The 72,089-nt window shown below is 43.8% G+C and overlaps 1 long non-coding RNA gene and 1 other non-coding gene across 2 annotated transcripts; both read right to left on the bottom strand.

The window, feature by feature from the left end:
* Window positions 1-33,774: 33,774 nt before the first annotated feature.
* On the bottom strand, window positions 33,775-33,846 carry TRNAH-GUG (transfer RNA histidin (anticodon GUG)). The gene has a single exon. It is a non-coding gene; the product is annotated as a tRNA-His (tRNA).
* A 10,654-nt stretch (window positions 33,847-44,500) lies between these two features.
* On the bottom strand, window positions 44,501-66,456 carry LOC133071392 (uncharacterized). Its single transcript, XR_009696417.1, has 3 exons — window positions 66,321-66,456; window positions 52,191-52,401; window positions 44,501-45,443 (listed from the first exon to the last, which is right to left on the bottom strand). It is a non-coding gene; the product is annotated as an uncharacterized LOC133071392 (long non-coding RNA).
* Window positions 66,457-72,089: the final 5,633 nt, after the last annotated feature.

The raw sequence follows: 72,089 nt of genomic DNA, 5'->3' as shown, positions 1-72,089 counted from the left end.
ACTTCCACTTGACCATAAAACATAGTGGGAACAGCTCATTCTCTGGAATCAGATGCCACTTCTTAGCTATGTTACCTCAGACAAATTACTTAACTTCTGTGTTACAATGTCCTCATCTGTAAGATGAAATCGTGTCTATTTTATAAGGTTATTGTGGAGATAAAATGAAGCAATCCTTGATAATGCTTGAATCATGTAATGTAATAGCACAGACTTCAATATATGTCAGGTATTATTAAAATTATAGAAAAATATGAAGATCTGGAATAACTAGGAAAACATTTATGACACAATGGAAAATGCAAAAATAAAATCTACCACAAAATACTATATATTCTAGGATTGCAAATTTGGAAAACTTTTTGTGCATGGAAAAAGAACTGAAGGAAATATCCACATGTAAAAAGAATTTCTTTGTTAGGGCTTTGTGGTAGCTTTAAAAATATTGTTTTATTACAATTAACAAAAAAGGAGCAGAAGAAAGGAAAGGGAATACACTCTGACTATGGACTTTGTGTCTGAAGATATGAAGGGGTTCACAGTACCCCCAGATCAGTGCCTCACCTCAAGAGAACATGGCTCTGATATGCCTGAGTCATACTAGGCTAGTTGACCATGCCTTTATCTCTCCAAAGGCTGCCTGATGGCTTTGTCTCTCTGAATGATAAACAACAGCACTTTGTCTCCTTGGTCATTCATCCATTTAATATGTATTTATGGAGAGCTTCCCATGTGTTAGACACCATTCTGGGCACTGGAGATACAATGGTGAACAAGACAGGGAATGTCTTGGATCCTGACTTATAATGAGGAATTGAAGACAATAAAGCAACACATATATAAACAAGAAACAACCAGATAGTAATAAGTGCTCTGCAGAGAATTAAAATTCAGGATTGTGACAGTGGCTAAGTGTGTGTTTCCTTTAGACTGGTAACCAGGGAGGAGGCACTTCAGCTGATGGCAAGTATGTACCAACGTAGGAACTTCCCTGGCGGTCCAGTGGTTGGGAATCCACCTTCTAATGAAGGGGACAAGTATTCAACTCCTGGTCAGGGAACTAGGATCCGACGTGCCTTGGGGTCACTCAGCCCGTGTTCCTCAACTAGAGAGCCTATGCACCTCAACTACTGAGCCTGCAGACCACAACTAAGATCCAACGCAGCCAAAAATAAATAAATATTTTCTTAAAAGGAATGAATTCATACGTGGTAATTTCTTTTTTTTTGTTTTGTTTTTTTTTACATGGTAATTTCTTAAAAAAAAAAAAAAGAAGAAGAAGGTGCCAACCTGGGAAGACTAGGAGAAGAATACTCTGGAGAGTGGACAGCATGTTCAGTGGCTTTCAGGCAGAAGCCTGTTTAGTGGATGTGAGACATGAAGGAGGGCTAATGTGACTGGAGTGTGGTGGGTGAGGGGGAAAACAGCATGAGATAAGGGCAGATCAGGCAGGACTCCATGAGGGAGGACAAGCATTTTGGAATTTATTCAAAACCAGGTGAAAAATCGCTGAAAAGTTTTTAAGTAAGAGAGTGGTTTCATCTGATTTATGATTTTAGAAAGATCCTCTGGCTGCTGTGTAGCAAATGGATTGCAGGGAGATCGGAAGCAGGAACATCAGTTTCAAGGCTTTTGCAGTGGTGGTCCAGGCAAGAAATGCTCGGAGGTTAGGGTGCTGGCAGTGGAGAAGGAGAGGAGTAGATATTGGGATATCCTTTGGAGGATGAGGTAGACTTGCTGAAGGATTGGGCATGGGCTGTAGGAGAACAGAGAAATCAAAAATAATTCCCAGATTTTTTTTGGCCTGGGTCACTTCGTGCTATTTACTTTGTTGAGGAACATTGGAGGAGAAGCAAATTTTTCAGGGGAGAAATTACAAATCTAAGTCGAAATGTCAAACAGAGAGTCAATTGTGTGAGTCTGGACTTTGGGAGAGAAGTCAGGACAAGAATTGCAGTTGGACACCTCCATACATGGATGGTATTTCAACCAGGAGATGGGTGGCATTACCCAGGCAGAGTGTATGTGGAGAAGAGAAGAACTCAGGATTGGATCCTGGGTCCTTTCAAGTGGGGAGCTTAAGCACAGACTCTGAAAAGGAGACTGAAGAGGAACAGCCAGTGAAGCAGGAGGAACATCGGCAAGTGAGGGTTCACACAAGCCAAGAGAAGACAGTGTTTTAAGGAGGACACGGGTCAGCTTAAACATCAAGTGCAATGAGGACCAAAGTCACCACTGGATTTGGCAAAAAGGAGACCATTGAACCTCCCTGCAGACATTGTGAACTTGGGAGGCATGCCAGTTTTGGAGCCAGTTAAGATTTGGTTTGAGTTGTAGGTCTACCACTTATAAGCTGGGTGACCTTGGACAGGTCATGTACTGTCTATAAATTTAGACAATGACATTTACCACATAGGATTGTTGTAAAGTGTAAGTGAAATAAAGTATATGAAATTGCATAGCACTTAATAGGTGCTTGATACATATTGATTCCCTCTCTCTAGGCAGTTGTGGAAAGGCAGGGAACTGGGGATGGCCCCAGGGAAGAGGGCTGGGTGTCCTCAGGTTCTGTCTTTGAAACCTCCCCAGTGCTTGTTTTCAAAGAAAAGAAAAGGATTATTGACCCAGAGGCCCAAGAGTGGAGGCAGCTGACTCTGCCCAAGAGGAAAATGAGAGCAGGTTTTTGGGCCCCATGCTTGGCCTCAGGCATCCTTGCTAATAAACTCCTAGGTCATCAAGTTTCTTACCAGCCAGTCACTATCCTCATTCCTGCTAGGTTCTGGGCTGAGCAGGGCAGACGGAGGCCGAAGGTGACTGTGTCTAAACCCTTGAACAGTGTGTTCTGAGCAGACTTCGTTCTCAGGGTCATGCTCCGATGACTTGGATGAGTTTCCAGGACTCGTGAGATGTCCCAAACCCTGTGGTAAGAAGACTATGGTTCCCCCAGCCTTTGCATGGAGAAAAATGGATCAAACGAAGCAGAAGAGCCCTTTTCAGAGCCATGTTTATGCTCTCTTCCTGTAGAAATGCGGCTGGGACCGCGGGGTGGAAGCAGGTCAAAGCAAGGAGTCACTTTGTGACAGTCTGTGTCACCGCGGGCCTGTGAGCAGGTGGTGGATTGAGTCCTTGTCCCAAATGGTCAGGTCTGGCGACATTCAGTTCTCAGTCCCCCAGGAGTGACTGGAAATGCCAGGGGTTGAGTGGGGAAACTGCTGACAGATATAAATGAGATTGAGCGCCAGGAAAGCAGAGAGCGTCTGGGTCAAGGAGGGCAGATGCCAGGCACATGTGGCCACTGTGCCCCCCTCAGTCCAGGGCAGACACAGCTAATCCATTATAGCTCCTTCCTCCTGAACCTAAACTCAGCCTCTGAGCCTAACCCAAAGCAACCTCAACACAGAACCCCAGGCAGCCACTACCAATAACTCAACCTTGGCTTTCAAGACAGACTTAGTTTTAGTTGCTTAGTCATGTCTGACTCTTTGCAACCCCATGGACTGTAGCCCGCCTGGCTCCTCTGTCCATGAAATTCTCCAGGCAAGAATACCGTAGTGGGTTACCATTCCCTTCTCCAGGGGATCTTCCCAACCCAGGAATTGAACCCAGGTCTCCTGCAGCCACAAGGGGAGCCCAAAGACAGACTTAGTAAATATTTTTTGTTGCTAGGCCAATTTTACCAACCTCTCTAACTCATACTCAAATAACTTTACAACCCGAGTAAAGGGGTTTTTGACAACGTTTTAATAATATCTTGTAGCACTTGATCATCATCTTCAATCCACCATTACATGAAACCTATTTTAGGAATGATGGGGTTTTGGAGTCAAACTTTCATGGCCCTCTCGAGCAGTTCTTTTCAGACTTTATCATCTTGGTAAAGGCAGAGTCTGATTTGTCAGTAGCTTGCCTAGGGTGGGACCCATGATCGTACATTACTGACAAGCTCCCAGCGGCTACTGAGGCACCTGAGCGGCGGTCCACACTTGGAGCCAGCAAGGCAATCGACCACGTTGGATGTTGACTCACAAGAGAGGAGAGGAAAATTTCAGACAAACAGGAACCTAATAGGGCTCACAGTGTTCTAGAGACAAGCTGGCAAGATCCTCAGCCACCTGGACAAGCAATCCGGGATGATGTAACTGCCGTGCAGACTCATGTTGTGAAATAAATGAGTAGCGTGAAGAGAATTCACGCTCCCTACTCCCAATGCCTGGTGTGCAAGTTGTTCTTTGTGAGCAGACAGGGGGATGGCAGCTGGGCCCCTTGCGTTGTCATCTGGGGAGAGAGGCAGTGAATGAGCTGAGAGAAGGCTTCTTGGAGTCAAGCCGGGATGAGGGCAGGAGAAGGGGGACCTCGCAATGTTCCAGGAGCAGAGATAGAGCCAGGGGGCTGCACTCTTTACACTGGCAACTCCAGCTTTCTCAGGCCCAGTGGTGATCCTGGAACAGCCATCAACCAACCAGGGGTAACCTGTGTAACTCTCTTCTTTGCCTCCTCACTCAGGTTCTGCAGAACCTACCTGTTCAAGCAGCCTCTGCCAGTGGAGAGAAGTTGAATGAAAGATGATTTGTTTACGGGCTCTTCCCATGCACATTTCATATTAGACTCGACTCCGGCTGGATTCAAGGCATATTTAGAAAAGTGCCTGAAGGCCAAAGTTGCACTTGATTACTAAAGGGGGCAGACAAGAATGTTGTGGGGTGGGGGGGACTTCCTTGGGGGTTCAAAGGTTTAGATGCAGTGTTTACGCTGAAGGGAATGCGGGTTCAGTCCCTGATCGCAGAATTAAGATCCTGCATACCTTGCTGGGAGGCAAAAACACTAAAAAAATAAATAAATTTTTTTAAGGGAAAATGTAAAAAGCAAACAAAAACCAAAACAAAACAAAAAGCAGATTGGGGAATAGATACCACCACACAAACCTCTTTGATAATCCACATCTCATGAGAGCCATGTGGAGGCTGCATGGTGTGACGAAAAGGGAGTTTAGATTCACATCTGAGCTCTGCACCTAACACCTCTGTGACCTTAGACACGTTACTTGGTTTGTTTGAATCTTGTTTTCCTCATCAGCCAAATAGTATCTCCTCGAAGGCTTAATGGCAAAATTAAATGAGGCAATGAATGTGCAAGAGCTGAAAGCAAGGCCTGCTTTGTTCCCGGCACTCACCTTCAGAGGCCTTCTTCCTCGTTCCACCGGGCACTTACCCTCTAATGACACAGTCCCTTCTGCCCATGAAGAGCTGGGCAAGGGAGCCACTGACCCCACCCAACCTCTGCTGGACCACCTGCCTCTTCCGTCCCATTGGCAGCACCCCACCAGACAGAGTCAGTCAATGGGAAACACGTGCTTCTCAACTGGAAAATGGAAATGGTGAGCTCCACCTCTGGGCCCTGAGGGTTTCATGAGCCAGTGGATTTGGAAATATCCAGGGTGACCATCCATCATCACAGGTGTCTAGAACCATCTATGTTTGTATCTGATGCCCAAGTGTCCAATCTCACTTGTTGTTGGAAGCTCTTGTTGCTGACCAAACAAAGGCTGGAAACACAAGAGCTGCAATGGGTTTTCTCTTTGCCCTCTGTATTTCACCAGGCTCCTTCTTCCTACCCTTGTCTTTGTGGGGACAAGAGGAAATCCAGGGAGTTCTAATGATTGAAGGAAGAGAGCCTTCAGAGCAGGAGGAAAAAACCTCCCTGATGGAAGAGTACTCTCCCAGGACCACGTCCATCAGTGTCCACCGTCAGCTACCCGGCTCCATGCCAACCCTACCAACGCCCAGGCCACTGACTCACTCCCATCCAGGCCTAGACCTGTGCTCACACAGTGCGTGGAGAACCCGCTCCCCCTCGCCGGCAAAGGGGCGGCAAAGACTTCCCTGAGACCGTGGAGCCCACGTGGGCCTCTCCGAGGCCAGGACCTGCCTGGGCCTCAGGGATTGCTCAAGCAACTCTCTTCCTCCTCCTCCTCCTCTTTTTTTTTTTTTTTTTTTTGCCTCTTATGGAAGCTGTACTGAGATTAAGCAATGCTCAGGAATAACTGGGTCAAGTCAGCCGTGTGTAGGGAGGTGGAGACAATGGGACTGCGTAGGTGACTGTGTTTCAGGCAGCAGCTGACACACCATTAACCAAACAGGAAAATCGGGAACGTGTGCTCGCTGATGACTCAGTTACCCATCACTGACTGGATCAAGCTCAGCTCCACTCAGAAAGCCCAGTAGCCTTCCCCGCCAATGTCCCTCCATGCCTGACCAGGCACCCCGATCTTCAGCCACATGGAACTTCTCAGTGCCCCTGGACATGGCAACTCTTCATGCCTGCGGGCCTTTGCCCATGCCGTTCCTTCTGCTCGCAGCAAAAGGAACACTCCCTCTCTATTGCTCTGAAACTTCCTACCTCTGCTTCTCTGCGAAGGTGTCTCCAGGCAGAGTCAGTTTCTCTCTCTTCTGAGGGCCCAAAGCACAGAACTTGTGTTACCATCAGTGCTTCACAGATCTTCTAGCTCATGAGGCTATGAGCACCTCAAGGGAGGAACTGGGTCACACTGATCTTTGTATCTGCAGAGCCCATCACACTATTGGGTTCATGTGAGCTGCTAAATAAGTAGATCAAACAGATGAATGAATGAATGAATGCATAATGGTAAGAGAGTTGGCTATGGGGTCAAGATGCCTTGATTGGTGCCAGCGACCACTGTGTGATCTTTTTTTTTTTTTAATTTTTACATTTTGAAAAATTATTTATGTATTTAGCCACATTGCATTGCATGTGGGATCTTAGTTCCTTGACCAGGGATTGAACCCATGCCCTTGCATTGGAAGCATGAAATCAACCACTGGACCACCAGAGAAGCCCCCACTGTGATCTTGACCAAGTCACTTAACCTCTCCTAACCTCACATGCCTCATTAATGCGATGGTAATAATGATACCCACACTGCCTACCTTGGAGGGCTCCATTGAGGACCCAATGACATAATTTCTGGTAAAGCACCTTATGAGCTAGAAAGGGAGATATGTTCACCCCAATCCCACAAAGTCTCCTAGACTGATCAGGTCTCCAAACTTTCACTCCTGAGCGAGGTGAGTACTGGAAAAAGGGGCCTCCCGCTCTCTGAACTCTCCAAGAATCTGTCAGCAGAAGTAGCGTTCAGTGCACGCACAGAGACAGATGTATGTGCTTATATGGAAATGTGTTTTTAACAAATATAACATGAGAATGGAATTCTTTTTTCCCCACATCAAGCCTTGATAGCTAATTAATTCCACCTGGAGGAAGGAGCCAGGCTTTGGGCAGAAAGGAGTCCTCCTTCCATGTTTGGGAAAGAATCTACAGTAGCTACCGCGTGGGCATCTGGAGAAAGGCAGAGGATAAACCAAGTCATTGGTTTTGAAGGATCTCAGAGATTATTTAGTCTGACCTCATTCTTCATGGGCAACCCAGAAAGGGAGCATGTTTAACTCAAGAAACTGACATATGGCAGAACTGGGCATGACCTCCTTTCTTTCTGCTGCTCTTTCTCCTTCATAGCCAATTTTCCTGACCCCAGACTCTGATGACATTTCTTAGCTAGTGTCCATGGATGGTTGTTAGAGCAGCCTGTGGACAAAGTTAATTATCCAAGGAAATACTATGTATAGCAGGCTTTATTCTTCTCTCAGCAAATATCATGCCCACATGAATGCTTTCAAGTTGATGACCCTGGGCGCCCTCTTGCCTTCCTAATAATTGCCTTATAAATTAATTCCTTATACATCGCCTTTGAAGCACTGAGCGCCTGGGTAGACACCGAGCACTGTGCTGAACTTTGCAACAATGAGACACAATGTCTAAGACTGCAATGAAGGGCGCTGTGGACTGGTTCCCAGGAGATCTGGATTCTGACTCCTGATCCTGCTAGCAGCCAGCTGCGGCACCTTGACAGGGCACTTTCATCCTCTGAAATGCAGTTTTCAAATCTGTGAGATAAGGCTGAACTCCTTCATAGTTTCAGGTCTGTGAGATGAACTGGGATTCTGGATGCTTACGGGACAAGAATAGGAGGATGTTGCATCCAGATCTATTCTCTTAATTCAGATGTCACTCCTAACTCAGGTTCGGTCACTGGGTGGGGTAGAGTCAGGGGCTGCGTTTCTTATAGTATTTGAACGGTGTGTTAGGCACGGTAACAGCTTCAGCTGGGAGCCAATGTACCCTCCCCTCTTCTCTGTCATAAACCCCTGGATGCTGAGAGATCACAACGCTTGGCCTTAGCCTCAGTCACAATTTTGGTTGGTTTGTTTAACGTTGTTCTATTATTCTTTCCCTTTTGCCTTATGTGCTTGACTTTGTTGCCACCTTCTCCCCTGGCCAACTCATGAACACCTATGGCTGCACCTTCCACTGAGATGCTGAGGCTTCTCAAGCTATTCTTCTGGCCCAGGGCAGAACCTTGTCCTCTTGGTTCACCTGCCCCTTGCTCCTTTCCCAGTCTTCCCCGTCTTGGCAATGAGGCCACATTCAACCACTTGACCAAGCAGAACACTAGACATCACCCTTGCTGCCTCTCCTGTCCTGCCTATCCCAGTCACCTCCATCCTTAACCTAGATTGTGTCCTTCCTTTCCTGTTTCTACCATTTTTGCTCTGGTTCCTGCTGTATCAACTCTCCCCATGACCACTTCTCTCCCCGTATTGTTGTTCAGTCACTCCGTTGTGTCTGACTCTTTGCAACTCCATAGACTGCAGCATGCCAGGCTTCCCTGTCCTTCACTGTCTCCTGGAGTTTGCTCAAATCATGTCCATTGAGTTGGTGATGCCATCCAACCATCTCATCTTCTGTCATCCCCTTCTTCTCTTGCCTCTAAACCTACCTTCTTGACCACTGTACCAGCCTCTTAACCTACCTTCTTGCTTCTTCCTTAGCATCTCTTCTTTCAGTCTATCCTTCACACTGGATCTCAGGGCAATGATTCTCATCCATGATGCAGTTGAGATCATCTGAGGGTTTTTCACCTACTGGTGCTGGGATTGCACACCAACCCCAGGGACTCTAATGTGATTGGTCTGGGGTGTGGCCCAGTACGGGAGAGTTTTTAATGTCAGCTGATCCTAATGTAAAGTCACGTTTGAGGGCTACCATGCTAAATTAATCTTTCTGAAACTACTTGCAGGGTAAAGTCTAAACTGTGTAACTGGCATTACCTAACCATTCCCAACTAGGACACAGCGTCCAAATACCTTAACTTCAGATGATTACAGTCTATGGGCATGGATGAGACCTCCTCTCTCATAGAAGATGGAGAGAGGCAGAGAGGCTGATGCAGTGGTCCAGGTGTGAGATGATGGGCACAAAACAAGGGCAGATAGAATAGAAGGGCGAGTTCCACTGACCCTTTTGTTCTCTCTCAAGCCCAGAGGCATCCTTAGTAAAATTGTTCCTGGATACAAAATTGGATATCCTTTCTCCTAATTCCACTTCATCATATATCCTTCCAGCAAGAGTGAGCTTGATTAAGCAAGCATAACACCTTAACTGTTCTCTTAGTGAAAGAGAGGCCAGGAAGGACAGCCTAATACCAGAGGGGCCCCTGGAAAATCATTCTGCATGCACACTAAGTCCCAAAGATGGTACAAAACAGTTCTCTGTTTCCCTCTCAAGTAGCCTCCTGGCCTTCTAAACCTACCTAAGTTAGACATCAAGGTTGTCTTCTTCTCTCTGCTTGCTCCTCTTTCCATCAAACAGTCTTCTTGGGTTTTTATGTTTATTTAACAGCTTAGCTCTCCCACTCCCAGGGTTCTGCTCATTTTTCTCTTGGCTCTGATTCATGCTTAACCAGTTGCGTACGTCTGGTTTCCCTTGACTGAGCTGATGGGAGGTGAGGTGTAGGGACTCTTGGAACCCAGGTCTACATGACTCCACAGTCCATGTTCTTCCCACTGTACCAAGCACCCTTTACTAACTTTAGTTTTCTGACAAATCAAGGCTTTTCCAAGAGCAGTCTAATCTGAACAGCATGAGGTCATAAAGCAGATGTGACCTCAGGAGTGAACATTTCCAAAGCCTTGTATTTTCCAGATCAACGTCTTGTGGTGAGGGGTCACAGTTCTCATGGGATTTCTTAGAGGAGCATTTTTTTAGAGTCAGCATGAGGGAGCAGAAAGTTCAGGGTTAGGAGTCAGTGAAACAGCAAGAGTCCTGAATAACAGGCCAGGTCAGCTTGAGAAAGTCACCCTCCTTGAGCCTCATTTTTCTTGTCAATAACCAAGGATAACATATTGGCTTTTGTTCAATTTACTGTGAAGGTCCTATGAAAGAATGTCTGGGGAGGTGCTTTTTAAACTGTGCAGAACTCTGAATGCATAAGGCCTTGCTGTTCCATCTGCAGATGTGAACAATTGATATCTGAAGTGAATCGTGAGATGGAGGCGTTAATTTCAAATGCCAAAACTGACCAGGCATGGGCTTCGTCAAGTAGTTTGTATGGTTTTCTAACAAGGGATCATAATTTGTCTTGGGACATCCAAGAACTCTTGTAAAACAGTGCTGTAGAGGATGTAACATATTGAAGATTAAGATATATGGGCATGATACCCAGATTTACAACATACTGCCTGTTTTGCAATTTGAAAATCTAAAACCAGATTTTGGAAAACAATGTTCCTCTTCCAGCCAAGCAGCACAGCGAAAGACAGAATTCAAGGGAGAAGGTCCAATGGGTGCTTCTAGAGTCCAGTCTGGGTTGGCAAACCCAAATGTCCACAGGATGAGGAAGGAAGGGTGAGGCAGTGGTGGGGTGGACTGGGCTTCTGAAGGATCATTATGGAGGGTAACAGCTACTCAATACCCACCCATTGTGGCCATGTAGGAATTAGGCTCCAGGCACCAGACTTTCGTATTTTTCAGGAGAAGCTGGAAATATAGGTTTTTGTTTGTGCATGTATGTGAGATTTCCATTTTTAAATGCTGGCAGTGGAATAGATTTGAAACATGGGTGGGCCAAAGCAAACAGATGTGCTGACTGGATTTGGCCCTTGGGCCACCCACCTCAAACTTCTAATCTGGGCCAACTGGCCACCCTTTAGAACTACCTGGCAGAAGGGTTCAGAAATCTCAATGCTCAGGCCTTATCCTGAACCAATTAAATCGGCATTTCTGAGAGTGAGACTCAGCATGTATATAAATGAAAGCTGGCCAGGTGATTCCAGTGTTCAGCCAAGTTTAAGAATCAGTGCTTATGAGCCTTGCTACTTAAAATCTAATCCTTACCTTAAAAGCTATAGGACTGATAAAAGAAACTGAAGAAGATACAAATAAATGGAAAGATATCTCCTGTTAATGGATGAAAATTATTAATGTTGTTAAAATGTACTACCCAAATCTATAGATTAGACTCAGTCCCTATCAAATTTCCAATGACATTTGTTTTCATGGAAGTAGAATAAACAACCCCAAAATTAATGTGGAAGTACAAAAGGCCCTGAATAGCCAAAGCGTTCTGGAGAAAGAAGAATAAAGCTGGAAGCATCATACTTCTGATTTCAAACTATACCATAAAGCTATAGGAATTGAAATACTGGGATTTCTCTGGTCCCAGTGGTTAAGAGTCCATCTGCCAAAGCGGGGGACACAGGTTTGATCCCTGATCCGAGAACCCAGATCCCACATGCCACAGGGTAACTAAGCGCATGCACCACAGCTACTGGGCCTGAGCTCAAGAGCCCATGAGCCGCAGCCACTGAAGCCCGCCTGCATGCCCTAGAGCCTGTGCTCCACAACGGGAGGGGCCGTGGCGATGAGAAGATCCTGCAGGGTATCCCTTGCTCACGGCAACTAGAGAAGGCCCGCACACAGCAAGGAAGAGCCCGTGCACTGCATCAGAGACCCAGCACAGGAATAAAGAAAGAAAGAAATACTATGGTTTATAAAATACTACGCAACTGGCTTAAAAATACACACATAGACCAGTGGAACAGAATCAAGAGCCCAGAAATAAACCCACACATATACAGTCAACTAATGCCCAACAAGTCCATCCTAAAGGAGATCAGTCCTGGGTGTTCATTGGAAGGACTGATGCTGAAGCTGAAACTCTAATACTTTGGCCACCTCATGCGAAGAGTTGACTCATTGGAAAAGACCCTGATGCTGGGAGGGATTGGGGGCAGGAGGAGAAGGGGATGACAGAGGATGAGATGGCTGGATGGCATCACCGACTCGATGGGCATGAGTTTGAGTGAACTCCGGGAGTTGGTGACGGACAGGGAGGCCTGGCGTGCTGCGATTCATGGGGTCGCAAAGAGTTGGACACAACTGAGCGACTGAACTGAACTGAATGCCCAACAAGGGAGCCAAGAATACTCAATGAGGATAGTCTCTTCAGTAGATAATATTGGAAATGCTGTATATCCTCATGGAGAATGAAACTAGACCCCTGTCTTACATCATTTACAAGTCTTAACTCAAAATGGGTTAAAGACTTAAATATAAGACCTGAAACCATAAAACTCCCAAAAGAAAACATACAGCAAAAGTTCCTTGATGTGGGTCTTGGCAATAATTTTCTGGGTGTGACAACAAAAGCAGAAGCAACAAAGGCACAAATAAACAACTGGGACTACATCAAACAGCAAAAAACTGTCAGCAAAATGAAAAGGTAATCAAAGGAATGAGAAAGTGTATTTACAAATAGATTATCTTATAAAGGGTTGATATCCAAAATTTATACAGAACTCATTTAATTAAAATAGCAGAAAAATCAAATAATTTGATTTTAAAATGGGAAAAGGACCTGAACAGATAATTTTTTCTGAGGAAGATATACAAATGGCTACCAGGTACATTCTCAACATTACTAATCATCAGGGAAATGCAAATCAAAACCACAGGGAGATATCACCTCACACCTGTTACAGTGGCTCTGACCAAAAGGACAAGAGATAACAGATGTGGGGGAAAGAAAACCTTTGTGCACTGTTGGTGGGAATGTAAATTGATATAGCCACAATGGAACAGTATGGAGGTTCTTCAAAAAATTAAAATAAAACTATCATATGATTCAGAGATCCCACTTCTGGTTATTGATCCGAAATAAATGAAATCACAATCTCAAAGAGAGATATCTGCACCTCCATGTTTATGACATCATTATTTATAAAAGCCAAGAATTGGAAATAACCTAAATATTCATTAATGGATGGATGGATGGATATAGAAACTATGAAAATGCACAGACACACACATATATAAATAAAATAGAAGATTACTCGGCTATAAAAAGGAAAATCTTACATTTTGCAACAATGTGGACTTCAAGGGCATTATGCTAAGTGAAATAAGTCAGACAGGGAAAGAAAAATATTGTATCATCCCATTTATACATGGAATCTTAATAAACAACCCAAACTCATAGAGACAAAGAACAGATTGGTGGTTTCCAGAGACAGTGGGTGGGTGGGTGGGGGAGGGGATTGGTAAAGGTGATCAAAATGTACAAAATTCCAGTTATAAGATGAATAAATTATGAGGGTCTAACGTACAGCAGTGGCTATAGTTAACAATACTATTCTATACTTGAACATTTCTCTTTTTTTAACATTTTAATTTGTTTGTTTTTAATTGAAGGATAATTGCTTTGCAGTATTGTGTTGGTTTCTGCTCATCAACATGAATCAACCATAGGTATACATATGTCTGCTCATCAACATGAATCAACCATGGGTATACACATGTCCGCTCATCAACATGAATCAACCATGGGTATACACATGTCCGCTCATCAACATGAATCAACCATAGGTATACATATGTCCACTCATCAACATGAATCAACCAAAGGTATACATGTGTCCCCTCCCGCCTCCCACCCCATCCCAGAAAATTTCTAATAGAGGGTAGACCTTAAAAGTTCACACTTAAAAGTCAAAAGGTAACTATGTGAGGTGATGGATATGTTAACTAGTCTTTTTGTGGTAATCATTTCACAATATATACATATATCAAATCATCACATCAAGAGAGAGAGAGCTAAGATGGCATAATGTTAAGTGAAATAAGTCAGGCAGAGAAAGACAAATATCTTATGATTTTACTTCTATGTGGATCTAAAGAACAAAATAAATGAACAAACACAACAAAACAGAAACAGACTCACAGATACAGAGGAAAAATAGGTGGTCACCAAAGGGGAGGGGAGTGGGTATGAGTGAAATAGGTGAGGGAGATGAAGAGGTACAAGCTTCTAGCCATGGAATAAGTGAATTATGGGAATGAAATGTACAGCATGGGGAATATAGTCAATAATACTGTAATAACTTTGTGTGATGACAGATGGTAACTAGATTTATCATGGTGATCATTTTGTAATGTACAGAAATATCAAATCATTAGGTTGTGCACCTGGAACTAACACTCAATTATACATCAATAAAAAATTTTGAATAAATAAAAATTGAAAATAATCACATCAAAATTTTAAATAGGCTTGACTAAACTCATTCTTGTGGTGCACATGTGGCTGGTAACACTACAAGAAAATACATCATGTCTTCCGCTGGGAAGCTATTGACTGACTCCAACCTGCCTGCAGCACACAGTGGCTCCTGGTAACCTTCTCTGCCTCCTGGAAGGCTGTCCTTTACGTTAGCTTATGACAAGTTTCTTTGCCCCAGTAGGCTGCATACTCCTGTGGCACCCATGTGCTCTCCAAAAATGTTTGACTCTCTGCCTTGAAGGGGTGTAAGGGGGGGTCAGAGAGGAGGGGCCTTCTCAGGTGGCCCTAGTGGTAAAGAATCTGCCTGCCAAAGCCAGAGATGTAAGAGACTTGGGTTTGATCCCTGGGTTGGGAAGATTCCCTGGAGAAGGAAATGGCAACCCACTCCAGTATTCCTGCCTGGGCAGTCCCGTGGACAGAGGAGCCTGGCAGGTTATCATCCATAGAGTTGAAAAGAGTCAGACATGACTGAGGCGACTTAGCATGCACGTGTGCGCTTGAAGAAGAAAGGGCTGGCAGGAAGAAGAGTCCTTCTGAGTTCTGGATTCTTTGCTTGTCCACTCTCTCTTGCAGCTTTAAAGGTAGCAACTTCTGTGTTTGCTGCTTCTGTAGTCTTTAGAGTTGCATTTTATCCTTCTTAATAATTATATTTTGCTAGTTAAGATCCTTTATAATTATACAGATATCTAGAGCAGTCAAATCCATAGAGACAGAAAGTAGAATAGTGATGGCCAGGGGCTGGAAGGGGAGAAGAAAGGGGAGTGATTGATTAATGGGTAGGTTTCTATTTGGGAAGGTGAAAACGTTCTGGAGCCGGATGCTGGTGATGGCGACACAACGGTGTGAATGTACCTGGTGCCACTGGACTGGACACTTAAAGTCCACATCAAATTACATAAGTTACCACAATTTTGAAAAAAGTTCTTTATGTCAAATTTGCAAATTATAGATGTAGTTTGTCTCCTGGTTGGAACTTGGCTGATACACCAGGCCACCACAGAAGCCTCTTCAATGGCCTCTCCTCCTTCTGGCCACTCACATGAATACATCTTTCACTCTGCAACACAGTCCCGGGCTTCCCTGGGTGTCCAGGGGTTAAGAATCTGCCTTGCAATGCAGGGGACACCAGTTTAATCCCTGGTCTGAGAAATTCCCACATGCCGCAGAGCAACTAAGGCCGTGTGCCACAACTACTGAGCCTGTGCGCTAGAGCCTGTGGTCTGCAACAAGAGAATCTACTGCAATGAGAAGCCCATGCACCACAACTAGAGAATAGCCCATGTGCAGCAACAAAGACGCGGTGAAGCTATAAATAAATACATAAGAGTCAGTGTCCTTTTGTGGATCTCTGGCCTACCGGTCTCCCAATCCAAACCCTCCGCTTTCTTTCCCTCTGCTGAGTGAGTGAGGCTCTAATCGCTTAGCCAGGAATTCAAGGCCTCAGCAATCTAATGCCATCTTGCCTTGCAAACCTCAGTTCTTGCTACTCCCTGTCACTTCCTCTTATTTACACAGCCAGATAACACGACCTGCTCTCCTCTGCTCACCCCGGCCTTTGCTTTGACTTCTCTGCACTTGCTGAGAGGAAACAGCTTTATCTGCTACGGCCAAGGTCACAAAAAGAGACCCTGGATATGACGTGCCTCCTATAATCTTGACCTACACTGCTGATAATCTTGCTAAAAGAATTAAACTCAACCCCTTGGCTGGATCAGGCAATACAAAGGATTTCATGAAAAACATGAAGCACTACACCAAGAGTATGCAATCAGCAAAACTCTGTGGAAATTCTATGGATCAGAAAGCTTGGGTTCATCAGCTGATGTGTAGTGTGTTAATCACTCAGTCATGTCTGACTATTTTAGACCCCATGGACTGTAGCCTGCCAGGCTTCTCTGTCCACTGGAGTGGGTTGCCATTTCCTTTTTAAGTTGTAATAAAATGAAGGAGATGGCGGAGAAACATAAAGATGGAAAAACATTTAAGAGACACATCTCATTTATTAAATGGTTCAGCTAAACTAAATTTGGGGATGCACATGTGGGTGGTAAAACACTATTTTAAAAAATACCTGGGAGTGATATAAACAATGCACAAATTTTTTATGGGGAGAGGAAGGGGATTGCAACCAAGTTCTTTTTTCTTGACCCAGACGGGGCTTCTTCTTTTTTTTTATATATAATTAATTGGACAGTAATTTGATTTGTGTGGTTCTCTGAGTCTGTGTTTTACATTGCAATGTGTGCTCAGTCATTTGGTCATGGCTGACTCTTTGCAACCCCATGAACTGTAGCCCACTGGTTCCTCTGTCCATGGGATTCTCCAGGCAAGTATACTGGAGTGGGTTGCCATTTCCTCCTCCAGGGAATCTTTCTGAACCTAGAGATCAAACCCGTGTCTCCTGCATTGGCAGGCAGATTCTTTACCACTGAACCACCTGGGAAGCCCATGCATTGTAACAGAAATATGTATATATTTTAAAAATCCAGAAAGCAGAGAGGGAACTTGTTTTAGAGAGAGGACCTGCTGTGGGGGAGAGAACACTGAACTGGACTGGGAGTCGTGATTTGGAATGCCGTTCACCACTGCCACCAGAAAAAGCTCTCAGCTGCTCTGAGCCTCTGCCCCGCAACCCATGATGATGGACCAGAAGGATAGGTCCAGAAGTCCTAACCCCTCCATATTCTGTGGATTCTGTAGCTTTTGGCAGATTGAGCCCATGAATTGCCTCAGGTTTTCAAACTGATATTTCCCTGGATTATCGCTGAATTTCAAAAAATATTTTATAAACAGATGCCTATAATCTGGGGAAAGAAAAACACATTCAATGCGGCAGATGCTGCTAGGTGCCTCCTAATATCCATCTAGTCTCCCAGTCTCCTGACTAACGAAACCCTAACTATTAGGGGCAGCAACATGCCCAGCAAAAACACACTGGATCTCTCAGATACTTATGCACAAAGGATGGCCAGTGAGGCCAATGAGTGGGACTTCCAGGGAATCGCTTGTTTATTTTCCTGATAAAAATAACAGGCTCAACTGGCTTGTGCTTTTTGCCTTTTGATCCTCCTCCACTGCTGGCCTGAAACCAGGACGAAGGCCTGGAAGTGCTACCGTGTCTTTGAGCCTGAGAAGGAGGGCTGGGTGCTAGGTATGGCGCAGCAGGCTGAATTCCCGATGGCATCACAGGTTCACTGCTCCATCTCAGGCCGCTGTTTCTAGATTTCCTAATATGCGAAGAACATGAGACCTCCTGATTGTTAAACCTCTGTGATTATATTTCTGTTTTGCTAAGTTGCTTCAATCTGGTCTGACTCTTTGCAACCCTAAGGTCTATAGCCCTCCAGGCTCCTCTGTCCATGGGATTCTCCAGGCAAGAATACTAGGGTGGGTTGCCATGCCCTCCTCCAGGGGATCTTCCCAATCCAGCGATTGAACCCGAGTCTCCTGCATTGACAGGTGGATTCTTTACCACTAGTGTCATCTGGGAAGCCCATATCTGTTACCTGTAGCTAAATACCTTTTCAGAGAATTGAATACTTCTGCCGGCAGAAATAAAATGCTTTTGAAATGAAGGCAGAGGTTTCCCTGAAAGCTAGAAATTAACATCGTGACTGTCACCTTTATACTTCAAGGGCAAATAATAAGTAAAACTGTATCTATGTATGATGATGGATTTATCTAGACTGGTTGTGTCGATCATGTCCATCTCACAATGTAAGCAAATATCAAATCAGTATGTTGTACACCTGAAATTTATACTATACTATATTATATTGAAATTTTATGGAGATTCATTTAAAACCTAAAAATAGAATTACCAAATGACCCAACAATCCCAATACCGGGCATTGAAAAAAAACCATAATTCAAAAAGATACATGTACCCCAATGTTCATTGCAGCACTATTTACAATAGCCAGGACATGGAAGTAACCTAAATGTCCCCTGACAAATGAACGGATAAAGAAGATGTGGTCCATATATATATATAATGGAATATTGTTGTTGTTTAGTCGCTAAGTTGTGTTCGACTCTTTTGCAATCCCATGGACTGTAGCCCGCCAGGCTCCTCTGTCCGTGGGATTTCCCAGGCAAGAATACTGGAGTATTACTTAACCATAAAAAGGAATGAAATTGAATCATTTGTAGTGATGTGGTTGATTCTAGAGTCTGTCATGCGGAGTGAAGTAAGTGAGAAAGAGAAAACAAATATAGCATGTTGATATGGAATATTAAAAAACATGGTACTGATGAACATATTTGCAGGGTGGAAATAGAGATGCAGATATAGAGAACAGGTCTGTGGATACCAGAGGAAGGAGAGGGTGGGACAAATTGATGGAGTAACACTGACATATATATACAATATCATGTGTAAAATAGGCAGCTAGTGGGAAGCTGCTCAATAGCACCAGGAGTTCAGCTTGGTGCTCTGTGATGACCTGGGCGGGGGCGTGGTGGGGGGATATATGTATACATATATCTGATTCACCTTGTTGTATAGCAGAAATTAATACAACATTGTAAAATAATTATATTCAAATTAAAATTTTTTAAAAAAGAAAAAAAAATTCTTTAGAAAGGAAAACGAAAAAAAAATTGGGATCTATGCTGCAAGGGCATTTGAGAATCAATTTTGAGACCATCTTTGCTCTGGCCCAGAAGTATAAATGGCACCAGGATAGGGTTAGGGTTAGACTCTCTTGGTTTTTCTGACTTAAAGTATGGAGCAAAAGTTTCAGGAGAACAGAGATGCAGGCGAATGAGTCTGAGGGTTTCAATAGCGTTCCTCGGGAACACACAACAATGAACGTAGAAGGGCTTTGTAAGCAACAGAGCACTGTGCCCTTGGATGGCTGGTTAGCATGGTTTTAAATTCTTTTCTACATGGTGAAAGTCAAATAGAGAGCCTTGTGGGAAGAGCACTCAGTCCTGAACCAGAAGGACTGGTGTGGGAGCCCTGGCCCCAGTTAGCTGGCCAGGTGACCTTGGACAAGTCACTTAGCTTCCAAGTCTCATTTTCTTCGTCAGCAAAATGAGGAGGTTAATGTCAGCCTGGGCTTCCCAAGTGGCTCAATGGGAAAGGAATCCACCTTCAATGTAGGAGGGTCAGGAGACACAGGTTTGATCCCTGGGTTGGGAAGATTCCCTGGAAGAAGGCATGGCCACCCACTGTAGTATTCTTGCCCGGAGAATCTCATGCATGGAAGAGCCTGGAAGGCTACAGTCCATGTGGTCGTAAAGAGTTGGACACAACTGAGCATGCACATACCAATGCTGGCCTCAAAGGATTGTTGGGAGGCCTGGACTCAGCGGTGTCTGTGAAGTGCCAGAACTGCCTCGTGGCACTGACTAGACGCTCGGCAAATGCAGACCCTTGTCTCTTCCTCCCATGCCCAGTAAGGTCCCAGTAAGCAACTCTCTAACTTTAAATGATGACCCCAAGGCCAAAGAGAACTTTAAGTCCTCTGGTCCAGCCCCCATCTCAGCCAGAATCGCCTGCAATATCCCTTCAGATGGACCGCCAGCCTCTCTTTGCCCTCTCTCTGGAGAGGACACTCTTTATGCCCCGAAGCACCTCTTGAAGCTCTAGACAGCTCTTTCTGTTGCTGCAGTATTTTTCTGGGCTGAGTAGAAATCTGCTCCTGATAACTTCCTCCCCAGTCTGCAGTGTTTTCTGAACTGCTTGAGGGCTGTTCCCCTGACCTCTGAACCCTGTGCAGGGCTCTACTCCTCGCTGGCTCCCTGAAGGGGAATCACTCTCTGCCAAGGCTAAGGCACCCAGTGATCCATCCCCATTGGTCAAAACTGGGTCCAGAGAAGCCATTCCCCACGGGACACTATAAGTCAGATGCAGGCAGTGAACCCACAGACCACTGAATCTGGTCTGCAGACATGGGTTGTTGGTTTTATGTTTTATTTTTGCCTTCACAGTGCTTATTTCTCTTTTTTTTATGGAATTGGTGAGAACATTTTAAAACCTGAGGATTTTATATTTTAAAACTCCAGGCTCAGGAATTCCCTGGCAGTCCAGTGGTTAGAACTCCACACTCTCACTGCTGAGGACCTGGGTTCAATTCCTGGTTGAGGAACTGAAATCTCACAAGCTGGCTTGTGGGCTCCACAGCATGGGCTCAGTAGTCGTGGCACATGGACTTGGTCACCCGGTGGCATGTGGGATCCTCCTGGACCAGGGATCGAACCCCCGTCCCCTGCATTGGCAGGTGGACTCTTAACCACTGGGCCACCAGGGATGTCCCCTCCTGACTGTCTTACACTCAGCTCGCTTACCTCATTTATATTTAATGTCTGATTCCTGTAGATTTACTCCCAGTTTCATTCAGCAGGGCCCCCATTGTAGGTAAATGGTTCATTTGGAGCCAAGATCAAGGTAATTGCACTCCCAAAAGGCAAGTTGAAAATTGTCTAGAAAATTCCTTCATCATTTTTGGATAACACCTTTAAACATTCATCTTAAACAAACACTTTCACATGTGTTCTACATGAAGAAGGAAAAAACATGGCTCTCCTGCATTGCTGGTGGATTCTTTATCACCTGAGCTACCAGGGAAGCCCGTGTTCTACATAGCTTAATTAAGTATTTCATCGCAGCTTTGCTTACAATAATGAATAGCTAGGAATAACTTAAATGCGTTGCCACAGGAGAGTGGCTAAGTCCACCACAGTATCTCCAGGTCATAGAGTAATATGCAGCCATAAAATACAATACAAAGATATTAAATTAAATAAGAAATAATAAGTGAATAGTAAGAAATCAGTATATGTTCAAACTTGGGAAAATCTGTAGTATATATTAACTGAAAATAGTAAGTTACTGTGTGTGTGTGTGCTCACTTGTGTGCGATTCTTTGGGACCCTTTGGACTGTGGCCTGCCAGGCTCCTCTATTCATGAGATTCTCCAGGCAAGAATACTGGAGTGTGTTGCCATTTCCTCCTCTAGGGGATCTTCCCAATCCAGGAATCGAACCTGTCTCTGCATTGCAGGCAGATTCTGTACTGCTGAGCCATCGGGGAGGGTAATAAAAATGTGATGCCGTTTATGTTTTTAAAAACAGCATATTTACAAATATATATATATATTTACATAATAGATAGAAAGGCTCTAGAAGGTAACACATCAAGCTTATGTTGAAGTGGGACTAGAATTGGGGACAATAGTCAAGAAAGAGTTTGGCTTTATTAGCATTTTAATTTTTTGTGCATATGTGAGAGTTGATTTATATATTCTTTGGGTTGTTGAAATACAATTAAAAAGGCAATTTGTGCTCTGTACAGAAGCTTGTTCCTAAGCTCAGGTCTGTGACCATGGGGAAATCAATCACCGTGAATCACATTCTGTCTGTGAACTTAGTGTGTTATGCATTCCTAGGGAAGTCATACCTCTGAGCAGTTTTGGTCAAGTTCCAATTTCAAATATGCTGTGTCCTCATAAATACACTCCTTCTTGCCAGGCTTCAGTTTGGAAAATACAGTCACTGTATACCTTCTACAAATTGCTGTTTCTAAGCAACTACATATCAAGGATACATCAAATTTACCAAAAATATACCCTGGAAGTCTCTGTGTCCCCAAACAAGACTCTGTATATATGTATCACTTCTGACCAATATAAATTCTTGTGGGCTCAGAGCATGGGGGAAATTCATCCAAGTTTTCCGTCTCGGCTCCAAATGGCATAATGACAGCCCAGTTGGAAACAGCACTCAGAGGGCAGTGCCCTGTGGAGCTCTGCTGCCTGCTGGTCCTCACGTTCCTTCAGAAGCTGAGCCCTGAAAGCTTGGCTGCTGCCAGCCCTCCTCCACTCTAGACTGACGCCTGGATCCATGTGAGACAAGTCCAGGGAAAGGCTGGTTGGGTATTCCCACATCTGGCAGGAGGCTCTGATCCAAGCTGTCCGAGAGAAGATTGGGATTTGGTGTCTGGTGTTGACCCGCAGAGGAGAGATGTCCTGCTCGTAAAATCACGGATTCCTTGGGCTAGACGTGGCCTTTGGGGAAGCCTGACACCCAAAGAAGGCCTGGGTCCCTAGCAGGTCAAGACAAGCCCCGTGGGCAGGCTGTACACAGAGAAGAGGCTCAGGCAAAGGAATGGGATCAGATTTTGATTGGGTGAAGAGGGGCGACACAAATGCCAATCAAAACCACAAGGTGATACCATTTCACATCCACCAGAATGGCAATTGCAAACAATAGCAAGAACAAAAGCAAGCAAACAAAACACCCAGAAAGTAGCAATCTTTGGCAAGGATGTGGAGAAACCGGAACCCTTGTGCATTGTTGGTGGGAATGTAGAATGGTGCAGCTGTGGTGAAAAACAGTATGAGTGTTCCTCAAACTTTAAACATAAAATTACCATCAGTTCACTTCAGTCACTCAGTTGTGTCTGGTTCTTTGAGACCCCATGGTCTGCAGCACGCCAGGCCTCCCTGTCCATCACCAACTCCTGGAGTCTACCCAAACTCATGTCCATTGAGTCGGTGATGCCATCCAACCATCTCATCCTCTGTTGTCCCCTTTTTCTCCTGCCTTCAATCTTTCCCAGCATCAGGGTCTTTTCAAATGAGTCAACTCTTTTCATCAGGTGGTCAAAGTATTGGAGTTTCAGCTTCAATATTAGTCCTTCCAATGAACACCCAGGACTGATCTCCTTTAGGATGGACTGGTTGGATCTCCTTGCAGTCCAAGGGACTTCCAAGAGTCTTCCAACACCAGAGTTCAAAAGCATCAATTCTTCTGCGCTCAGCTTTCTTTATAGCCCAACTCTCACATTCATACATGACTACTGGAAAAACCATAGCCTCGACTAGACAGAACTTTGTTGGCAAAGTAACGTCTCTGCTTTTTAATATGCTGTCTAGGTTGGTCATAACTTTCATGCCAAGGAGTAAGCGTCTTTTAATTTCATGGCTGCAGTCACCATCTGCAGTGACTTTGGAGCCCACAAAAATCAAGTCAGCCACTGTTTCCACTGTTTCCCCATCTATTTGCCATGAAGTGATGGGACCGGATGCCATGATCTTAGTTTTCTGAATGTTGAGCTTTAAGCCAACTTTTTCACTCTCCTTTTTTACTTTCATCAACAGGCTCTTCACTTTCTGCCACAAGGGTGGTGTCATCTGCATATCTGAAGTTATTGATATTTCTCCCAGCAATCTCGATTCTAGCTTGTGCTTCATCTAGCCCAGCATTTCTCATGATGTACTCTGCATATAAGTTAAATAAGCAGGGTGACAATATACAGCCTTGATGTACTCCTTTTCCTATTTGGAAGCAGTCTGTTGTTTCATGTCCAGTTCTAACTGTTGCTTCCTGACCTGCATACAGGTTTCTGAAGAGGCAGGTCAGGTGGTCTGGTATTCCCATCTCTTTCAGACCCAGGAATTCTACTTCTGGGAATATACCTAAAAGAATTGAAAGCATATATATTTTAAATGAATAACTAACAAAGTCCTACTGTATATCACAGGGAACTTTGCTCAATGTTATGTGACAGCCTGGATGGGAGTGGAGTTTTGGGGAGAATGGATACATGTGCATGTATGACTGAGTCCCTTTGCTGTCCACTTGAAACTGTCACAACATTGTTACTTGACTATACTCCAATACAAAATAAAAAGTTTAGAAAAGAATTGAAAACAGAGACTTGAACAGATACATATATACCAATGTTCATAGCAATAGTGAAAAGGTGAAAGCAACAAAAATGTTCATGGTCAGATGAATGGATCAACAAAATGTAGTATATCCATACAATATAATATTATTAAACCTTAAAAAGTGATGAAATTCTGATGCATGCTACAAAATGGCAGAACTGTGAAGACATTTTGCTGAATAAAATATGCAAGACATATTATACAATTTCACTTATATGACACTTCAGATAGTCAAATTTATAGAGCTAGAAATTATAATAGTAAGTACATATAGTAAGGAAGGTAGGGAGGAAGTCAGGAGGAGTTATTGCTTAATAAGTACTGAGTGTGGGAAGTTGAGAAGATGAAAAATTTTGGTGATAGATGTGATAGTTGCACAACAATGTGAAGGTACTTAATGTCACTGAACTGTACTCTTAAAAGTGGTAAAATGGTAAATTTCACATTAAATATGTTTTATTCCAAACACACACAGAGAAAAAAAAAGACATGAAAAAAGGAATAGAGGTAATACCCAGGGCAGAGAAGTCCACTGTGTGGCCAAGTGATGTGGCAGAGGAAACCAGGGTCATCCCAGAAGGCCCTGGGCTTTCATCTGCTGCTGTTCTGTCTTCAGCCTCCTGTTAATGGATGGGGTCATGTGAACAAAGTTTTACAGCAGGCATTAAAGCTGGCTCCATGCCGCTCTGGACCAAATGTCATCATAAATTCAGAGGGAGTAAAAGCATCATAAGCTTTAGTCAAGTTGAGTGCAATTCTTTGTTCTTGCTTTGGAGGCTGTCAGGAGGGTAGGAATTCACATTCAACTTGACAGGTATATTCTGTGCTCATTTCCTTAAAAGGTCGTGCTTTTCTCCTTTGCTTTTTCCCCACCTCTCCTTAGGGGTTGGCCATATGTTAAATCCACATGCCTGTGTTAATGCAAAGGTGGAACTGCATTTGGTGGCATGACCACTGCACAGGCGTGAGCAAGGCCTGCTGAGTGAGAGGGACACGAACCAAGGCCCTTGGGTGGCTTTGAGGGATGGGGTGAGTTGCAGAGGTCTGTTGTATGGTCTGTGCGATGGGGGCATGCGAACTGAGACAGCCGTGTGTCTAAGAGGGATAGGATGTGACTGCTGAAGTGGTGGGGAGGTGGTAGTGCATGTTTATAAGAGCTCCAGTCCAGAAATTCTCACACCAACCCTGGGAGGTAGGTGTGACAATAACTAACCCCTATAAGTCAGAAAAGAAAGTGAGGCTTAGAGAGGAAGGAACTCATGCAAGTTGCTGTAGTGGAGGTGGGACCAGAACGATGCTTTGTTGACCCAGGTCTAAGGTACTTAGTACCTGTTCTCAGATACAACAACAATTGAGGGTCCCAAGTAGCTTATTGGTCCTCTCTGATACATGACATTGTTATTGCCAGTATAATTCCATTCCTTGAGTTGGGTAGGACCTGTAATCTGTTTCCAACCAATCGAATATTATAAAGTTGATGAGATAACATTCCTGTGGTTACATTATGTTATATGGCAAAGGTGTGAGATTTTGAAGATGTAATTAAAGTCCCTAATCAGTTGACTTTGAGTGAAGCAAAAAGAATGCCTTGGGTGGGCCTGACCCAGACACTCCAAGCAGTAAAGCCTTTCCCAATATCAATCTCTCACTCTCTTTGTTTCTCTCCCTCTCCCTCTCTTTTTCTGTTGCTGGCTTTGAGGAAGCAGATTGCTATGGATTCTGTAGTCACAAGGAAGTGGATGCTGTTAACCACCTAAGGGATCTTAGAAACAGATCCTCCCTTAGTCTAGCCATTAGATAAGAGTGCAAGTAAGACAACACCTTGATTTTAGCCTGTGAGACTTTGAAAAAATAAGACTCGAAAAGAAGTTCCATGCCTTGACTCCTGACCTAGAAAAACCACGAAATAATATGGATGTTATTTTAAGCTGCTACATATGTAATAATTTGTTATGGGGCAATAGAAAGGTGGTGTCAGAACCCAGGTATTTCTTATCCAGTTCAGCTCCCCTTAATTTTACATAAAGTGGTGAAGTCCACAGAGGACTTTGGCACATAGGATTTCTTTAAGTCTTCATGAAAACCCTGCAATGTATATATTTAAAAAATACTCACGTCACAGGTGAGGAAACTAAGACTTGGGTTCAGAAAGTAGTTCTTTTAAACACATTTATTAATCATAGTCTCCCTACCAGGTACTATCCTATGTACTAATGACTTATCAGTGAAAAGAAAAAACAGAAGACCGATTCATGGTATCTGGGTGAGCAAGGGGAAGAGTGAAAATTAGAACCCAGTCTGTCTAGCGTCAAAGCCTATGCTTTTTACACTATAAAAATGTTTCTTTTTGATTCACTGCTCTGGTATAAAAACTTTTTTTAATGTGTATGCACTGATGTATTTTCCCTGATACAATACTGTACTATTTGGAATGAAGTCATGATAGACAGCCCACACTTAAGGAATGTGAGTTATGTTCCCCTTTCTGTAGTGTGGAGCATCTATGAAATTTATTTGGAATTCTTCTGCACGGGATACTTGTCTCTTCTCTCCTATTTGTTTATTCAATCATTTATTTATATCAGTGTGGATTCAGACACTTATTTTAGACTTTATGGGGGCTACTCCCCATTTGCAGCGCTCAGACTTCTCATTGTGGTGATTTCTCTTATGCGTGGAGCACAGGCTCTTGGGAGCATGAGCTTCATTAGTTGTGGCGCATGGACTCAATTGCTCCTCAGCATGTCTGGCATCTTCCCAGACCAGATCTTCTAGACCAAGTATTGAACCCATGTCCCTGCATTGGCAGGTGAATTCTTAACCAGTGGACCAGCAGGGAAGTCCCCACTGCTACTTACTTCTTGCACATATTGTTCTAGCTCTGCCTGTGGGAGCTCTTTCAGTTTTCTCTTCCTATGTCCCTTTGACACTCCCATCAAGGCAGTAGCGGCAGTGGTGATTGTTGTTATTTGAGCACTTCCTTCCTTACTGGCACTACATGGTATCCAGGTCATCTGGTATAGCTTTGCCCCAGGCCTATAACCAACCATTTCTCCAAGGAGCTCTGAATCCTATTCTTGGAGCATGGTGTTCAAAACCAAGATCTGGGTCCTAGGTGTACTACTTGCTTCCTGGATTCTTTATTTGTATTTTCAGATTGAAAATACCTGGTCCAGTTTCAATAATCATGATTAAGCTTATCATATTTTGTGTATAGGTTGATTCTAAAAGTTAAAAAAAATCAAACAACAAAAGAATGAATTTGGACCCCTGCCTCACACCATATACAAAAATTAACCGAGAATGAAACATCGACCTAATTATAAGAGCTAAAATAATAAAATACTTAGAAGAGAGCATGGGTACAAATATTTGTGACCTTGGATTAAGTGATAATTTATTAGGTATGACACAAAGAGCAGAAACAACCAGAGGAAAAAATAAGTTGGACTTCATCAAAATATAAAGTTTTTGCACTTCAAACAACACTATCAAGAAAGTGAAAAGACAACACACATAATACGACAAAATATGTGTAGATTATATATCTGGTTCAGTTCAGTTCAGTCGCTCAGTCATGTCCGATTCTTTGCGACCCCATGAACCGCAGCATGCCAGGCCTCCCTGTCCATCACCAACTCCCAAAGTTTACCCAAACTCATGTCCACTGAGTCAGTGATGCTATCCAACCATCTCATCCTCTGTTGTCCCCTTCTCCTCTGGCCCTCAATCTTTCCGAGCACCAGGGTCTTTTCCAATGAGTCAATTCTTCACATTAGGTGGCCAGAGTATTGGAGTTTCAGCTTCAGCATCAGTCCTTCCAATGAACACCCAGGACTGATCTCCTTTAGGATGGACTAGTTGGATCTCCTTGCAGTCCAAGGGACTTTCAAGAGTCTTCTCCAACACCACAGTTCAAAAGCATCAATTCTTTGATGCTCAGCTTTCTTTATAGTCCAACTCTCACATCTATACATGACTACTGGAAAAACCATAGCCTTGACTAGACAGACCTTTGTTGACAAAGTAATGTCTCTGCTTTTTAATTTGCTGTCTAGGTTGGTCATAACTTTCTTGCCAGGGAGTAAGCGTCTTTTAATTTCATGGCTGCAATCACCATCTGCAGTGATTTTGGAGCACAAAAAAATAAAGTCTGACACTGTTTCTACTGTTTCCCCATCTATTTGCCATGAAATGATGGGACCAGATGCCATGATCTTTGTTTTCTGAATGTTGAGTCTTAAGCCAACTTTTTCACTCTCCTTTTTCACTTTCATCAAGAGGCTCTTTAGCTCTTCTTCACTTTCTGCCATAAGGCTGGTGTCATCTGCATATCTGAGGTTATTGATATTTCTCCTGGCAGTCTTGATCCCAGCTTGTGCTCATCCAGCCCAGCATTTCTCATGATGTACTTTGCAGATAAGTTAAATAAGCAGGGTGACAGTATATAGCCTTGATGTACTCCTTTTCCTATTTGGAACCAGTCTGTTGTTCCATGTCCAGTTCTAACTGTTGTTTCCTGACCTGCATAAATATTTCTCAAGAGGCAGGTCAAGTGGTCTGGTATTCCCATCTTTTTCAGAATTTTCCACAGATAATTGTGATCCACACAGTCAAAGGCTTTGGCATAGTCAAGGTATAGCAGAAATAGATGTTTTTCTGGAACTCTCTTGCTTTTTCAATGATCCAGTGGATGTTGGCAATTTGACCTCTGGTTCCTCTGCCTTTTCTAAAACCAGCTTGAACATCTGGAAGTTCACTGTTCACATACTGCTGAATCTTGGCTTGGAGAATTTTGAGCATTACTTTACTAGCATGTAAGATGAGTACAATTGTGCAGTAGTTTGAGCATTCTTTGGCATTGCCTTTCTTTGGGATTGGAATGAAAACGGACCTTTTCCAGTCCTGGGGCCACTGCTGAGTTTTCCAAGTTTGCTGGCATATTGAGTGCAGCACTTTCACAGCATCATCTTTTAGGATTTGAAATAGCTCAACTGGAATTCCATCACCTCCACTAGCTTTCGGAGAAGGCAATGGCACCCCTCTCCAGTACTCTTGCCTGGAAAATCTCATGGATGAAGGAGCCTGGTAGGCTGCAGTCCATGGGGTAACGAAGAGTCAGACACGATTGAGTAACTTCACTTTCACTTTTCACTTTCATGCATTAGAGAAGGAAATGGCGACCCACTCCAGTGTTCTTGCCTGGAGAATCCCAGGGATGGTGGAGCCTGGTGGGCTGCCGTCTATGGGGTCGCACAGAGTCAGACACGACTGAAGTGACTTAGCAGCGGCAGAAGCCACTAGCTTTGTTCATAGTGATGCTTCCTAAGGCCCACTTGACTTCATATTCCAGGATGTCTGGCTCTAGATGAGTGATCACACCATCATGTTAATCTGGGTCATGAAGATCTTTTTGTACAGTTCTTCTGTGTATTCTTGCCACCTCTTCTTAATATTTTCTGCTTCTGTTAGGTCCATACAATTTCTGTCCTTATTGAACCCATCTTTGTATGAAATGTTCCCTTTGTATCTCTAATTTTCTTGAAAAGATCTCTAGTCTTTCCCATTCTATTATTTTCCTCTATTTCTTTGCATTGATCACTGAGGAAGGCTTCCTTATCTCTCCTTGCTATTCTTTAGAACTCTGCATTCAGATGCTTATATCTTTCTTTTTTCCTTTGCTTCTCACTTCTTTTCTTTTCACAGCATTTGTAAGGCCTCCTCAGACAGGCATTTTGCTTTTTTGCATTTCTTTTTCTTGGGGATGGTCTTGATCCCTGTCTCCTGTACAATGTCATGAACCTCCATCCATAGTTCATCAGGCACTCTGTCTAGTTCTAGTCCCTTAAGTCTATTTCTCACTTCCACTGTAAAATCATAAGGGATTTGATTTAGGTCATACCTGAATGGTCTAGTGGTTTTCCTCACTTTCTTCAATTTAAATCTGAATTTGGCAATAAGGAGTTCATGATCTGAGCTATACTCAGCTCCCGGTCTTGTTTTTGCTGACTGTATAGAGCTTCTCCATCTTTGGCTGCAAAGAATATAATCAATCTGATTTCGGTGTTGACCATCTGGTGATGTCCATGTGTAGAGTATTCTCTTGTGTTGTTGGAAGAGGGTGTTTGCTATGACCAGAGCATTCTCTTTGCAAAACTCTATTAGCCTTTGCTCTGCTTCATTCTGTACTCCAAGGCCAAATTTGCCTGTTACTCCAGGTGTTTCTTGACTTCCTACTTTTGCAAATATCTAGTAAGAGACTCCAGTGTTCTTGTCTGGAGAATCCCAGGGACAGGGGAGCCTGGTGGGCTGCCATCTACGGGGTTGCACAGAGTCGGACACGACTGAAGTGACTTAGCAGCAGCAGCAGCAGTAAGAGACTATTATCCAGAATATATAAATAACTCTTACAACTCAACAGTAAAAGACAATTTTTAAATGGGCGGAGTCAGATAGACATTTCTCCAAACAAGACAGGCATTTTTAATTTTGATAGATGCTGTCAAAGGACACTCCACGGAGGCTGGAGCAGTTTGTACTCCCTTCAGCAATCTGTATGAGTGTGTTTGCCCAACTGGGGGTGTTATCAAACAATTTAGTCCATAGCAATCTCAAAGTATCTCACTGTAGTTTTAATTCACATTTCTCTCATGTGAGCATTTTTTCATATATTTCTAAGCACATTTTCTTTTTCTGTGAATTTTCTGTCCAAGTTTTTTGCATAGTTTTCTATTGGATTGTTGGTCTATTTCTTATTAAATTTTAGGAATGCTTACATTATGTATATTACCAAAATTAGCCCTTTACTGATCTTTGTGTCCAAATAATTTTTCCAATAAAACAATTTCAATTGTTTTAAATTTGTTATGGCACTTTTTGCCATGCAGAGGAAAAAGATTAGTTTTCATATAGTTGAATCTATGAAGCTCAATTTAAAAAAAAATGATTTTTGGTTTTGTGAACTTGTACCTTCCCAACTCTAGATTGAGCCCCCCAAAATTATCTTATATTTTATTCTATAACATTTGCAGGTTTTTTTTCTGCTTAACTTTTAAATTAATCATTTCTTACACTCTTTGCAAGAAAGATAACATCACATTTTTCCAACCTCTATGTAATGAGGCCTGGAGAAGGACATGGTAACCCACTCCGGTTTTGCCTGGAGAGTCCCATGGACGGAGGAGCCTGGCAGGCTGCAGTCCATGGGGTCGCAGAGAGTCAGACACGACTGAGCTACTAAACAACAACAACAATGTCATGAGATGTTCCTTCAGGTGTTTTTGAAACTCCTCTCTTGAGACTTCTCATTCTCTTGCTCCAATCTGGTCTTGCCTCTCCAGGCCTCTTGTTACTGGGGAATATCCTTCCCTGCTTTCCTAGGTTGATGACACTGTTCATGGATCCCAGGTCTCTTGTTTGTTTTCTCCTTCATTTTACTGTTGCATTTCCTTTTTGTCACCCTACTTCCCTGGTAGAACTTGGACACTTTTGAGCTTTATGATTTGGGGCAAGTTATGTGACCTCCCTGACTATCAGCTTTCTTGCCTGAGAGGAAAATGCCTTCTCTGCAGGATGAATTGAGATGGGGAAACGGAGAAGGCTTAGGACAGTGGCTGACATGATGCAGGTGATCAAAATGGCAGTCAGTCCAGAGCTAAACACTGAGGTAGATAATAGAGTGATTGGCACCCATCCTTCCTTTCTGCTCCTCTCCCACCATGCCCAGGGTTTTTTTTTAAAAATAACTTTATTAATTATTTATTCTTGGCTATGCTGGATCTTCATTGCTGCATGAGCTTTTCTCTAGTTGCAGGCTTCTCAATCTAGTGGCTTCTCTTGTGGAGCATAGGCCGTAGGGCAATAAGCCTTCAGAAGTTGCGGCTCCCGGGCTTAGTTGCTCTGAGGCACGTGGGATCTTCCCGGCCCAGGGATCGAACCCACGTCTCCAGCATTGGCAGGTGAATTCTTTATCACTGAGCCACCAGGGAAGCCCATGCCCAGGACTTTGACTCTTTCCACCTCTCACCCTCAAAGAAGGGTTATATAGGCACTTACACCAATGCATTCAAGGTATCTCCAGGAATGAGAATAGTTCAAGAAGCTAAAAAAAAAATTTATTACGGAAAATCTCAAACACATACAAAACCAGAAACTCAATATAATAAGCCTCCATGGACCCAGCTACTTCATGTATCAATTCATAGGCAAATTTATCTCATCTATACTTCATGTATTTCCCATCCCCACCCTCCCTACATATAGATCTTTTGAACCAAATTTCAAATGATTTCATGTATAAATGTTTCAGTGGATATCTCCAAAAGATAAGAAACACACACACACATACAAAGTACCATAACTACACCTAAAAAATTAAAAATAATTTCTTAGTAATTCAGTGTTTTCAGTATCTCAGTGTTTACATTTCTCAATCACATCATTATCTTTTAAAAAATAGTTGGTTTGTTCCATTCAAGATGCAAACGAAATCCACGTATAGCATTTGGTTGCTATGTCTTTTCTGGATTTTTCCTTCTAAAATTTCCTTCCCTGCTTTTTTTATCTTCCTCTTGCAATTTGCTTGTTGTTGTTTTCCCTGCAAGTATTGTCTTATTATCTAGAGTTGGCCACATTCTGAGATCGCTGACTGCAACCCCAGGATGTCATTAAACTTGGACGTTGGTTGTTCTGGTACCTTTGGTCCAGGGTAGAGATCCAGTGCTCGGGCAGGACAGGGCAATTGGCTCAAGGAAATGTCTGTGTTGTTGCTTTTTCTGTCCCTTGCTACATCAGCGCCCTGGCCCTCCTTAGCATGCAAGACTCCAGAGCGGTCAGTGAGCCGGTGGAATATGAGAAAGAAAGTTTTAGATCAACTTGAGGAAGGAGCTTCTTGTAGCTGCTGAATGGAATTTGAACCAAAAAAATGTCAAGTGACAAAACTGACCCTCCAATTTATGTAAGTCATCTCATTTAACCCCATGTGATCCTATGGTCTAGGTGTTATGAGACTATTTTACAGATGAAAAGGCAAGCTTAGAGAGGGAAATCGACATGGCCAAAATCACAGACTAAGTCAGTAGATATCTGACTAAGAGTCAGATGTTTACTGCCCTCTGAAGACATCCAGCAGAGCATGAACTGTCAGTTGGCAGGGCACCCAGGAAGAAATTCAGACACCAGATGATGGATCTCCTTTCCTGTTCTCCAGTGCTGGAACTTTCCATATATCCACATATCCACCCATCCCATCCACCCATTTACCCATCCATCCATCCACCCATCCAACCACCTATCCACTCATCCATTGACCCATCTATCCACCCATCTACTCATCTATCCATCCACCTGTCCATTATCCATCCATTCATCACCCCTTTCCCTGGCCATCCACCAGCCATTCAATGAGAAGAATGACTCAGGCACTGAACCAAGTGCTAGGGACACAGAGGTGAATCAGACCCAGTTTGGGTCTTCAGTGTTATCAAAGTGAAAGTGAAGTCACTCAGTCATTGTCTGACTCTTTGCGACCCCGTGGATTGTATGTAGCCCACCAGGCTCCTCCATCCATGGGATTCTCCAGGCAAGAATACTGAAGTGGGTTGCCATTTCTTTCTCCAGCAGATCTTCCCTACCCAGGGATCGAACCCAGGTCTCCTGCATCACAGGCAGATGCTTTAACCTCTGAGCCACCAGGGAAGCCCAATGTGGTCAGTGTCAATGTAAATATACGTGGGGTGGCAAAAAGTATTGGGCCTTCGTGTCATGTTCTTTTCCTCACAGACATGAACGAAAGGAAGTTTGTAGCAGGGGTTTCTGACTGGGTATCAGAAAGCTTCCCAGAGGAAATGGCTCCTGAGATGTCTATTGGGGGAGTCAATGGGAATCAGCCAGTCAAGGTGGAGAGGGTCGGGGGTGGGGAGGAAAAAGAGAGGGTATTCCAAACAGAAGAACCTCAGGGGCAAAGGCCTGGAATCCAGAGAAAGTGAGCTCATGGGAGGAACAGCAAATGTTCCAGAATGGCTACAGCAGAGGGTGTGAAGGACAGGGATGTGTTAGGCCTTGGAGGCCCCAGGCAAGGTTCTTTGCCAAGGCCCCTCCCTCACACCATATCATGCATATTAAAATTCACCCACATTGCATATTAAATATGAGTTATATATAGCTATAAGGCCAGTTGCAAAGACAGTTGATATAAGGTTACATTTTGTAGACATTTAATTACACATGTATTAAACTTGGCAGCCTTCTTGTTTTATCATTTTTGGAGAATGTACCTATATATAGAAAAAGAGGCTCTGGAAGTAAATCTTTCTGTAGCTGCATCTGCAATACCTAATAGATAAATCAGTCTTGGAGAGTGGATCACGGCGGAAGTGAGTCTGCAGGTGCGGGGAGCTGCCATCCCCATAGATCATGGGTGTCCTGGGGGAGCTTTGCACCAGGAGCCTTGGGTGGCCCAGGACGTCACTGGGGAAGTCTGGAGGCAGGAAGCTCAGAGAAGAGGCCCACTCTGGGCCTAAGACACAGGAGTAGAAAGAACAGGCCACCTCTCCCAGAGCTGGCATGTGTTTGCATGTGTTTTTCTCTTGTTTCTGCAGCCTGAACCTGGGTCCAAGCCCTGGGCACCCCCCTCCACCCCAAGGCTGAATGCTTGACAGCAAAGGAAAGGGAACCCTGCTTCCTCCAGAGGGCATCACAGGACTGCTTTTCGGGGGTGGGGGCCGCCGTGGAGCGGCTGTGCAAACACACACACAACAGTTAGGCTGGGCTGGACGCCAGCACCCGGGGAGGTCCCGGGAAGGAGCTGGCCGTCCAGGAGAGGAGGTGCTTGGCCTTCCAGAACAGGGATTAAGACTTAAGTTTGACTGAAATAAAGACCCCTGGGCATCCAGAGCAGGGCTGCTTCCAGAGCCGGGCTGCTTCCAGCACCTGTGTGAAAAACACAGATTAATCAGATGCCTTATCTCACCTAAGAGGAAACTGAGGCCAGGAAGTGGTGGGGCTTGTCCAGGACCCTAGAGGGTTTCAGAGACAGGTCAGGACTGTGGGGGCAACTCTGTCCTGGACTGGCCCTCCCTGAATTAAGTGTGGGGCTCAGTGAACTACAGTGTTCAGAGACCCTGCCAACCACTGAGCACTCGCTATATGCCAGACAATTTGCTAAGCACTTTATATGTATCTTCTTTCATCCTTACAATGCCCCCCGGAAGCTGGGTAATATCACCCCTGTTTTCCCCACAAGAAAACAAATGCCCTGGAGATGAAGGCCGCCCCTTGCCTGAAGTTACACTGCTGTGCTTAACTGACCCAGGGCCCCCAAAGGTGTCTCTAACTTACTCCCAGTACTTAGTTTTAAATTTGAGAGGGAAACAGCAACACCTCCTTAATACTTTCTAAGAATGTGTCATTGTATTTGATGAAGTAACTTTCTAGAGCTGGAAAATGAATTCACATACTATTCACGTCTTCAATAAGGATGCTTTTGTTAGTTGACCCCTAACCAGGAAGTCAAATTAACCAGGACACCTTCAGTTGGTTAATGGAGACTGCAGTACCAGCAAAGTGGCTTTGGAGTGCAGGACAGAGGGAAGCGCCCTTAGCAGAGCCAGAAATCCAGACGCCCAAATCCTCACTTTAGGGCAGGAAGGACGCTTAGAGATAAGCACGTAGGGGTCCCTGGGGCTCTGAGAGAGACGGTGACCCAGCCAGGATCACAGAGCTGAAGAGCAGAACCCAAACTAGTACAAAAGCCTGAACTCTTAACCCTGAAGCTCAATGGTAAACCAACAAAGGAAAGCACTGTGACAGTAATGCAAATTCAAATTTGCTTTTCCATTTCCCAGGACAAGTAAGCAGAAAAGGGGAAACAAAGGAGCCATGAGAATGTCCGTTTAAGGCACACAGACTAGAATTTTGGCTTTGGCCATCTTGAAGGCAAACAAAGGCACTTGAAGGATATCCCCCTCAGAGGAGCCTCTCAACATTCACTCAACAAATATTTACTGTGGGCACCGAGGAGACCACAGTGACCAGGATGTTCAAGGTCTCAGATCTCAAGGAGCGTATGTTCGAAGGATGAAGAGAGACTGGGTTGGTTTTTCGGGTTTTTTTTTTTTTTTAGAGGGATGCTGGGAGAGGGGACAGTAAACGCTGTATGGAAAGACTGTAAAGTGCTATGAAGACAATACTACTGAACAATATGATGAAAGGAAGATGGAGGGGGACAGTTTAGCAGTCATGCAAGACAACTTTGAACTGAGATCTGAATACAGAGAAAGAGGAATGTCCTGCTGGAAGCAAAGCATTCCAGTCAGAGAGAAGAGCAAGAACAAGCTTGGAAATGTTGGCATGTTGGGTCCAACAATAGAAATACAACATGAGCCATGAGTATAATTTTCAATTTTCTAGTAACCAAATTTTTTAATGGAAAAAAAGTTAAATTAATTTTAATATATTTAGCTCAGTATACAAACTTTTTTTGGGGGGGGGGGCGGGGAGCTTCCCTAGTGGCTGAGACCTTAGAGAATCCATCTATAATGTGGAGACCTAGGTTCCACGCCTGGGTTGGGAAGATTCTCTGGAGAAGGGCATGGCTACCCACTCCAGTATTCTGGCCTGGAAAATTCCATGGACAGAGAAGCCTGGCAGGCTACAGTTCACGGGTTCACAAAGAGTCCGACATGATTGAGCGACTTTCACTTTCAGAAAAGTTTTTAGTAGTTAAATAATTAAGTTTTTCATACTGATTCTCTGAAAACTGATGAATTAGAAGTACATTTCAAATACTTGACAGCCACAGCCTCCTCGTGGCTAGTACTGGGCAGGTCAGTAGTCCGTGATGGGTTCTAATGATTCTAAATATCTCACACAAATATTCAGAATCCCGGCAGAAGCCCCACTTAGGCGCTTTGGAGCTGCCGCCTCCCAGCCAGGAGGCTGCACACAGAGGGGAAAGCTCCCGACTCTCCTCTCTCTCGGGGAGACGTCTTCCCCTCCCTGGAGTCTCGCTCTAGAGAAGCCAACGTCTGCACATGTGGGAAAGCGGCGTGGCTGGCCCTGGGTCTGAAGCCACCTCCCGGGCCCCTCGGCCAGGCCTCGTTCCAGACATCCGTGTCCGCCCAAGTGAGATGGGGCCTCTCCGCCAGCAACCCGGCCACGCCCCTTGGACTCGGTTTTGGTTTTCGGGTGCAGACAGGTCTACATTCCTCCGAAGAGGCCAACTCCGGCATCATCAAAGCTGGTGAAATCAACAATAACAGTCAGCCTGGACGTCGGCCTGCAGTTCCTGAGGCCGCCACGAGGGGCGCAAGCAGCCCCTGAGGCAGGTGCTGGCAGCCACCCAGCCCCTTTGCAGCCTCTCCTTCCCCGCTTCTGTTATCCCAGGCTGGCTAGCTCGACTCAGGCCCCAGCTCCCACCAGCACGATGTTCCCTCCACCAGCCTCACCCAGCAGGGCTATGTCCCCAGCGGTTGCTAGGTTCCTTCATTTTCTGGGCCTTGGGCCTCGGCCCAAACGGCGGCAAAGGTGCCAGCTGCGAGCCAGCCAGAAACACAGGAAGAAGAGTGGATGTGCCTCAGGAGGCCCTTCTGCTTGGTGTGGTGTTAGGTGGAGACGAACGACGGTGCGTCCGAAGTCTGCACGGTATGATCTGGAGCCAGGAACAGAAAAGATTCCACTGTTCGGATGTTTTCACCCCGGAGGCTGAAATAACAGCAGAGGCCTGACTACCCACGCGGTGTCTGTGGCCAGAATAGGACCCACATAATAATGGCTTAGATCAGGGAAGAGCCTTTTCCCTCCCGTGGGGGCAGTATCGTCATCCAGGCAACAACATCACGCTACAAGCTGACGTAGGTCCACAAGGGAGGCCTTGCGTCTGCCCTCGCCACATTTCCACGTACTCTGCAGGCATCCCCTGCCCCTGGTGTGGTCATACCCCGACTGTTGGCAAGTGCTAGACTCTGAAGGGACCTAGAGTTGGCCTGTCCCTAGAAGGCCAAGAGATTAGCCCAGCTGGCTCATCAGCTCTTGGCTCACCCTCCCGCAAGCATTTTAAAAAAGATGTATCGGTTTATTTTTGGCTGTACTGGGTGGTCGTTGCTGCGCCTGGATGAGGAGCTGTGGAGAGGAGGGGCTACTCTTAGGCTCGGTGGGTGGGCTTCTCATTGTGGTGACTTCTCTTGTTGCTGAGCAGGGGCTCTAGAGGGGGTGGGCTTCACAGACTTAATTACCCAACATCGTGTAGGATTCTCCTGGACCAGGGATCGAACCTATGTCCTCTGCGTTGGCAGGTGAATTCTTAACCACTGACCACCAGGGAAGTCCCTCCCTCCACCATTTACCAGCAAAAGAGGGCTGTTTGGGGTTTCTGGTGGGAGAAATGGTCATGTTCATCTTTCTATAAAAATGTGGGTTCCATGTGACCATGCTTTTGCAAGAAAGCACCCAACTTTAGGAGTAACTTACCTCCAACAGCCCTAAATGATTGCACAGGCCAGCTGACTGGAGGAGGTACAAGCTGACATTTTCAAGCCGAAGGGTGAGATCAAAGGAGTGCTTTTCTGGAGAGATTTTAGTTAGGAGGCTATGAAGACAGCAAGTTTTGGTCTGGCAGGAGCACCTTGAGGAAGTGGTTCCTGAACAGGAAAGTCAAAGAAGACAGTTTGGAAGGAGCTGAAGGAAAATGTAGGATTTGGAAAAGGGAAGAAGAAGTGAAGAGCTGCGTTTTGTTAAGTATCTTCAGATCCTCCAGTGGTATCTGTTCCTCCTCTGAAAAGGATCTGCATGTTCTTTGAGTGTATGTAGTCCTTGAGGTCACCTTCTGAGACAGGTACTAATCCATAATCTCCATTCCAAATCCCAGAATGCTTAAAAAATGCAAAAACACTTTTGTAACTTCTTTAGTGGTCAAATTCTAACTTGAAATAATATGAGTCCTTATCCCAGTCAGTGTGACTATTTAGGCTTTTGCTGCAAAAACAGTAACGTGTTTGATTTGGGAATGCTGTTGCCAACTCCCGTGGGATGTTACATAATACTCAGTAGGTAGGCTTGTTACCTTTCTAAAATCTGAAACACACTGAGCTCTGAGGCACAGCTGGCCTGGAGGATTTTAGGTAAGAGATGGTGATGCTAGATTATTCCCAGTTTACGAGGGAAAGCACTGAGACTTAGCAGGAGAAGCAAAGTGTGTTAGGCCACAGAGGTGCCAAGTGACAGATGGAGAATTTCAGCTCTGGTCCAGTTTCAGGTAAGGGATTGTGCTTCCATGAGGCTAAGCAAAGGCTCAGTCTGAATGGCAGGGAAATGGCCTGACTGGAGAGAAGATTGCATGGATCATTCATGGTCCACAGATGCAAAGACAGGCTAGCTGACAGTGAAGCAAGGGGCACAAATGTACTCTGGAGGGACTTGGGGAATTCTAGAAGGCCAGCCTAGGATTTGGGCAGTGCCAGATGCTTTAGCACAGCAGGTCTGAATCCAGAGAGCCACAGCTCATTAGCAAAATCACTCTTTTTCTCTCTGTATTAGCTTCTTCTGTAATGTGGAAACGATAATAATATTTGCCTCCTAGATTTGGTGTAACTATTAAATTAGATGCTTAAAAGCAATTAGCATGGTGCCTGGAACTTACTAAACATTCAATAAATGTTATCTGTGACTAATATTCTCAAAATGGAGTGTGCACACCTCTCTGAGAATTCCAAATCTCATTGTGGATGTGAGAATATTCTTAGATTACCAATTTTGTTTGTTTGTTTCCTAATAGTTTAAATCATTACTTTTCCCCCATTTAAACTATGCCAGAGTGAATATACTCAACAGTATGTTCACTGAACAGTATATTCAACTGAACTGCACACTTTGAAATGGTTAAGATGGTAAGTTTTATGTGTATTTTACCACAATTAAACATTAAGATTAAAAGAAAACTAACCTGCCACAAGTATATGAGGAAATAGGAGGCACAAGTACGTGAATAAAATGTAGGAGTGACTTTCTGGATATGTGCAGAGTGAAGCGGGGAGATAGGGACTGAATGTTGGGGAGGGAGAGAGGCAAAGAATCATAGATTGATGAGTATTAGAAACCCTTGTCGTCTCATGCTCCTGAACTTGGGCCAGGTTGTAGAGTTTGATGTGCTTTGTAAATGTAGGCAAATCTAAGTTCTGCAGTGAAGATCCTCAGGATATGAAGGTTCAGAGCCACATTCATCACATGTTTCAGGCCCTGTGCTGGGCACTGGGGCAGATACAGGCTTCAGTGTGACCAGGTCCCCAGTCTCAAGGCTCTCCTGGCTAATGCAGAACATACATGTGAAGAGAGAACACTTGAAGCCACTAGATGTGACCAGCGGTGCTGGGAGATATGTTCAGAGTTCAAGGAACATTTTGAAGAGCTTTGGAGAAGGAAGCATTCTCTTTGTAAAGGGCGGCAGGGAGTCGGGAAGAACATCCTTAAAAAGCAGTAACTACATTTCCCCGGTGGTCTAGTGGTTGAGAATCCGGCTGCCAATGCAGGGGACACAGGTTCAATCCCTGGTCCTGGAAGATTCTGCATGCTGTGGAGCAACAAAGCCTGTCTGCTACCACTGTCTGTGCCTAGAGCCTGTGTTCTGCAACAAAAGAAGCCACTGCAATGAGAAGCCTGCACACCACAATGAAGAGTAGCCCCCATTCTCTGAAACTAGAGAAAGTCTGTGCATAGCAACAAAGACCCAATTCAGCCTAACAGCAACAACACATGAGCTTGGAAAAGTATATTTCCACTAGTCATGTATGCATGATAAGTCGCTTCAGTCATGTCTGACTCTTTGCAACCATATGGACTATAACCCACCAGGCTCCTCTGTCCATGGGATTCTCCAGGCAAGAATTCTGGAGTGGGTTGCCATACCCTCCTCCACAGGATCTTTCTGACCCAGGGATTGGACCTGTGTCTCTTATGTCTCCTGCATTGGCAGGTGGGTTCTTTACCACTTGTGCCATCTGGGAAGCCCAGGTAAAGTATGTTTTCACTAGTTAGCGGTTCTCAAACTGAAGTGTGCATCAGAATCCCCAGGAAGACTTGTTGAAACCCACATTGCTGGTCCCCATGCTCTGACTCAGTAGGTCTGGGGTGGGGCCCAAGGATTTGCATCTCTGACAAGTTCCCTGATGATGCAGTTGTCCCTGTGGTCCAAGGACCACACTCTGAGAACCACGAGGCTAGATCAAGAGGAGTGGACCAGGAAGCAGGGGAAGTTTGTGCAAAGATGTGGCGGGGTGAAATAGCAATGATTGTTTAAAGAGCAATGAGCAAATTTGTGAGACTTGAGCATGGTGGGTTGCCAGGTGCAGCTGATGGAGGACTTGTATCCAAGCTTGAGTTTGGACTTGATCCTGGAAATGAAGGGCAGCTGCAGGAGCTTCTTGTGCAAGGAGGAACATGAACAGACTGGCCCTTCAGTGAGACCCTTGGGAGGGCAGGTGGAGTGGGGGTGGGAGAGGGAAAAGAGGCAGAGGGATTAGTCCAGAGCAGTGAGCCTGTCAGATCCCACTAGCCTGAGTCTTCTTGGCCCCCAGAGTCCAAAGTGGAAATAATCCTAAACCCTAGACAAGCAGCAGCTCATATAAAAACAGCAGCATGGATGACCACTCATCAGTAGTAGGCCCCGGACCCAGCGTTTTAGGTGCATCATCTCATCAGATCCTCCTAGCACCCCGTGTTCAGATGCTGAAGTGGAAGCTCAGAGAAGTTCAGGAACCCACCCAGGGTTAGGACAGAGCTGGATTCAAATGCAGGAGTGGAGCGCACTCTCTCTCCCCCTCCACATTTCTGTGCTGTCTGGACCCCTCAGGGGCTTGGCGCGTTCCTCTGGGGGCTTTGTGTCTATGTGTGCTGTAAGTGTGTTGTGTGGTGTGTGCTGGATGCTGTGAGGTGCTTGGCCCCCTCCCCTCCCACCTGTCACAAGGTAAAAGGTTTCCGCGAAGGTCTTCATGGGGATGGAGTGAGCCAGGGAGAAAAGATTTCGCTGGGCATTCTATTCCCCCCCAACCCTGGTTCAATAAATTGGGTGCTGGGGGAGAAGGGTGTCACCCTGCCTGTCAGTTCCACAGACATAACTTGGAATAATTCTCAGACACTCCCAGGTCAGTGGGAGAGAGCATAAAGCCCACCCTGCCAAGATCCCAGGGATGGTGAGAGCAGTGAGAAGGGTTCATTGGCTGGTAGAAAGTACTTTTTTTTTTTTCCCCTCATGCACTCAAAGAATTCAATGAGGAAGCAGACAAAGAGAGAGATGTAGAAGAATGAAAGAAAGGATGGCAAAGAGGGAAGGACTTGTGGACTTGGAATGAAGAAAGCTGAACTCAGAAATCTTAGCTGGCTGTTGACCCTGGGCAAGACCCGTCCCCTCTCTGGGCTTCCATTTCTTCAACCAGAACACCTGGGTAGATAGATGAAATTATCCCTAAGCTCCCTTCCTGCTTTGACATTCTATGCCTTTCCTTTACAAACCACCTGAGTGTGACTTTTCCAGGAAAATGTTAAACATTTCAAAGGGCAAGCTGCTCTGTCTGCCAGACATCGTTTTGTCACTCTTCAGCTGGTCTTGTCTACGTTCATGTCCAGGGGATTTTCTATGATGTATAGATTTTCTTATTTCTCCATCAATATTTCCTTGTTTGCATTGGTTGGCTGTTGCAGAAACAGGGCACTGTTTTTCTAAGCAAATATGCAGTTCCATGCCAACAGGAATATCCTGTTTACAAGAGCCTCCTTTTACAAGGTCCTAGCTGTTTGAAAACATTTGTGTATTGCCACATCAGAATCATCTCCTGATAAGCAACTTTTTTTTTTTCAAGTAACATAATTTTCTTGAATGTGATCATTACAGTGCTATAGATCCTCCTTAAACAATAAACATCCTATGTAATGAACATGATAACCTGTTGCTTCCTCTCCTTCTATATTAGTTTGCCTGAGCTGCCATGTAAAATGGGTTTCTCAGGTGGTAAAGAACCCACCTGCCATTGCAGGTTTAATCCCTGGTCTGGGAAGATCCCACATGCCGCAGAGCAATGACGCCCATGAGCCACAACTACTGAAGCTGCGGCAGCCTGGAGCCCAGTTCCCCAGCAAGAGAAGCCACTGCAATGAGAAGCCCGCGCACTGAGACTCAAGAGCAGCCCCTGCACGTCAAAACTAGAGAAAAACCTGCGCAGCGGTGGAGACCCAACACAGTCATAAATAAATAAAAAATAAAATGATACATTTTATGTGTATTTTATCACGATTTAAAATAACATACAGACAATAAAATCCTTGCCTCTTAGGGCAGAACGGACACTGAATCCTGTTAACAAGTGCTTGGGGTACCTGTGTAAATGGGTCAGAGAAACACAGGGTGGGGCGTTTGTTCTTTAAAAACTCTGAATGGTCTGAAGGTTTCTGGTAACTAGTTTACCACTTTAAAACCTAAAGTTTAATCTTTTCATTGACAGGATGGTCCTCATTCCTACCTCATTTCAGGGAGCTTTATGACTCACCAGACAGATGGTGGTGAAATTGAAAAACATGTTTACAGTTTAGGTTTATTACTTCATAAAACTGAGGGTTTTTAGGTGAGAGAAAGACAGAGAGAGGCAATAATGAACCATTTCAATCATTTTTAAATGCCTCCTTTTGCCCCAGCTGTACCAGGAAAGTACCAGATGCAAAAATGGCCAGGCTTTTGCATCTGAAAGTTTTTATCATCAGAGAGAGAAAAACAGAGATTCAGACACAAGTCAAAGTGATTTGGCCAAATATCCAACAGGTGGAAAAGGCAAAAATGCTTTCTTATATTGAGACTTTGTTTTTGGGCTCGCATCTCCAAACTGCAATTAGGGGCTTGGACTTGTTAGAGTTCAAATCTTAACTGACCATATACCTTGGACAAGCTGTATAATTGCTCAGTGTCTCAGTGTCCTTATCTGTGAATTGGGAATAGGGGCTTTCCTGATGGTTCAGCGGTTAAGATTCTGTGCTTCCACTGAAAGGGGTATAGGGTCAATCCCTGGTCGGGGAACTAAGATCCCGCACGCTGCATGGTGTGACCAATAAATAAATAAATAAAAATAGTGACTCCTTCATAGGGGTGTGAGTGTTAACAATGGTTAGAAATTACTTCACATTTTCGATGTGCCAGGCATTGTGCTAAGTCTTTTATATACATTGACTCATTTAATCCTCAAGCCCACAGTGATCTCATTCCAAAGCGTATGATCCTAACCACAGCCATTGTGTTAACTGCGGCATGACTGTACATCATGTAAGCCTGGCACCAGTCACACGCAGCAGTGGTAGCATTTCCCTTCTGCTTTAGGGATGCGGATCTGAGGACCACATAGATGAAAACATATTTTAAAATTACAAGACCAGGAGATGGCAGAGCCGGAGCTTAGCACTATTTCCTCCTCAAGTCCAAAATATGCAGAGGAGACTGGTCGTCAGCCTGAGAGGTGGAGCCCTGAGCTGGACTTCAAAGAGAAGAGAGGAGATGGAAGAGGGGAGGATAGGCATTCCAGGTTTGATCTAAGTCCTAAAGACAGGAAGTAACGGCAAGTCATTGTTCTGGAACAGAGCACAGAGGGATGGACTGCATAGGGGTTATAGGGGCAAGACTCGAGAGTATTCTGGGCCAAGTCAGAACCTTACAACTGAGCAATCCACTTCTTGGTATGTATACCCTAGATGAAGCCTGCTTGTGTACACCAGAAAATTTCCACACATTGTTTATAGCAGCGTTGGAAATAAGGGTCAACAACTGGAAACAAGCATAATGTCCACTCACAAGTGAATGGATAACAATGATCATATATTAACACAAGGGGCATGAATGACTTGTTGTTCTGTTGCTCAGTCATGTCCAACTATTTGCGACCCCATGGACTACAGCATGCCAGGCTTCCCTGTCCTTTACCAAATCCCCGAGCTTGCGCAAACTCATGTCTATTGAGTTTACCATCCAACCATCCAACCATCTCATCCTCTGTTGCCCCCTTCTCCCCCGCCTTCAATCTTTCCCAGCATCAGGGTCTTTTCTAATGAGTCAGCTCTTTGCATCAGGTGGCCAAAGTACTGGAGCTTCAGCTTCAGCATCAGTCCTTCCAATAAATATTCAGGACTGATTTCCTTTAGGATTGACAGGTTTGATCCCCTTGCAGTCCAAGGGACTCTCAAGAGTCTTCACCAACACCACAGTTCAAAGGCATCAATTCTTCGGCTCTCAGCCTTCTTTATGGTCCAGCTCTCACATCCATACATGACAACTGGAGTAAAGAAAGCATGCTGTGTAAAATTTGATGCAGTAGGACACCTGCTCATGAGGAGCAAACCAAAGAAAACAAAATAAGCTAAGTAATAGACTATTTCTTATTCATTTGAAGTGAAGACATTAAAAGACAAGGGAATAAGAAATATAAAGTTCAGTAGAAAGGTCATGAGAGGTCTGATGATCTGCAAGAGGGCGCTAGGAAAGGCTCACCCAGGCGGAAACACAGCAGCAGTAGAGATGCTCTGTTCTTGACTTGGGTCTTCATTTTCAAACTGTATTTCATAATTTACATATATGGTGGATACATCTTTTGTATGTATTATATATTGCCTCCAAATACTAATCATAACTTTAATAAGAACATACAGAGGTGCCTAAAAGAAATGCTCAAATAAATGAGACCTAAATTAGAGCCACACATAACTCTTGAGATGCAGGATTTAAGGTATGTGGTCTTCTGTGGATATGGAATAGTCTTCTAATCTTTCATTCAACAACTATTTTGAGTCCCTACATTGTGCCAGGCATCTGGAGATACAGAGTAACTGGTCCTTGGTCTAGAGTTGCTCAAAGACGTGGGAGAGTGTGGGTTGTAGGGACCCACAGTCCTGGAATCAGGCCCTGGCTCTCCTGCGGCTCTGCTGATGGCCCCAAGGATGTCCTTCAGAGGAGGTCACGGCTGGCGGGGACAGAGTTGGTCCCATAACTGCCCCGGATGGCCTCCTCCGTGCAGGTCTCCCTTGTGGCTCCCAGCCCAGGCAGAGGCCATCCCAGCATCAGGCATCATCACTGTCTGCCTTTCTGACTCTTGGCTGCATACAGGCTCTCATCCTCCTCCGACCCTCAGGTCCTGCCTGGCACCTGGCAGGCAGTGTTTGCTGGCTATTGGACTGTGCTCATGTTGACCCTGCATTTGTTGGTAGCTTAGATCATTGTGCAGAACACTTTGCTCCACCTGGGGTGAGGCTGGAAAGCAACAGACGTACCTCTAGCCTTAAGGTGGGTGCATGATTTAGCTGTGCCTTTCACTGCCAAGACTTGCCAGGTGGCGCACTAATAAGGAATCCATCTGCCAATGCAGGAGATCTAAGAGACGCAGGTTTGATCCCTGGGTCAGGAAGATCCCCTGGAGTAGGCAAAGGCTACCCACTTCAGTATTTCTGTCTGGAAAATTCCATGGACAGAGAAGCCTCTCAGGCTACCATCCATGGGGTCACAAACAGCTGGACATGACTGAGCCACTGAACATGGTACAATTGTTTACTGCTAATCTGTTGCTCTCCCCAAACACTTAGGCAGTTTAAAACGCCTCTGGAAAATAAAAGACATTCTGTATTTTTTGTGACTCTTGTAAAAGATGATTAGTAAGGTAGTATTTCATTTCTTTCATCTTAAAACAATCTGTTTCTCATCTGCCTTGTAGGGAGCTCTGGCACCCCAGGATTTGTGGACTACATCTGGGAATTCCAGAGGTTCCCCAGGTGCAGTGAATCCACTGCCATCGCTGAGCATGGATGGCTTATTCACAGCAGGTCCTCCCTGCTGGAAGAGATGCTCACTGAGGGCAGAGTCCCATCCTGTGTCTCCCTGTTGCCAGGGCCTGGCTCACAAGAGCTGTTCAAGCAAGTGCCATTGGCTGTCTGTAGAGAAGAATCTCTTTCTGGGTCTTGATCATGTGTCTCTCCTCTCAGACTTTCCACTCCCAAGCTGTAGCATCCTATTCATCCTTTGTGAGCTACTGGCCATATGCTGGATCTCAGAGAGACCTCAAAGGCGCCTTTGGTAATCAGGGTGTGTGCGTGTGTGCACGCATGTAGGTACAGATGCAGGAACGTGCAATCCGGTTCTTCTAGTTACACAGCATCATACTGAAAAACCCCAGAGCACTCACTGTCCTCATTTATGAGTTTAAAAATAACAACCCTTTCCATTCATTCAAAAGCCTTTTATGGATTCCCAAGTACTTCTGCAGCTGTTCACTCAGGGCGAAACTCCCAGGCACCTTGGGAGATGGGTTTTACTCCCCTCTCCCACTTTACGGATGGGGACACAGAAGCTCAGAGAGGAAAACTGATTTGGCCAAAAGCAATAGATCTGGGCCTCCCAGCTCAGAGTTCGGAGACTTCCAGGCATATAGTGACGGCCTGGAGAAACCAGGTTGGGATCCGGTGCCACACGCTGGTGGTGCCTGGCCAGGGTGGATGTGCAGCTGAAGTTGAATTGCTCTCAAGTCCTGGCTTGTTACTCAAGTTTTGTTTTGGTCTGGAGCTCATTTCTCAGGACAGGCTAAACCCCAGACAGGAGCCTCACAGTAAAAAGGAGAGCTGTGTGCCCCGTGGTTCAACAACTACGACTCCATAGAGCCTCCGCTCCAGCCTGGGCCGCGCCAGGCAGTTTTACTCCAGAGTTCACTGAGCCGGGTGTCCCACCTCCTGGAATTCACAGAGGAAATGCTTGACCCAGCTGAGACTCGAGGACTGGGTGGGGGTGAGAGAAGCTTCTGCAGGAATCAAAGCCTCAGCTGCGTTTTCAAGGAGGGGTCCACTTCAGCTGGGCAAGGGATGCCAAAGAAGAGGAGACAGGGAGGCCAGTTGGGGAGATGGGAGGGTCAGGCAGGGAAAAGGCATGAAGACAGAGAAAGGGCAAAACCATATTTCAGGTCAGTGTACATCAATGAATGGTACTTCCTCTGACTGCCACCTATACAATATTTAGATAATATTTTAATCGACTATTTCTTTGAATGCATTTGTTTTAAAGGGGTACACCATGTTGACAGATGAATGGATAAAGAAGATGTGGTATATACACACACACCATATACACACACACTGGAATATTACTCAGTCATAAAAAAGAATGAGTCTTCTTAATCTGTCCTAATAAAGAATTGTCCTGTATTTTTCTAGAATATATTAAAAAAAAGAATGAGTCTTGCCATTGTGTAGCAACATGGATGGATTTGGAGGGTATGCTAAGTGAAATAAGTCAAACAGAGAAAGACAAATACTGTATGCTTTCACTTATATGTGGAACCTAAAAAACAAAACACAAATATAAAAAAAATAGACTCACAGATACAGAAAACCAACTACTGGCTGCTGGGAACGGGAGGTGGGGTGGGGTGGGGTGAATGGGGGGGGATGGATGGAGTAGGTGAAGGGGATTGAGAAGTACAAATTACCAGATATAAAATAAATAAGTCACAGAGATGTCATATACAGCACAGGGTATATAGTCAATAATATTATAATAATTTTGTGTGGTGTATTGAGTCACCAGGTTGCACACTTGAAACTAATATAATATTGTAAGTCAACTATGTATGCATGCTAAGTTGCTTCAGTTGTGTCCGACTCTGCAACCCTCTGGACTGCCAGGCTCTTCTGTCCATGGGACTCTCTGGGCAAGAATACTGGAGTGGGTTGCCATGCCCTCCTTCAGGGGATCTTCCCCACCAAGGGATAGAACGTGTGTCTTCTACGGTGGTTCCTTACCAGGTAGGTTCTTTACCTGCCACCTGAAAAGCCTAAGTCACCATACATCAATCTAAAAATATAAACAATTAAAAAAAAAAAAAAAGGATGCACTATATTGTGGGGTTGCTTTTTAGGTTCTTTTTTTCTAATACACATTAAAATGAAAATCTAATGTTCAAGTGAAAAATGGTCACTCTTTTATCCCCCTGAAATCATCTGGCAGAATGAGTACCTACCACATTTGGCAAACATGAACAAAGGCATGGCCGTAACAATGTGGGGTGTGGAGGAAACGCTGAAAGAGTGAGCACAAGGCGGGAGGATTGTGATGTGAGGTTGGAGAGCTGAATGGGGCCTGGATGTGAGAGGGCTTGTGTGCTTGGCTAAGGAGCAGGACTGATTCTCAGAGTCAGGAATGGGCAGCCATTGAAAGTCTGTGCTATGAGCAATTCACAAAACAGGGGGAAACCATCACCTCCTTTTTGTGGCTCACCTTGTCCTTTGAAAGTCTTATTTTAAAGGGTTCCCACAAACCCCAATTATCAGGAAATTCTGAGATAGGTCTTTAAACACAGAATGAAACTTAGTGTCTGAAAACCATTTGGGGCAAGTCCTATAACCTCTCACTGGGTCTTCCCTGGTGGCTCAGATGGTAAAGAATCTGCCTGCAATGCAAGAGACCCAGGTTCCATCCCTGAGTCAGAAAGATCCCCTGGAGAAGGAAATGGCAACCCACTCCCCTATTCTTGCCTGGAGAATTCCATGGACAAAGGAGCCTGGCAAGCAACAGTCCATAGGGCCACAAAGAGTCAGACATGACTGAATGCCTAACACTTTCACTATAATCTCTCATAGCCTCAAGCATTCTGTCTGTACAATGGGCACAGGCCAGGGTGCCCAGGCAGGCCCTAGAGGTTGCAGATCACAGTTCCCTTGCCCATCTCCCCTCTAGATCAGTTTTCTCAACCTTGGCCCTATTGACACTTTGGACCCAATAATTCTTTGCTATGAGGAGTGGTGAAATGTTCAGCCTCCCTAATCTCTTCCCACTAGCCTCTTCTCAATTATGACAACAGCAACAGAAATCTCCAGACACTTCCAAATATCCCTTGGAGTAGGAGGATGTCACCCAGACTTGTCTCTAGGAGGGTGGTGTCCTGGTGGACAGGTCCTGGTGGCCTCAGCAGTGCTGGCTGAAGACGGAGGCTGGTGAGCAGGAGGCTTCCTGTTGATGAGTCCACACCTCCCAGGTGGGGAAAGTCAAGTTTCTGCCATTGACCTTGTCACTGGCAGGGTGACTCGTGGATTTCCTACATCCTATCTCCAGGGAAGGACACCCCAAGGGTCAGATGCTCCCAGGTGTGACCCCGGGTTTCCCTGTGTGGGTCTATCCTCCTGGAGCAAGTGTGAGAACAGTTAGAGTGACGACCCAGCATGGCAGTGGCCTGACACACACTTCCCAGGGCCTAGAACCTCGACAACCTCTTCTTTGACTCGTAGGAATAATTTTAGTAATAGCATCACTTGAGCATCTACTGTATACTACTGCACACACATCTAATCCTCACAATACTTTACCCCTACTTGACGCACAAGGAAATTGAAGCTCCTTGGCATTGGGGAATTTACACAACGGTGGGGCTATAAAGTAGAAGGCAACGAGTAAAAAGCGCAGACCACAGACTTTAGCCTAAGTCCTTCTCATTTCAAATCTCTTGCTATTCCTCCTGTGTTGGGCTGCAAGGTCTCCTTCCTGGTGATGCTGTGAGAAAAGATGGCACCTGTGAAATGGTGAAGGTTTTGAAGGATCACAGTCATTGACTCCTTGATTGTTGCTTTGGGTACCAAAGCTTGAAGCCACCTGCACGTAAACTGCAGAGTGCTGCCTCTGATATTTTTAAGTGTAAAATAAAGATCAGCAAGAGTGAACCACACAAACTTATAACTTAGTGAATTATTATAAAGCCACACATCTTTTAAAACTTCACCCAAGTCAAAAAGAAGAGCTTGGCCAGGAACCCCCAGTTGCCTTCCAGGAGCCTCATCCCATTCATCACCCCAGGCCTCCCTCCAAAGTAATCACAATTCTTGATTTTTAGAGTAGGTACTTCCAGGAATTCCCTGGCAGTCCAATGGTTAAGGCTCTGTGCTTTCACTGCCGAGGGTCCTGATCTGGGAATGAAAATCTCACAGGCTGGCCAAAAAATAAGAAAAAAGATGTTATGATCCATACATGAGTTACTTCCTTGAATTTGTCATCCACTTAGGCATATCTAAACATTATAGAAGTTCTTTCTTTAAAAAAAACAAACTTGCTATATCTCTGAAGTCTATTTAGTCTATAGGTTTCTCCTTCATCCTTTCCTTTCCATGCACTTTGTACACTGAAGATCGTGACCGGTTGACATGTAAAGTTTCTCCATCTAGATTTGGTTGGTTGCATGCTCTGGATGCAGCTCAGCATTTCCCTCCGTCCCCTGAGTTCCCTGCAAAGTGACAGTTGGACCCAAAGGCTTGATCAGCCACCAAGGTGATCACTCTGGCAAGCCTATGGGTGTCACTGCGTTCTTTCATCAGAGGACACACAATGTCTCATTTCCATTCCTTTTTAAAATTTAATTTTTACTTTATTATATATTGGAGTATAGTTGATTTGCAATGTTGCATTAGTATTAGGTGTATAGCAAAGTGATTGCTTCATATATATATATATGTATATATATATATATATCCTTTTTTTTTTCAAGATTCTTTTCCCAGATGGGTTGTTACAAGATATTGAGTAGAGTTCTCTGTTTTTTTTTTTTTGAAGTTAGCAGACATTGATGCTAATGCCTAGATGAATTAATTCACTGGAGGTGGCAAAATGCTGATATTCTAATTCCAGCCTTTTGTTCTCATATGTTATTTGGCAGATCATAGAACGAGACACTTTCCCTCATCTGTTATCTGGCTGCACAGTGGTAGATTCATCTATCACATCTGATTATAGAGGGGAAGTAAGTGCCTTTTCATACAAGAGATGGATTTCTCTCAGTCTGTCTTCCTTGACTCCTGATGGGGTTATGCCCCAACAAACCCACTGTAAATTGAAAATATCATAAGTTGAAAATGTACTTAATACTCTTAAACATCATAGCTTTGCCTAGCTTACCTTAAACATGCTAAGAACACTTCCATTAGCCTACAGTTGGGCAAAATCACCTAAAACAAAGCCTGTTTTATAATGAAGTGTTGAATATATGATGTAAATTATTAAATACCGTTGTTGTTTAGTCGTTAAGTCATGTCCGACTCTTTTGCGACCCCATAGACTGTAGCCCACCAGGCTCCTCTGTCCGTGGGATTTCCCAGGCAAGAATACTGGAGTGGGTTGCTATGCCCTCCTCCAGGGAATCTTCTCATCCCAGGGATCAAACCAGGATCTCTTATGTCTCCTGTATTGGCAGGCAGATTCTTTACCACTAGTGCCACCTGGGAAGATAAGACAGAAAATAGTAAATGTGGAAGTAAACACTAGGCTATCCCTCTCCTCATCTTTATATGGTTTTGAAACACAGCACTAATCCAACATCTAGGGGGTTTCCTTTCCATTGCAGATCATCTGTGGAGTTCCTGCTAAAAGTTCACAAAGCCTGTTTAGTGGCTGAACTAGATTCCATGTGAATCCTTCTGTAGTGATGCCCTTATTTTTACAGCTGTTTCTACAGCCTCATACACGATCTTTTAAAAAACATTTATTTATATATTTACTTGACTGCACCCAGTCTTAGTTGTGGCCTGTGGGATCTAGTTCCCTGACCGGGGATCAAACACGGGCCCCCCTGCATATGGAGTGTAGTGTCTTAGCCCTGAGACCACCAGCGAAGCCTCCTTATACATGATTTAGATGCAAGATCTTCTCATGTTGCTATATACTGTGCCCTGGAAATAGTAAATTCCCACAGGGCTGGCCCATGCTGGCTTATGGTGGGAGAGGGGGGCAGAAAAGAGAAATGGATCTCGAGGCATGTGTCTCCAGACTCAAAGCCAGGGTCACTGGCTGGGTGATCTTGAACAAGCCATTTATTGTGTGAGCCCCTAGAGGTTCATTAAACCATACCTGAACTACTTGTGACAGAAATAGAAGATATTACATAAACGCCCATCTGGTGATTGGCTTGAATAGTATTTGCATACTCCTCAAACCTGAGTATTTTATAATGAAGTTGTATTTGCTGGGAAATCTTTACTCCAGAACCTCACCTATTTGCTTCAGAGCACTTGTGTTAGTTGGGAAAGGATTAACAAAATATTCAGGTGTTCCTTGTCCCTTTACTAGATTTTGTTCGTTTTTGTTTTTCTTCCTGTTTTATTGACATATAGTTGACATACAGCACTGTATGTTTAAGGCGTATAGAATGACTTGACTTACATACATCATGAAATGACTCTCACAATGAGTTTAGTGAACAATCATCCTCTTACACAGATACAAAAGTAATTTTTTTCATATAGATACAAAATTGAAGAAATAGAAAAAAATTTTTTTTTTGTGATGAGAACTCAAGGTTTACTCTAACAACTTTCATAAATAACACACATATATATCATGTTGTACATTATATCCCCTTTCTTAAGTTTTTATTTTTAAATTTTTATCTGGAAATAGCTTCCCACTTACAAAAGTTGTACACAAAAAAAGTACCAGTCAACCTCATATACCCTTTACTCAGATTCATCTATTGTTAAGATTTTATTGTTTCAGATTAAGTTCCAAGCAGTATGGCCTTTTACCCCTAAGTACTTCAGTGCATGTTTCCTAAGACTGGGGACATCCAGCTCCATTCAGCTTCAGTGATCAATTTCATATACTTACATACAGGACTGTGGCTGCTATACTGGACATATTTCAAGTTTTGTCAGTCAATTTACATTATGACTGTACTAGTCTTGTCTCAAGTCTTATCTTGTACTAGTCTTGTCTCAAGATGCCAGATTTGGTCTTTGGAAGTTGCAGCTTGTAGTCATGGTAAGGTTAATTTGGATTCTTTTCTGCTTCCCGGGCAAAGAATTGGAATAGGATAGGAGAGAAACGAAGAATTTTTTGATGAGGTCCTTCAAACTGTAGCAGAGAACATGCTCAGCATGGTTAGAGACCTAGGCCGATTCCTTTAATGATGTGTCTTGGGGTGGTCAGTGGGGCACTAAGGGCTAAAGATGAGGAGGGGCTTGCCTTAGACCCTGAGGTCACGGGATCAGAAAGTAAATGAGCTCGAGCCAGAAACCATCAAACATCAGAGGCCTGAAGCATTTCACTCCAGCAATCTCTTAGAGATGGCTTTACCAGCATTATTTAGTAACGGAACCTCATCCCAATACCCAGGAAATTTGACCCAGTTAATAACAATGATTAAAAAAAAAAAAAAAAAAAAGAAAGAAAAACAATAACAATGATTAAAATAGCCAGCACTCATGGAATGCATGCTATGAGACAGACACTGCATTATCCCGTTTAATTCTTATTAACAGTCTTACATTAATAAGCCCTATTGTCTTCCCCTTTTTACAGAAGATGAAACTAAGGCTAAGCCAGGTTAAGTAACTCAACCAAGGCCCCATCCTTAGCCAGTAAATATATCAGCACTTGAGTCTATGCTTTCAGTGTTGAATTTCTTTAACCATGAGGAAGAGAGTGAGCACCATAGGCTTTTGAAGGCCAGTGCTTTGGAGGAGTTGGAGAAGGTCAGGTAGGGCTTCTCAAATATGCTCCAAAGTGCATGTCAAAACACCCAGGTGTGCACCAATACTTCCCACTACCAAATGCCAATACCAAATCCCACTACCAAATACCACTTCCCAATACCAAAAAAGTTGTCTCCTTTCTTCCCTCCTCCTGCCCATATAGAAAAGTATGAACATAAGATTCAAAGTGCTTCGGTGACCACAAGGTTCTATGGCTACTCTGACTAAGAGGAGATTTGACCCAGGCCTGCCTTTTTCCCCCCCAAACTTCAAACTTTTTACTTTGTTTCGGGGTATAGTGGATTAAACATTGTGGTAGTTTCAGCTGTCTGTTTTCTCCCAAACGCCCCTCCCATCCAGGCGGGCACACAACAGTGAGCAGAGTCCCGTCTGCTATACAGTAGGTCCTTGTTCTGCCACTTCTCTTTTTTATTCTGCTACCCAAACAGGCAAACAATATGGGATCAGGCATAAAGGGACAGATTTACACAATCAGCCTGCTTGGCATTTTGTAAAGAAAGCCCAAACAACTATGTTGCCTGGGACAAACCTGAGAGCCACTTGCTGGTTTCAACACTATTTCTTAAATGGCAGAACAGGACAATGGTTACTGCTGCAAATCCTAAAGTTTTCGTATCATCTCACGTGTATCAGATCCCCTTTATATTCAGTAGCTGCCGCCATCAGCAATAGTCAGCAGTGGGGGGCTAATTTTAGGAAGGAACACCCTTCTAGGTGTGGCCTGGGGTGTGGTACGGTAGCGAGAGGCCTTGATTTGATCAGCGTGACAACGCACTGAATCACCTTTCTCCTACCCTGATGTCCTTAGTCATTCACCCATTCTTTCCAAATATGTATTAAGCATCCATCACATGCCAGGCACTGTTCTAGACGCTGATACAGCCATGAATCCAGGTAAGTCAAGTTCCTCTTGTGTTTGGGTTTGTGAAATGCCAGATTCACACGGTTGCAAAAGACAAATAGAGGTAACAATGGTAGTGTCCCTAATTCTCCCATCTTCTCCATTCTAACATTAATAACTGAAGGATAGTGGAATAGAATCTGAGCCATGGTAACTGGAATGACTGGTGTAGGTTTGCCTACAGAACAGGAGAGCAGGTCCCACCTTCAGGAAAAGCTTATGCTCTGGGGCACCAGGAAGCCCAGGGATCCATATGTGCTTAAAATTTCCAGGGTGATTATGATATAAAGTAGAGACTAGAATCTCAGGTTTGTTAGGCTACCTAAGCCGCAGTTTCCTGAAATTTAGAACTGGAATAATACCTCCTTTCCAGGAACTTGTGAGAGTTAAATGATAGAAGACTTTCAATTTATATTTGTTTCTTTATTAATATTTTCCTCTGATAATGCTTTTTTAACATTTTATTTTATTTTGGGCCATCCTGGGTCTTTACTGATGTGCTTGGGCTTTCTCTTGTTGCATTGAGTGGGGGCTACTCTCTAGCTGAGGTGCATGGGGGCTGCTCATTGCAGTGACTTCCCTTGTTATAGAGCACAGGCTCTGTAGCCCAAAGTTGGCAGAAGGAAGGAGATTATAAAAATTAGAGCATAAATAAAGGAAACAGGGTATAGAAAAACAATAGAAGAGATCAACAAAACTAAGAGCTGATGTTTTGAAAAGATAAACAAAACTGACAAATATTTAGCTAGACTAAGAAAAAAGAGAGAGAAGATTCAAATTTTTAAAAAATAGAAACAAAAAATAGAAATAAAATAGACTATATTACAACTGATGACACAGAAATACAAAGGATCATGAGCAACTACTTGAACACGCCAACAAATTGGATAACCTGGAATAAATACACAATTTCCTTGAAACATACAGCCTACCAAGACTGACTCATGAAGAAATAGAAAATGTGAACAAATCAATAACGACTAGGAAGACCGAAGCATTAATCGAAAACCTCCCATAAAAGAAAAGCCCAGGACCAAACGGCTTCACTGGTGAATTCTACAAAATAGTAAAGGAATTAATGCCAGTATTTCTCGAACACTTTAAAAAAACTGAAAAAGAGGAGACACTCCCAAATTCATTGTTCAAGGCCAGGATTACTTTGATATCAAAGTCAGATAAGGACACAACAAGAAAAGAAAATTACAGGCCAATATCCCTGACAAACATAGATGCAAAGATCCACAATGAAATAGTAGCAAACCTATTCAACAGCTTATTAAAAAGATCATACACTGTGATCAAGTGGAATTTATCCTTGGGATGTAAAGATGCTTCAATATATGCAAATCAATAAATGTGATAAACCATATTAACAGAAAGAGAGATTAAAGTATACAATCATTTCAATAGATGTAAAAGCACTTGAAAAAAATCAATACTTTTTCATGATAAAAATACTCAATAAACTACATATAGAAGGAATGTACCTCGACATAATGAGAGGCATATAAAACAAACTTACAGCTAACATCATACTTAACAGTGGAAAAACTGAAAGCTTTTCCTTCAAGATCAAGAAGAAGACAAGGATGCCCACTCATTGTCATTTCTATTTAACGTCGTACTTGATGTCCTAATCAGAGCAATTAGGCAAAAAAAGAAGAAAAAAAAAAAAGGAATAAAAGTCATCCAAATATAAAAAGAAGAGGTAAAATGTCTCTTTGCAGATGACAGATTTCTATTCTATAAATAGAAATCCCTAAAGACTCCACTACAAAAACTGTTAGAACTAATTAAGTAAGTTGCAGAGTAGAAAATCAACATACAAAAAAAAAAAAAAAAGGAAAATCAACATACAAAAATCAACTGTGTCTTGTTCAGTAACAGCAAACTATCTGAAAGAAAAATTAAGAAAACAATTTCCCTTACCATAGCATCAATAAGAAAAAAACACTTAAAAAATTAAATTTTAAAAAAATACTTAAGAATTAATTTATGAAGAAAGTAAAAGACTTGTACACTGAAAACTATAAAACACTAATGAAAGAAGACCAAAAAGGGAAAAATGGAAAGATACCCCATGTTTATGGATTGAAAGACTTTAGTTCAGTCACTCGGTCGTGTCCAACTCTTTGTGACCCCATGAACCGCACCACGCCAGGCCTCCCTGTCCATCACCAACTCCCAGAGTTTACCCAAACTCACGTCCATTGAGTTGACGATGCCATCCAACCATCTCATCCTCTGTCGTCCCCTTCTCCTCCTGCCCTCAATCTTTCCCAGCATTAGGGTCTTTTCAAATGAGTCAGCTCTTCGTATCAGGCGGCCAAAGTACTGGAGTTTCAGCTTCAACATCAGTCCTTCCAATGAACACCCAGGACTGATCTCCTTTAGGATGGACTGGTTGGATCTCCTTGCAGTCCAAGGGACTCTCATGAGTCTTCTCCAACACCACAGTTCAAAAGCATCAATTCTTCGGCACTCCGCTTTCTTTATAGTCCAACTCTCACGTCCATACATGACTACTGGAAAAACCATAGTCTTGACTAGACAGACCTTTGTTGACAAAGTAACATCTCTGCTTTTTAATATGCTGTCTAGGTTGGTCATAACTTTCCTTCCAAAGAGTAAGCATCTTTTAATTTCACGGCTGCAGTCACCATCTGCAGTGATTTTGGAGCCCAAAGAAATAGTCAGCCACTGTTTCCACTGCTAACCCATCTATTTGCCATGAAGTGATGGGACCAGATGCCATGATCTTAGTTTTCTGAATGTTGAGCTTTAAGCCAACATTTTTTTCCCTCCAATTATTTTTATTAGTTGGAGGCTAACTACTTTACAATATTGTAGTGGTTTTTGCCTACATTGACATGAATCAGCCATGGATTTACATGTGTTCCCCATCCTGAACCCCCCTCCCACCTCCCTCCCCACCCCATCCCTCTGGGTCATCCCAGTGCACCAGGCCTGAGCACTTGTCTCATGCATCCAACCTGGACTGGCGATCTGTTTCACACTTGATAATATACATGTTTCGATGCTGTTCTCTCAGATCATCCCACCCTCGCCTTCTCCCAGAGTCTAAAAGTCTGTTCTAAACATATGTGTCTCTTTTTCTGTCTTGCATATAGGGTTATCATTAACATCTTTCTAAATTCCATATATATGTGTTAGTATACTGCATTTGTGTTTTTCTTTCTGGCTTACTTCACTCTGTATAATGGGCTCCAGTTTCATCCATCTCATTAGAACTGATTCAAATGTATTCTTTTTAATGGCTGAGTCATATTCCATTGTGTATATGTACCACAGCTTTCTTATCCATTCGTCTGCTGATGGGCATCTAGGTTGCTTCCATGTCCTGTAAGCCAACTTTTTCACTCTCCTCTTTCACTTTCATCAAGAGGCTCCTTAGTTCTTCTTCGCTTTCTGCCATAAAGGTGGTATCATCTGCATATCTGAGGTTATTGATATTTCTCCTGGCAATCTTGATCCCAGCTTGTGCTCATCCAGCCCAATGTTTCTCATGATGTACTCTGCATATAAGTTAAATAAGCAGGGTGACAGTATACAGCCTTGACGTACTCCTTTTCCTATTTGGAACCAGTCTGTTGTTCCATGTCCAGTTCTAACTGTTGTTTCTTGACCTGCATACATATTTCTCAAGAGGCAGGTCAGGTGGTCTGGTATTCCCATCTCTTTCAGAATTTTCCATGGTTTGTTGTGATCCATACAGTCAAAGGCTTTGGCAGAGTCAAAGCAGAAGTAGATGTTTTTCTGGAACTCTCTTGCTTTTTCAATGATCCAGCGGATGTTGGCAATTTGATCTCTGGTTCCTCTGCCTTTTCTAAAACCGGCTTGAACATCAGGAAGTTCACGGTTCATGTATTGCTGAAGGCTGGCTTGGAGAATTTTGAGCATTAGTTTACTAGCGTGTTAAATGAATGCAATTGTGCGGTAGTTTGAGAATTCTTTGGCATTGCCTTTCTTTGGGATTGGAATGAAAACTGACCTTTTCCAGTCCTGTGGCCACTGCTGAGTTTTCCAAATTTGCTGACATATTGAGTGCAGCACTTTCACAGCATCATCTTTCAGGATTTGAAATAGCTCAACTAGAATTCCATCACCTCCACTGACTTTGTTCGTAGTGATACTTCCTGAGGCCCACTTGACTTCACATTCCAGGATGTCTGGCTCTAGGTGAGTGATCACACCATCGTGATTATCTGGGTCTTGAAGATCTTTTTTGTACAGTTCTTCTGTGTATTCTTGCCATCTCTTCTTAATATCTTCTGCTTCTGTTAGGTCCTTATAATTTCTGTCCTTTATTGAGCCCATCTTTGCATGAAATGTTCCCTTGGTATATCTAATTTTCTTGAAGAGATCTCTAGTCTTTCCCATTCTATTATTTTCCTCTATTTCTTTGCATTGATCACTGAGGAAGGCTTTCTTATCTCTCCTTGCTATTCTTTAGAATTCTGCATTCAGATGCTTATATCTTTCTTTTTCTCCTTTGCTTTTCACTTCTCTTCTTTTCACTGCTATTTGTAAGGCCTCCTCAGACAGCCATTTTGCTTTTTTGCATTTCTTTTTCTTGGGGATGGTCTTGATCCCTCCTCCTAAACATCACAAACCTCCGTCCATAGTTTATCAGGCACTCTATCAGATCTAGTCCCTTAACTCTATTTCTCACTTCCAGTGTATAATCATAAGGGATTTGATTTAGGTCATACCTGAATGGTCTAGTGGTTTTCTCCATTTTCTTCAATTTAAGTCTGCATTTGGCAATAAGGAGTTCATGATCTGAGCCACAGTATTGATTAAATGTCCATACTATTCGAAGTGATGTGCATATTCAATGATGTCTCCATCAAAATCCCAGTGGTGTTTTTAACAGAAATTTTAAAAAAATTCTAAATTCAGTGAAACCACTAAAGACCCAGAATGGTAATCTTGAGAAAAACAGAGCTGGAAACATTATACTTTCTAATATAAAAGTATAGTACAAATGTATAACAACTAAAACTGTATGGTGCCGGCATTAAGGCAGACATATAGACCAACAGAATAAAACAGAGCCCAGAAATATATTTGTGCATATACAATTAGCTGGTCTTTGACAAGTTTGCCAAGAATACACAATGGGGAAAGGACAGTTTTTTCAACAAATGATGTTGGGAAAACTAATTTTGTATTTTTGTTGTTGTTGTTGTTCAGTCACTAAGTTGTGTCTTTGTGAGTCTGTGGACTGCAGCATGCCGGGCTTCCCTGTCCCTCACTATCTCCCAGAGTTTGCTCACATTCATGCCACCTGACCATCTCTTCCTTTGTTGCCCCTTCTCCTCCTGCCCTCACTCTTTCCCATCATCAGGGTCTCTTCCAATGAGTCGGCTCTTCACATCGGGTGGCCAAAATATGGGAGCTTCTGCTTCAGCATCAGTCCTTCTGGATGTCAATAAGCAAAATGAAACAGAGCCCCTATATTACACCATACACAAAAATTCAACTCAAAATGGATTAAAGACTTAAATGTAGGACCTGAAACCATAATCTCCTAGAAGAAAACATAGGGGGAAGCTTCCTGATATTGGCCTTGGCAGTGATTTCTCGGATATGACCTTAAAAGCTTAGGCAACAAGAGATAAATGGTACTACATCATGATTACAACATTAAAAACTTCTGCACAGTAAAGGAAATGGTCAGCAGGGTGAAAAAGGAGAAAATATTTGCAAACCATTTATCTGATGAGTAAACATCCAAAATATACAAGGAACTCATAAAACCCAATAGCAAGAAAACCTAAATAGCCCAATTTTTCAAATGAGCAGAGGACTTGAATAGACATCCTCAAAGAAGACATACATATGGCCACTAGGTATATGAAAAGGTGCTCAACATCGCTACTCAATTTGATAAATACAAATGGGAATCACAATGAGGTATTGCCTGACACCTGTTAGGATTGGCTATTATTTTTTAAAAAGATAATAAGTGTTGGTAAGAATGTGAAGAAATCAAATCCCTTGTATACTATTGATGAGAATGTAAAATGGTACAATCAATAGGAAAACAATACAGAGTTTCCTCAAAAAATTAAAAATAAAACTACCATATTAAAAAAAAAAAAAAAAAAACTACCATACAATCCAAACATCCCAGTTCTTGGTATATATCTCAAAGGACTGAAATCAGTATTTTGAAGAGGTATCTTCGCTGTCATTTTCACTGTAGCATTATTCACAGTGGTCAAGATATGGAAATAACCCCATGTCCATTAACAGGGGAATGGATAAAGAAAACATCAATGGGATATTATTCAACCTTAAAAATAAGAAGAAGGAAATCTTATCATTTGTGACAATATGGATGAACCTGGAGGACATTATGCTAAGTGAAGTAAGCCAGTCACAGAAGGACAAGTATTCCTTGATTCCACTTATATGAGGTGTCCAAATAGTCAAACTCACAGAAGCAGAAAATAGGTTGGTGGTTGCCAAGGGCTAGGGGGAGGAGGAAAGAGGGAATCATTGCTCAGTGGGTATAAAATTTCAGTTATGCAAGATGAGTAAGTTCTAGAGATCTGTTATACAACATAGGGAGTATAATTAATAATGTGGTGTCTCGTACTTAAACATTTGTTAAGAGGGTAGATCTCATGTTTAGGGTTCTTATGACACCAACAAGCACACACACGCACACACACACAAAGGGATACAAGGAAATCTGAGGAGGTAGTGGGTATGTTTCTTATTTTCACTGTGGAGGTGGAATCATGGGTGTATCCTTATGTCCAAACTCATCAAATTGTACACATTAAACAAATGCAGTTTTTCTGGTATACAATTATACCGCAGTGAAGCTGGACAAGAAACAAATGCATAAAAAACTTGTTTAGTCCTCAAAGCACTTGAGATCCCTGATACACTCGTGTGCTAAATAAAATTCGTCCTTTTGGAAGGGAGTGAAGGAAGTCATTGCATGTTAACTTTGAGGATAAATACAAATAGAGATAGGAAGGCATAATTCTCCATGGAAAACTGAAATAGAGTGGAAGATGGGGGAATGCATTTGACATGATTGAGAAATTTCATAAGCCAAAGAGCCAGTGAACACCTGGGCAACCTTTAAGTTCCACTGTATACACAGGCTGGTTAAAGAGAAGGCTCTTCAAAGGTTCTTTGAGAAGTTGCCCTGGGCTAGAAGGGAAATAACAAAGTTGCTTTGAATTAAATCTTTGAATTTGAATCCTGGGTATGCTGTGAACCAGCAAACCTCTTCTCTTTTCAGAGCCTCGGCTTCTCTGTCTAAAAATTTGACTAATGAAACCTCTGTGCTTGGAAGAGCCTGCCTTGGGTTGGGGGGTCTCAGCAACTGGGTCTCACCTGTGCTTCTCATCTGGCCTGGCCTCATAAACCCAGGAAGCAGCTATTGTGATTATGATAAGGTGACTATTCGATGCACTTCATATATGCATCCCTGCTACCCACCTGTGAAATACTGGAAGCCAGAGACCACAGAATAGCCTTTGAGTATGGCCAAGCACAGAAACTGCACACTGGAATTAGCAAATATTTCAATAGATTTTTTTCTAAAAACTAAATATGACACAAAGAAAATATTCAATTTTGAACCATCTAACACTTACCAGTTTGAAAAGTGAAGCCAACTGCCCTACTCCCAAGGATGACAAACCTTCTAATTTTTAGCTTGGTTTCTAAGTATGACCATCACCTGATAGTAACTTATTTTTGCTTCCTGTGAGTCAGAGAGCAAAAGGCACTGTCCCCAAGCCACCGGGGTAACCTTTAAACAAATGGCCCCATAATGAATAGTTTTGGTAAAGTAACAGCTGTTGCATACCTTGTCATAATATGGGAAACTCTCTAATTTGTTTAGTGCTCTGTATTAATAAAACTCACATCCTAGCATTTCTAAAGAGTCTTTAACAACACTTGTTCAGATGGCCAGTGAAAAAAGCCCTCTGTTGACAGCCTGAGAGAGCAGCGTGGAGATGAGGCAGGACGTGGAGGCCAGTCTGTGACATGGAATGGAGCACTGAGTCAGCCATCTGCCTCAATGAGGCTCATCTGGAAAATGGGCTGTGCTGAGGATTACAAGCATGTAACGGACAAACAAATGCCCTGAGACTGCAAAGGCCCATTTAAGATTGGACGCTGTTTGTTTGTTTTCCCCTTCAGAGTTTGTCCTAATCAAGAGCAAGAGAAGGGACAGGACCCCGAAGTTGCTGACATCCTATCACATATCCACAAAATCAACCACATGTGAATTGCTGGCAGAAAATATGGTTACACAATGCTCATTTAGGACTTTTAAATAATGCTATACCCGTCTCCCTCTATTGGGCTTTCCTGGTGATTCAGTGGTAGAGAACCTGCCTGCTAATACGGGAGACACAGGACATATGGTTCAATCTCTGGGGTGGGAAAATCCCCTGCAGAAGGAAATGGCAACCTGCTCCAGTATTCTTGCCTGGAAAATCCCATGGACAGTGGAGTCTGGTGAGCTACAGTCCAGGGGGGTCGAAAAAGAGCCAGTTATGACTTAGTGACTAGACAACAACAAACCCTCTGCCCTCAAATAAAAGACACACTGGTCATGAAAAACCGAACAAAAATATGAGGTCTCCATGTTGAATTTTATCTCGGCAAGCTTTTGAAGTAAGTGTCACAGAACAGGTTTGAAAGGGGTAATACTAGGTTTTGAACTCTGAAGAGATCCATCACTCTTCTTATATGCAAAGTACCAACCTCTAGAAAAAGGTCACCAGCAGTAAGTCACAGGACATGACATTTGACAAGTGCTAAGGACAGGGAGAAAGTTTGAATGGAAGCTTTCCCAGTTAAAGAACTCAGCCAAGGGGAAAGCTCAGTTCAGTCCAACTAATATTCACTGGGCACCTGCCTTATGCTTGAAACAAATAAAAATTAGTATTTACTGAATACTTACTGTGTGCTTGGCGCTCTTATAGACACGTATCCACTGACCCTCACATTCATCACCCCAGAAGGTATTATTGCCTCAGTTTTAAAAGATGAGGTAACTGAGGTTCAGAGAGGTTGCGAGATAAAGACAGAAACTGGTAGAGCTGCTCTTGACAGCCAGGTCCTCTGACTGTACATTCCATTACTCCAGCATCAGGAGTGTATGTTCTTACTATTTCCAACACTACTAACTTCCAGAAGGGATCTGAGGCGTCCGGGGGACGGGAGACGCTAGGGGAGGTGAAGCAGAAGGACCTCAGAGTTAAAGCCTCCTGCAGCCCAAGCTGTCCCAGTCAGATGGGGATAGAAGAGGTACAGAGTAAGGACTCAATACATGGCACAATGACTGACAGCTAGGTGGGCGGGGCTTGCGTTGAGCACCTCCCTTGTGTTAGGAGGGGGACCCTGGGCCTGCCGACTGCCAGTGCAAAGGGGGAAGGGGCTTGCACTGTGCCCGCCACGTGCTACCTATCCAGGTGTTCTGGGACCTGCTGGCTGGGGGCCACAGGGCTGGGTGGGGACTTTCCTGAGCGTCAGCTATGCATCAGGAGCTCTGCATTTCTTGTCTGGCAACAACTCTGAGTTGGGGATGAGTATTCCTATTTTGCAATGAGAATATTAGTTCAAAGAGGCGATGGCTGAGTCCGCAGTTAGAGGTGGAGTCTAAGGCACAGGAAGGCTGGACCCCAGGTGGGTGCTTAGGTTCTTTTTCCACTTCAGAGGGGAGGCAGAAACCACCTCTCCCTGTCCTACCCTCAGACCCACCATTGAGGAGCAGAGACTTCAGTGAGACCATTTTCCAAAGCCTAGCCAGCTAATGATGATGATGACCAGCTAATGATGATGATGACGGTGGTGGTGGTGAGGGTCACCATTTAGTGAGTACTTACTACATACCCACATCTTATATACATATACTATATACTATAGTATATAATATATATATATGCCTTCCCTGGTAGCTCAGCTGGTAAAAAATTCGCCTGCAATGCAGAAGATCTGGGTTAGACTCCTGGGTCGGGAAGATCCGCTGGAGAAGGGATAGGCTACCCACTCCAGTATTTTGGGGCTTCCCTGGTGGCTCAGACGGTAAAGAATCCGCTTGCAATGCAGGAGACCTGGGTTCGATCCCTGAGTTGGTAAGACCCCCTGGAGAACGGAACGACTACCCACTCCAGTATTCTGGCCTGGAGAATTCCTTGGACAGAGGAGCCCGGCAGGCTATGGTCCATGGGGTCGCAGAGTCGGACACGACTGAGCGACTTTCACTTCACTTACTATATACCAGGCACTTGATGGCGCGTTCTCAACTATTTCATCAACTTTGTCTGGGGTATTATCCACATTAGCTAAAGGGAGGCAGACGTCCAGAGCTCCCGGGGGCAGGAAGCCAGTAAGTGACAGAACCAGACTGAGAATCCACCTCGAATTGATGGTAAATTTCGTAACACTGGGTCAGCCTCCGCAGGGACGAAGAGGGGTGCGGCTCGGCACCCGGCCCTGCGGCCGCCAGCGGTCCTCAGCCGGGCCGGCCGGCTGGGGGCACTGCAGACCGCGCGCGGCGCTGCGCCCGCCTCCAGCTCCCGGCGCCCGGGGGCCGCCGCGTCCCGGTGCGCAGCTCTCGCCCCCGCCTCGGCCCCCGCTATCCCCTGGCCCCCAAGCACTGACCAACCTTCCCGCCGGGATGCAGAGAACGCCGATCCCGGCTCAGACAACCCCCCGCGCCCTGCGCGCTCTCACTTACGCTTGGGCATATTCAAGTTTCAGGGACCGCGTCTTCCGGGATGGACGCCGCAGGCTCGACACCGGCCCCACTGGGGTTCGGGGGATTTGGACTCCACTGGCTCCGATCAGGCGGAGGAGGGAAAACCCACCCCTCCAAGAGCTGAGACTCCGGGAGGATCCCCGGCGCATCTGAATGTCGGGCCGCTGCTTCCCCACCCCGCCCAAGCTGTCGCCTTTCTCTCCCTCTGCCCTGCAGATTTCACTTCCCACCCAGCCCGCTCACCGAATTCTGACTTTGAACCGAAACGTGTTCAGGAGTGTTTGAGGCCAGGCCACAGCCAGCAGGCGCTCTGGCCCTCGCCAAAGCAGCTGCAAGTGGGCATCACTGTCCCTGGCGAGGGAACCCCACCGAGGCGGGGTCATGCTTTCCAAAGTTATATCCAGGCGAGGTAAGAGGCATCCACTGACCTTGACCCTTCTCCGCGGTCACCTGGGATATGGGCATTTAAGGTGGGCAGTTTTACGAGGTGATAACTAAGTGAAAATGGCCTGGTAGCCTCTTGAATTTGAAGCACCAGTTGAGGCTTTCTTTAGAAGAGGAATGTTATGAATAGGTTACTCTCATGGAATTCTGTTACCAGTAATCACCCCTGAATTTAATTGGTCATTCTGCCTGTTAAAGGTCTTGCAGACTCCTCCAAGTTCTAACACGACAAGGAAAAGAATGTTTCTGAGATTTACAACTGGGAGGGAAATATCATGTTACTTTGCATTAGGTTATACATTAGCATACTTCTTGAATTGAATTTTCCACTTTCACTTTTTAATATCTTTCCAATTCCCAACTAGTCTCTGGAAATTTAAAAAAGGGCGGTGGGAGGGTTGGTGATGTGTATGCCACAGATGGAGATGGAAAAGCTGCCCAGAACATGTTGACATTTAAAAAAAAAAAAAAAGTTAACATCCCCCCACACTTTAAAAGTATGATATTAGGAACAGAGTTATGATGGCAAAAGTTACTCGTAGAACATCTGTTCCTTCCAATGGGAGGATTTCTTTCCTGCCAAGAATTTATGAATTTTATATAGGAGCTGGATTCTGTTTGGGGAAGGAGGAAGGAAGTGAGCCAAAGCAGCCCCCTCCTCTGCCCGGAATTCAGGGATACTGTGCTCTTGACTTGTAGATGGTTCTTGAAGCTGCTGATGGGGTAAAAGTCCTCCTTCAGAAGGACATGGCTGGGAATGGGGAAAAAAAAAAAAATCACAAATAAATACCACCCCTGGTTTTATTTTATTTATTTATTTATTTTTATTAGTTGGAGGCTAATTACTTCACAACATTTCAGTGGGTTTTGTCATACATTGATATGAATCAGCCATAGATTTACACGTATTCCCCATCCCGATCCCCCCTCCCACCTCCCTCTCCACCCGATTCACCCCTGGTTTTAAAGTGAATTGAACAGTATAAAGGAAGGTCAAGGCCATGGGACCTGAAGACAAGACACTCCCATTCACTGGAGGCCTAATCCTTTTGAGAGGAGAAAGGAGAGTTTATTATTGGGATAAAACCTGCCCAGCTCATATCAGCTTGTTTCAGATGTTCCTTTCATTTTCTCAAGGTCCTGATAGGCAGTCTTCCATTCCTCCCAAACACTTCAATCAGCCCCTTCCTCTGCAGTCTATTGTCTTTCCCAGTTGCTCAATTGAGCCTAGTGATTAGAAGGGTTATCTTTCTAAAACCACCAGAGGGATGCTCCTAGAAGTCTCAGGGTGAATAGGACACTAAATGGATTAGCAGTTGAAACATTAATGAGCCTTATTTGACTCAAGGCAAGTTTACCAAAGTGGATTTCCAATGGTTTCCTCTTCTAGGAACTTTCTGTTCTTTAGGTGTATGTCCTGCATGGAGGAGATCCTTTTGCATCTTCAAGTAAACTGATCTGGGTTCTTGTCCTTATGTGGAACCAGTTTCTTTATTTTTTTAAAAAAATTATTTATTTTTAATTGAAGGATAATTGCTTTACGATATTGTGTTGTTTTCTAACAAACATCAACATGAATCAGTCACAGGGATACAATATGTTCTTTTTCTTTTTCCTTATAGAATTTTGGAGGAAACATGAAAAAAAAAAAAAAAGAAAATCATCTAAGATCAAGAATCTAAATTGTAAAAAAAAAAAGAAGAATCTTAAATTATTTCTGTTTGACAGCAAGAAAGAGGGGAAGAAATCAACATTAAGGGTTTAGTACATTTGCTCCAGTCAACAAATATTTATTAAGCATTTACTGCATGCCAAGCAGTTTGTTAGGCATTGTTACCCCTCCTTCTATAGGGGAGCTAGACAATACATGTATCTAATATATGTTATATCTCAGCTAATAGTGCCCTGTGGAAAAATCCAGCACATTAAAAGATAAAGAATAACAGGGACAGAGTGGGAGGGTTCTTTCAGTATGGCCAGGGAAGTTTGCTCCAAGGAATCGACATTTGAGTGGTCCTTCTAGAACTTTCCCAATGCAAATATACCCCAAAACACATAAACGTAGATACATTTTTATCAAGTTGGATCATACTGTATAGTTGTCTCCCCCTCCAGTTAACTTCTCCTGAACATTCTTCTGCATCTAAAGAGCATATCGCTTGAGAACTTGGGACTGGGTGGAATCAAGTTTAATTCCAGTTTCACTCCTCACTGGTTTTGTGATTCCAGGCAAGTTCCCTAAGCTTTCTTGGCCTCAGAGCCCTCATCTTTAAAGTGAGATGAATAACTATGTCTGCCTCATAAGGATTATTGAGGAGACAAAGGAGAAAAATACATGTCAAATACTGAGTATGGGGACAGCATGCAGTAAACCTAAATAAATGTTTTGATGTTGTTTAGTCACTAAGTTGTGTCTGACTCTTTTGCGACCTCATGGACTGTAGCCTGCCAGGCTCCTCTGTCCATGAGATTTCCCAAGCAAGAATATTGGGAGTGAGTTGGCATTTCCTCCTCCAGAGGCTCTTCCCTACTAGCGTCTCCTGCATTGGCAGGCGGATTCTTTACCCCTGCACCACCTGGGAAGCCTAAGGCTCCCTAGGACTTACTTAACCTACACTGGGCTGCTGGACAGAAAGATTTGGATGCAAACCTAGCTCAGAAACCGAGCTGAGCTAAAGGAGAAAATAAAACAAAACCAAACTCAAATGTAGGAAATGTGCCAAATCAGCACGTTTTAAGTTTTTAAGAATTTTTTAAATTTTCGAAGTTTCTATTCGTTTACTTATTTAGACTGTGCTGCACAGCATGTGAAATCTTAGTCCCCCAATCAGGGGTGGAACCTGTGCCCCCTGCAGTGGAAGCACGGTATTAACCACTCGACCTCCAGGGAAGTTCCATCAATACATTTTTTTAGGAGGGACTCTTTTTCCTTCTGCTGCCGCTAATGCTGAGTCATACACTCACATTAAAAATCTGTCCATTTACCACCTACACTTAAGGTTCAGGGACCTGTGGGTTTTGCTGAGCAGGTCAGTCTATGGCCTGTTGTAGACTGAGGATGAGGATCTAAACAGTCCTAGACAGGAATGAGATTCTACAGCAGCGTAACTGTGGAAACTTGGGGGCCTCAGCTTCTTTAGGTGACACTTTTCTTGGACTCTCTCTGGCTCTGATGGTCATGTGTTCCTTGAGTATTAACCAGCTCCCAGACTGTGCTCCCCTGCTTTGCAGATCCTCCCCTGCTTCCGAGATCAGAAATGGCTCCATGAGTCATTTGTCCATGCCCCAAGGCACAGACCCAGATCTATTTTAGGTTGAGATCCCGGTTAGGGGAAAAGGGATTATCTTCAGATATTGGGAGCATTAGGAGAATGTTAGCAGAGTGTTTTGGAAGATGGCGGTGAGGGAGTGTTTCCCATGGGACGTGGCTGAGAAATGTGGGCTCAAAGTCCAACCCTCCCGCGTGCCACTCCTTTTGGCTGACTTCCTCTTGGGCATTCTCCATTCAGGGGGGCCTTGGAGCGTATGATCTTCTACACAAGCTACTCTCTTAGGCTAGCCTCCAACTGGTCTATCAAATGCTAGTCTTTATTCTAACAGATTGAATATATGTGTCAAGTACTTTTGCAATCAGTGAATGAAATACCCAGGAAGAAAAGCATGGCTTACTTACTTTTGATGATTTTATAGAAGCTGTGGTGGTGCTATGATGCAGAAACGGACTGCCTTTTCTTGAGTCATTATCCAAACTGGAGCACAGAAGAATGTGGTGTATTTTTAATGGAATGACAGATAAGATTACTTGTGTCTATTAGAAAGAAGGGTAGATTATGTTAGTCTTGTCCTTATAGCTTCCTGTACACCAAATTAACCCCTGTTTAGTTTTAAAAACTAACACATTCCACGGAGGTGAGGAACAGAAAAAGCTCCAAATGAAGTTAGCTTGAGTTTACCTGGGAGGTGGTGTGATGTGGCAGAAAAAGCCTGAGCTTAGGAATCAGGTAGGTCTAACTTCCCATCATAGCTGTGTGACCTTGGGTGAGTCACTTGCCTCCTCTGGGCCTTGGTCTTCTCTACTACAAAATGGGCATAATCACAAAACAGTAAATATCTAGCCACGTCCTTGGCATACCATCGGTGCTCCGTGACTGTGAATGCTTTCCATCTACCTCCAGCTCACTCAACCAGCAACTCCAGGTTCCCAGGACCTTCCTCCAAACATGCAAGAAATGTTTTCTTGTGGTCAATGGCAAAGACCAAGGATGGAGAAACCAAAGAGTTAAAAAGAAAACAAACAAATAAACCGTGTGTCCTAAACCTAGCATCTAAGAAATTGTTCCTCCTCACGCAATTTCTGTTCCAAGTTCTGTGTGGCCAATCTGGGAACATTGTCAAAGCAAATGTTAGTTAAAAATTGTTTACCAAAGGACAGGTAGTTAAATATCATGTACAGCTGAGAATTTTGTTATCGCAAACCTACAATAATTTTTCTCAAACCTTTCTTTATAAAGGAGGACATTGAACGGAAGTGTTCAAATAGGTCCTGAGGTGGTCAGAGGATTTTTTTTTTTTTTTCCTTTCTGTTCTTTTTGTAGATTTACTGTCTGATCAGCCGTCTGTGGTGCTTTAAAAAAAAAAAAAAAAAAACCCAAAGTGCCACACATTCTAATTAAGGAACTAATAAATGAAAGCATGTGTGCACCTATTCCTATGAATTATTTGTCAGTTGCTAAATAGATCACTGGCTCAGTATTGCTGGAGCCTGAGTAGACTCCACCATTCATAGAGAAAACTGATCTTACTTAATCAGTGCAAATATTTGGCTGTGCTGTATTATCAGTTTTTTCACAGGCAGTATTGATTGTATATATCAGAACAAGAAAACGAAAATAAAAAACTCTAAACCTAGAAGAGGTCATGTGCTTCCAAATGCAAATTGAGATCCAAACATTAAACAATAGGGATCTTCTAATCCTTTTACAAAGACACAAATTGCAAATCAGACTCCCATGCCAGACTGGCTTTGCCTAACAAAGTCTTTAATGCAAAGAATCCCTTAGGCAAAGCCTCCCCTGTTTCTACAAGCTTTGGCACCAGGCACCAAAAGAGTCTATGAAGTCAGTTATGCTGCATAATCATAAAGTTAATGGTGCTTAGAGCAAAATCAGGTTGTTTCCCTGGTCTAGATAGACAGTCTCCAAACTTTAGAAACCGAAGGTACCTGGATTTGCAGATGAAGCTCCATTTTGCTGGAATCATTCATTTCAACAGAAGTTTATGATATTTTGTTGAATAATGCCAAAT

The sequence above is a fragment of the Dama dama genome, chromosome 16, assembly GCF_033118175.1.
Source record: "Dama dama isolate Ldn47 chromosome 16, ASM3311817v1, whole genome shotgun sequence".
Taxonomy (NCBI): Eukaryota; Metazoa; Chordata; class Mammalia; order Artiodactyla; family Cervidae; genus Dama; species Dama dama.
The sequence above is the reverse complement of the archived record's forward strand: the minus strand, read 5'-3'. Positions and strand labels throughout refer to the sequence as shown.